At 50.8% G+C, this 71,450-nt stretch overlaps 3 long non-coding RNA genes across 5 annotated transcripts; 2 read left to right on the top strand and 1 right to left on the bottom strand.

Moving 5' to 3' along the window:
* Positions 1 to 8,398: 8,398 nt before the first annotated feature.
* Positions 8,399 to 10,034, top strand: LOC110343744. Its single transcript, XR_002386071.2, has 2 exons — positions 8,399 to 9,135; positions 9,314 to 10,034. It is a non-coding gene; the product is annotated as an uncharacterized LOC110343744 (long non-coding RNA).
* Positions 10,035 to 26,438: 16,404 nt separating this feature from the next.
* On the bottom strand, positions 26,439 to 49,353 carry LOC121140975. 3 transcript variants are annotated; one of them, XR_005877946.1, is made up of 5 exons: positions 48,842 to 49,353; positions 47,435 to 47,511; positions 42,570 to 42,687; positions 33,690 to 33,847; positions 26,439 to 26,980 (listed from the first exon to the last, which is right to left on the bottom strand). It is a non-coding gene; the product is annotated as an uncharacterized LOC121140975 (long non-coding RNA). The 3 variants fall into 3 exon arrangements; XR_005877945.1 differs by having other exon boundaries at positions 33,690 to 33,844; positions 48,842 to 49,352; XR_005877944.1 differs by having other exon boundaries at positions 26,439 to 26,902; positions 33,690 to 33,844; positions 48,842 to 49,349.
* Positions 27,785 to 30,554, top strand: LOC110343752. Its single transcript, XR_002386080.2, has 2 exons — positions 27,785 to 28,163; positions 30,111 to 30,554. It is a non-coding gene; the product is annotated as an uncharacterized LOC110343752 (long non-coding RNA).
* Positions 49,354 to 71,450: the final 22,097 nt, after the last annotated feature.

The raw sequence follows: 71,450 nt of genomic DNA, 5'->3' as shown, positions 1-71,450 counted from the left end.
AGTTTGGACTGTTTGTGTAAACATATTAAAATACCTTGGGAATGTCACCCACACCTAAGCACAAAATTCACTTTTTTTCCTTGTATATCTCATAGCCTGAAGGTAAGTTTGCATAACACTTTTGTGTAATTACATTCTGACTGAGGCATGATAAGCGAGATCGAGTGAGTTTTCTTCTTGAAGTACCATACAGCCTTCAAAAGGATTTAAGAACATCTCAAATCTGGAGTTTCCAAAGTGGGAATATTTGACCTATGTTGTCTTAATAAACAGTTAATGAGCTCCCTGTCTCTGGCAGTATGCAAACCTATCTCTGCATACCTTGGCATAAATGTTGCCCAAGGATTGCTTTTCTTGAGCCTCTGTCTCCCATTACTGATAAGTTTATTCATTAACACAGAGCTAAATGTTCCATTTGTTTCGTTTTCATTTGGGAAGGGTGTAGAACAACAGTGTTTCCTCTGTGTAGCTCAGACTAAATCCAAACTTATGGTCCTCCTTCCTCAGTTTCGTGGGATTGTAGGTCTGTGCTACCATACCTGGCTCAATGAGTTCTAGTTCATCTGATCCCCTCCATCCGCACAGCCACACTGTCACCTGTCGCCTAGATGATGACAGTAGCTCCAAGGCACTCCCCTGCATCCAGTCTTGCCTCCTCTCCCTCCAGCGTATAGAAAAGCTTCCGGAAGCAGGACTGAGCCCAGAGCAGACCAGACTCTGTAATACGGCTACTGGAGCCTTTCTTCATTGTCTGCCTCTCCAGCGCCTTCACCACCCACACCTGCCCTGGATGTCCAGACAGACAGAAGAACTAACCACTACATGCCATTCCTCCCCACATCCTCCTCCTCCTCTCCTTCCACCCATCTCTCTCTCCTCTCCTCCAGCTTGCACACCTCTCTCCTCACAGGCACACTCTCCTTTCCCCTGCCATAGGTGCCTCGCTGACTCCCACCGGGTCCATCATGCTCACACGTGCGTCTGCCTCGCAGCTGCAGGTGACATCTGTCCCCCCATCCTGGGGGAGCATGTATCTTACTCCTCCTTATAGCCCAAAACCCTTTGTGTGGGACGCAGCTCATGTTCTCCTCCCAGGAACAGGATCTAGAGGTTCAGGGAGGGTGGCCAGCATCATCAGATGAGCCCCACCCATGCCAGCACTCCACTCTGTCTGGGAAAGTCCTGTTAAATGCAGGGCAGAAAAACAACGGAGGATCTGTAGGCCAGACACAAGCTGGGTGGAGGCTACTTTGCCTGCCTTGAAGCTCAGTGAACAGTGAGAGGGTGAGAGAGAGAGAGAGCTTGGCACACAAGGCCGGGGACCTCCCGAATAAAATCGGCCCTGCTCCTTGGCCCAAGGGACATCATTTTACCAGGGCCAGGCCAAGAAGCTACAAGAACAAGGACCAGAAGGCTGTTCCTGCCTTCTGGCCATTTCCTCTTGGCTGGAGTAACAGGCATATGTGTCTCCACTAGCCCCAAACCCCAAAGCCTCTGTGACCCATTTGGAATTTATCCCAGCCAAGACTGCCTTAAACACCAAGCCTGGCTAACATTAGCTCACAGTTTCCAGGGCCTGGTGTAGGTTCTTCACTGGTTCTCAGGAATCAAGGACACAAAAGGGGACCCCCCCCCACTCGCCTTGAATCCATCAGGGGCAGCCATCTAGGGGTAGCAGGCAGGGCTAGGTGAAACATTCAGAGCCCCAGGTCGCAGCTGACCATCTGCCCCCTCCACCCCCCGCTGCACTGGACATCAAAGCAGGAGTAATCAAATCAAGACCAGAAGAACCACTCAGCCTTACCTCAGACCCAGTGTACCCCACTGTGCCTGCAGCTAATACTGCCTACAGGCACCAGAACTGGGCTAGTGCCTCTAACACCCACAGACCATGGACTCCAGTTTGTTGTTTGGTTGATGTCAAAGGGAAAGGGTGTGACTCAGACACACAAGGCCCCACAGCTAACGCGTACGGGGACCAACTTCACATACTGCATTTGGACTCTACAGGTTTGAAGGTCCACCCAACGCTGGATCATCCAGCAACACTGGACAGTCTGCTTTTGGCATACCACAGGAAATGGTTTTCTCCACACTCCCATTGTGAGATTGTCCCCTATACCCACTCCCCCCTCACAGTTCGGAGAGCTGAGAAGGGATGTTTAGGACCTGAGTGGTGGAAGAAGAGGTTGAGAGCCCAGCAGACGACGACCTGGAAGCTTTCCCAGGCCCTCATGTTGTAAGCCTAAAGGATTGTGGGACCTGAAGGGGAGGACAGATAAAGACATAGTCTGCACCAGCTCATAGCCCTGGCCTTGCCGTATCATTCCATCTGTGTAATAGAATGGCAACCCCAAATCTCATGGGGGAAGAGAAGCTATAAAAGGAGCAGGAGTTCCTTTAAGGGCAGCAGGAAGCATAAAAGGTCTTGGCCCAGGGTCTGGCACACAGTAGGCCTGCAAACACAGAGCTCTGAACACAGTGGGAGACTCCAAGACTAGTGGCTGACTGAGATAGGGGGGGGGAGTTCAGTGGGGAAACCGATGAAATTGAGAGCAAAGGAGACAACCCCTGAGAGACAAAAGCCAGCTTGACTGAGAACCCTCAGGTTGCCTCTTGGCAGAAAGCCACCTCTGAAGAGAGGCGTCTGAGGGGGGCCATTCACATGGTTTCACCTTGTGACAGCTGAGAAAGCATACACTCCATTATCCGCCCTCACTCTTGGGTTCATAAAGAAAACACACTTTCTCTGCATTGTAGATGGAGGGGAGTGCAGCTGAGGACTTGGGGTGGGACCCTGAATCACAATTCCCAAGGAGCAAGCAAGTGGGTTTTTGTTTGTAGCTGTAGATGGAGGTATAAAGGACAGGATGTCCAGAGCTGACAGCAACGATCACCAGCGTAAGAAATGACATATCATCATGTTCCTCTCCCCATGAGACCAAGAAGGATTTACAGATTTCTTGGTGACACCATGACAGAAGTGAGTCTTGAGTGGGCTCTCCCTGTCCAGTCAGAGGATCTCTGCCAAAGAGTGGGTGAAGAAAATCCATGAGAAAAGGGACTTCTGGGAGACCCTTCCCAAGGCTAGGCTCCTCCTGAAGCCAGGCATTGCAGGACCAACAAGCACAGGAGACCTGCCTGTAGCCATAGTCAGAGTAACCCTCAGATTAGCTGTGTCATTAGATGGTGTTGAACAACAGAGAAAGAAAGGGAGAGCCAGCCCACTGACTCAAGCCCTGCTGGTACTCCAACACAGGCAGAGATGAGTGTGGAGACTAACCCTTCCAGATACTCTTTCCACATCCAACACAGGAAAGGCAGAATTGAACCTAGGACCTCACGTGTGCTAGGCATGTGTACCCAGCCACTCAGCTCCTGGATTGTTGAGTTGGAGTCTCACTAAGTTGTCCAAGCTAGACTTGAACTCACTCTGTAGCTTAGACAGCCTTGAGCTTGCAATCCTCCTGCCCAAGTAGGTTCCCAAGTAGTTGTGGATGACAGGCCTGGACCACAAGGCCCTTTCAAAGTACGGGATAACTTACACAAGAACACACCCCATGCCAGCTCCCGGTGCCACTCTGCTTGTCCTTGGGGAGAACAACCGATCTTGCAGCAATGGCTTGGAGAGACTAAAACATTCTACCAAATGCTGGGACAAGACAGAATACCTGAGCCGGGCACCCTTTCTTCTCATCATCAGAAGCCTGTAGATGCCCAGGATGTTACCTCCAAGAATTGTCAACACAGATCTCCCCTGTGAGCCTGTGTGTATTAGCTCTTCCCCGGAATCATCTCCTCTTCCCCACTCTATAAAATCATATTTTTTGTTGTTGTTTTGTGCCCTCTCTGCTCCAACGACATGGTAGATTAGGATACTTATCACTTGGGGCACCTGTGCCTACAGGATGGTCTAGATTCATTGGGTTGGGGGTGGGTAGGTGTATGGTACTGGCAGCTTGTGTCTTTCCTTCCAAAAATGCTCTCAGACGTGTCCTCAAAGATCCCAACAGAGGAGTAGGTCACATAAGGTGAGGCTACTAAGAAAACAAAGCATCTTCCTCAAACCACCAGACCCAGTTGACTCAGAAGCCACAGCTGGGCCCCCACCCCACACCCCCACTCCTGTTGCTCCAGATACCAGCAATGCTGGCAGACCAGTATTGAGAGTGGGAAAGTTGTGCAACTGTGCCACAGCGACAGCAGAAGCAGAGCTCACACCCTGTGAGGGGTACAGGAGACTGTGCCCAAAGCCCGCTGCTATCTAGTACACTCCAGCAAAGGGATCGGTGCCAGCACAAACCCACCGAGGCTACCATCGTCCATCCCAAACTCCCAGAGGCTGTCACTTTCCACCAGTGCCACAGGGAACAGCCTACTCCTCCACCATCTGCCCCCAGGGGCTTCTATGTTCCCACTGGAGGACACTACTGTATGCACATCTGGAAACTTGACCATCAATACTAGTCCCCGTCTGTCCCCTGCCCCCTGCCCCCTGCCCCCCACCCCCCCGAACCTTCATGTATGCCTCTTCCATCAGGTGAACTGGTTACCAGTGGGATCCACCCTGAGCCCTAGGGTCTCTTTATCTCTGCCTCTGGTTTCCCACTTAGACTCAATTCCACAACAACACACATGGCTCCAGCTCATCCTCAAGGGGGGGGGGGGTTGCCTTGAGAGATCTGCAGTTCCTCTCCTGGGCTCTTTCAGTGTCCCGTAGATAGACAACTTACTAAATCTCTCTTAACCAGAATGAGTTAGAATCCTCACAATCGTGGGAGTTTGTGGGCTTGAAAAGTCAATCCAGTAGACCCAGAGGAAAGGAATGTTGACATGGTACCCTGTCTGTTATGATGCCTGCAGAGCCTGGGAGGTGTGGAAGAATAGCAAAGCAGTGAGGCCAAGTTAGGGCACCCTGGGAAAGGTCATGGAGACCAGACCCAGCAGAGAGCCTTGAATTCCATGCAAAAGAATATAGTTGGAGGGGAATTGCTGTACTTATGTTTCTTACTCATTTGTCTTTCCAGCAGAGAGTGCTCCGAAAGCACTTGAGGAAGACAAATTGTGAGTCAGAGCAGCCCTTGGCTCTCCACAAACCTTGCACCAGCCTCTCGTGAGATCACATTTCCCTGCTTTGGGCCAAACTCATTAAAGCAGCTGGCATCGAGTGAAAGATTATCAGGGCCAAGGGCTGGGGAGGGAGGACATCTCGGATGGTATATGGGGTCATGCTGGGGTTTTGTGCCACTTCCGACACACGAGGTCTCCTCCTGGTAGAGCAAGGACATGAGGCAGAGATAGGCGGTGGTTTACGTTAAGAAGTAGGATGAGGATTGGGGTGCCATCCTACCTAAGCCCTTGCATGCTATGGCTACAGGCTGGTTAGCTTCCAGCAATGGGATGTCCCCTTGGCTGGGATCTCTGTCTGAATCATGTCCCCGGTGGCTCCCACTTCGCAGGCTGTGAAGCGCCTATCTCCTGGATGTCTCAACCTGCCTTAACCTGCCTCCTGGAATAGAGTAGGCAGATGATTCTCAACTGAAGCACGGCTGTGTAGAATGTCTGACAAGACCTCTGGAGCACTCTGTTGACCTCAGCATGGCTTCCCCTTCCCCACCTCAGCTGGACTTTCCTACAACACACACATGTAGCAGAGCCCTCCCTGAGGTCTTGAGGTGGGAGACTGAAACTTTGCATTCTAAGATTATTAGTTATCCCTTCCCCTTCCCCTAAGGCAGGGTAAGTATCATCCCTCCCAAGAATGCTTCCTGACCCCAAGCTGTGCTAGATACCCCTTCTCTGTGCATCGCCTCCACCACCGTGGCTTCCCTCAGTCAAAGCAGTTGAGAGGGTCAAATGGAAGAGCCAGGTGTTCCCAAACACGCACACACTCGTTCTAAAGCAGACCTCATTCACCTGGGTGCCTAAGCCTGGGAACAGCAGGAGGTCAGTAAAGTTCAGGTAACCAAGTACTGGTGGTCCAGGGAGGAAAGCCAAGCTATAAAGGAAGAGATGATGTCAGCCAAAGCTTAGATGGGAGAGAGAGAGGGTGCTAATCGGGAGTTGGTGGTCTTCAAACTTGTCTGTGCATCAGATCACATGGGAACTCAAGACAAACCTGCTGAACAGCCATCTCAGCCTTTGGTTCAGCAGGTCTGCGCTGGGGACCACGGACTGGCATCTCAGCCTTTGGTTCAGCAGGTCTACACTGGGGACCACAGACTGGCATCTCAGCCTTTGTTTCAGCAGGTCTACACTGGGACCACAAACTGGCATCTCAGCCTTTGGTTCAGCAGGTCTGCTCTGGGGACCACAGACTGGCATCTCAGCCTTTGGTTCAGCAGGTCTGTGCTGGGGACCACAAACTGGCATCTCAGCCTTTGGTTCAGCAGGTCTGCACTGGGGACCACAGACTGGCAGCTCAGCCTTTGGTTCAGCAGGTCTGCACTGGGGACCACAGACTGGCATCTCAGCCTTTGGTTCAGCAGGTCTGTGCTGGGGACCACAGACTGGCATCTCAGCCTTTGGTTCAGCAGGTCTGCACTGGGGGCCACAGACTGGCATCTCAGCCTTTGGTTCAGCAGGTCTACACTGGGACCATGGACTGGCATCTCATTCTTTGGTTCAGCAGGTCTGCACTGGGGACCACAGACTGGCATCTCAGCCTTTGGTTCAGCAGGTCTGCTCTGGGGACCACAGACTGGCGTTTCAGCCTTTGGTTCAGCAGGTCTGCACTGGGGACCACAGACTGGCGTTTCAGCAGGTGCCAGGATATGCTCTTCTGGCTTTGAAGCCTGGTCCAGGGTGGAGGATGCTATTTGCAGGCACTCAGAAGCTTCATTCGCTCCTCACTTGGACCTACAGGGAGTCTAAAATGGGGTGAAAGCCTGGCATCTCTGCCTCCCTCTTGTGCTTCCTCTGCTTTGGGGCAGTTGCACACCTTTGCATATGGAGAAATTGATCACCCAGAAGACTGCCATCTAGAACCAGGGCTACCTAGCCTACCTCTCCCCACTCCCAGATTGAAGGCGCAGAGATATGCGAAACAGCATCTCACTGGCAGCTTTTTAAGGCGTCCCGTTCAGATCCCAAGAGGTGACTGACGGCTGTCGGCAAGTGAATTCCGGGATCTAGCAGGACAGACAACCCCAAAAGAGAGTGCTCATCCAAGAAGTGAGGTGGCACTCAGGGCAGGATAGCATCTTCTAAGAACCATCTTCACTTAATAAAGACTTGTGTGGACCATTCACCAAGACCAGAGCTCAGACAATGATGGGGAGAACCATGTTTCCACCAAAACTGCAAAATTAATGCATATCCCTTTGTCCCCTTGTCCCTCTAAAGCTCATGCAGGTACCCCAGAGATAGGACCTGGAAGTCACTAGACCCCCTTTATCTGTCCCATCCAGCACGGCCACGTTGATTACATCTCTGCTCTTCCTTACCTGGGTCTCTTTAATTGGCATATTGGGATGGGTGGCAGAGCCTAGCCTGCCAGAACCACCTAAAGCTCCACTTGCAGTGGTAAAGGCAAGAGTTCAGAAGAGGAGAAAGGAAGACTGCAGAGGCTGGGCCACACAGGGTGTTACACCCTGAGGCGGAGGAGTCAGCCATGATGCTGAAGAACCCGCAGATGAGATGAAGGAGAGCAGCAAAACTTTACACCCACCGTTTGGGAGGCAGAAGCATCCACAGTCATAGGCTTGAGCCCCCTCCCCACTATGTGACCTCAATCAGTTCCTCCCAGGAGGCCACAATCCTCACCCCCCCCCCCACCACCACCACCTCAAAGGCACAATCCAGCCCTCTTGGAGAGGCAGGTGTGCCTGCAGGGAGACCGGCCCTGAGAGGGCTTTGCGGCGGCGGGTAGAGGCCCTCAGCAGATGTGAGAGCGATTATTATAATCTCTCCGCCCCCAGATGGCATGGTCCGGGTTGCCCCCTCCTCCGCCTGCCAGGCCCCTCTCCGCGGTCCCCGGGGACAGGATGCTAAGGGCCCCAGCCTGCGAGCTGCCTGCCTCCTCTCCTCGGGGGCCCTTGGCCCAGCCTCAGCGTGGGCCTGGCCTCCAGCTTGAGCGGCCTTTCTTCAGGTGCAAGAACCCAAGTGGCTGTCAGCGGGCGGCTCCACGGCAGGGCACCTCAGGCAGGCGGAGGCGGTGGCGGGGGTGGCTCAGCACAGCTAGTGAACAAAGGCCGGCTGGGAGCTGGCAGGGCGCCATCAGGGTTCAATGCACAATGGCCCGAGGGGCTGGCGGCTTCGCTCCTGGCCGGCATTTGCATAGCGTCTGGGGCAGGAACAGGTGCCCGGTCAATAGGCGATTGTGAAGCTGCTGTGTCAAAAAAAAGAAGAGGCCTGTATTGAAGGCCAGGCTGGCCTATTGCAATGCAAATAGCATTCAAAGCAGACCAGCTCGGGATGGGCTCCCCGGAGCCCCTGCCTCATGAAAGCCACCGAGCCAGCCCGGCGGCTGCTGCTGCTGGTGCCCGCTTTGTCTGAGGCCAAAGGGTGGCACTGGCAATGGGGGCGGGGCGCCCACAGCAAGGGGTTGTTCCCCAAGCCTAGCCATCTAGGAAGGCTTCCTGGAAGAGGAGCAACGGAGCTAGGATGTTGCTGAACTGCAGCCAGATGCTGGAAGGAAGAAGCTACACGCTTCCCTGAAGAGGACCCAAAGTGAAACAGCCACTGTGAGTGCCACTTTGAAACCTCCGAGGACAGTGTAACACACCTCCTCAATTGTGGATGCATGGCCCTCTGGCCCGAAATTCGGGATCCTTCGTGTTACCTCTAATTTGCTGTGCCCTGGTCTTACCTGAAGCTACTCTGGGTTTATCCAGGTGATTAATTCTTCCACACCTGAAGCAGTTCTGCGAGATGACTGTGTATCGTTTTCATTTAACTGATGTGGAAACTGAGGTACAGAGGGGTTGTACCACTCCTGGGTGGCAATGCTGGGAAAGACCCTCGGCAGGCTGGTTCTAGAAGCTTCCCCGATTCCACACTATGCCAATGCTCTGCCACCAAGCCACACTCTTATCTCAAGATGGAACTGAAGTCCAGTGAGCCAGACGCTTATAGCAGCAAGACCAGAATCCTGTGAACTGGCTGCCTGCCTGACTCATACCTCTTCAGCTGATGGTAAGCCTGCTGGAGAGCACTGCCATCTGACCCAGGGACGGATGCTGGGGTGGTGACAGGCTTGACAGAACTGAGTATTTGTCTCCCAACATGGAGTCTTTATAGAAATACTCCAAACTGCAGGGGGGGAGGGCTGCTCAAGAAAGCAGAAACCCCAGAGTCTATACTTTATCACCAGGGCTTGACTTTATCACCAACCGATCTCCATGGCCTGGGACCACTGACCCCTGCCTGACCTTGTACTCTCAAGTCTGCCCATCTGTAAAATGGAAGCCTGAGCTAATTCCAGGGGTGCAAGGAAGCCATGAGGATGGCTGTTCAGAAATCAGAGCCTCAGAGACCTTCAGCTCCACCCGGTTTCATGTTGAGATGAAAAGAGTCTACACATGCCTGTGGACCTGATTCATGAAGTCACCCTCACATTCCGGGGAACTGCTTTCAGGCTTTTAATCCGTTGAAGGTATCTGGAACTCCCCCGTGGAAGACTGGGTCTGCCACCCTAGGCTTAAGATGCTTGGCCCGGATAAAAGGAAACTGCCCGTGGCACTAGGTCGGATTCGGAGGGGACTCTCCGTGCGCCTCCGCCTCCGCAGCCTCTGGCCTTGGCATCTCCGCAGCAGGAGCTGGGAAACTTAGGTCTCACAGGTCCACCACCACACAGGGATAATCAGCAGGGCCTGTCTAGACTGTGTTGAGGACTCCGAAGCAGCCTGCAGGCATGGCAGGGAGGGCTGCTGCCATCCCCAGGGACGTCACTGGATGGAGTAGAAGCAGTATAGCTGGCAGGTATTTGTCGTCTGGATTTACTGGCTGTGAAGGGACGGAGGGAACCAAAGACACAAGAAAAAAATGGACTCCTTAAGATCTCTTGGTGACAATATCAAAGTTACAACTACCAATCACACTGTTTTTTTTATTTATTTTGGTGGATGGGAGGGGTGGTGCATATACACGTGGGAGCCAGAGGACAACCTCCCTGGCTTGCTCTTAGGGTACCATCCGCCTTTCCATTGAGAAGGGTCTCTCACTGGTCTGGAGCGAGCTGGCTGAGCAAGAAGCCAGCAGCCCACCTGTGTCCCCCCCACCCCACCCCCGTGCCATTACCCTCTGTGCCACGTGAAATTTCCACGTAGGTTCTGGGGATCAGACTCTGGTCCTAGGGCATGCACTTTCTGACTTAGCCAATGCCCAGCCCCTTTTCATGGAAACATTTTCTTGAGGGCATCCGTCACACTTAAACCTGTGTTGCTTTTAGAACCAGAGCGACAGTTAAGATTGCAGAGCCTCATGTCAGAACAGTTGTTCAGTGTGGACAAGGGCCTGGGGTCTGATCCCCAACACTGCACATTTAATAAGGTGTTTCCAAAGTTGAAAAGTAAGAGTTGACCTTACTGTTTCCCTGAGAAAGGAGGCCCAGGGTTTAGGGGCGGAGTTGAGCATTGAAGGCAGTGTTAATTGAGGGCGGCTGCTCTTGTCAGTGTCGTGGCACACATGTGCTTGATACCCTACAGCTTCACTTCCACTCAGCCAGCTAATCCTCCCCAAATGCCGTGGGCATAGAAATCATACACATTATGTGCTCTCATTTGCATGTGAAAGAAAAGTAAGACTCAGAAAGTTCACACATGATTTACCCAAAGTTATGAAGTCAGGAGGGAGCTTAGAGGAACCCTGAAGACCTTCCTCCCCTAGATAAGGAAAGCTAGGAGGACATTTGGGGGTGTAGCTAGCCTGGGAGTGAGTTCTGCTATATCTGGACCCAGCCAGCATCGTCCACAGAACTCCATGCAATAGAAATACTGGGCCTTCTCCAGAAGGAGACAGGGTGGCCTCGGGTTCCCAAGCCCAACTCCCTTGGCTGACTTCAGCAGCTCCCTGTAACACAATGCACCCTTCTTCTCCTGGCACACCCGCTCCAGCTCTTAATTAAGCTAGCCAATGGTTATCCTTCACTGCTAAGGCCCGGGCTTCTGAGCTGCCCATTGTTCCACCCTGGCTACCAGAATCCCAGCCTCCAGTAGGTACCCATGATGCTCCAGGGCCCAGCATCGAAAGGCCCAACACTCGATCACAAAGGGCACAAATCCCTATAACATCACAGAGACAGCTATTATTAAGCGTTTCTTTTTATTAGTGCCCATAAAAGAAATCACAAGGCATTTGAGGGTTTGTTTCATAGAAACCAAAAGTGTCCACGCTCACAGTAACAGAGAAAAAGCCGTGATAGAAAGATCTGGAGCCCAAGGCATGGGTGGGTCCCAGTAGAGACCTGGTTCCACTTCTGACAAACCAGGTAACTTTAGGTGAATTGTTGTCCCTTACCGGTTCAGAGTGGCAGTCACAGGAGAGGTATGTATGTGAAGAAATTCTGGGGGAAATGCAAACCAAATGACCAGGAAATTTAGAAAGCTGGGTGTAATTGGAGCCAAATGTGTCTCCCCTGACCCCATTGCGAGGAAGCTTCCTAACCCTGTCGCTGCCCATGAGAAGTTAGCCTCTGGCTTATGATGTCCTAAGAGAGAAAAAGCCAGTCCCAAGACCTTTGCAGCCTTTCTTCTTGTGCTGGAGATGACATTTGGGTAGCCGTGACCCTGGCCCCTCTGAAAGACAGGGAAGGAGTTCTCAATGGTGACGGAAGCTACTGAGACTTCCTCCCCATTGCATCCTTTGGCCAGAACTGGCTGTGTATCTGCTGTAGACAGGCACAGCACTTAGTCATCAGAACCAGGATTCCCTGCCTATGAACACCCATGGGGTCCATAGGGTCTGTAACAGAGAAGCGCTGACTTCAAAATTCAGGCTTGGACCAGAGAGACTACTCAGTGGGTAAAGGTGCTTGACACTGAACCTGACAACCTGAGTTCAGCCCACAGGGTCCACATTGTAAAAGGAGAGAACTGACTCCCACAAGGTTCCTGACCAAACACCACACACACACACACACACACACACACACACACACACACACACACACACACACACACACACACAAACAGAAAAGAACCCTGCCTTGCAGACACATAGACCTAAACTCGAATTTCAATCTTCACCTCTAAGGGGTCAAGCCAGATGCCTCTCTTCCTGAAGCCTCAGTTTCCCCATAGATTACAAAGTTCTAACTAGCTATTAGAACTACCAACAATGAAGTAACAGATGGTGGGCAAAGGCTGGGTAATAGAATCAGGGACCTTTGCACCCCCACACCACACTCCATGTAATCTGAAGGTGGTCCCTCCTAAAATACAGTCTGTCTGTGCCCTGCCCATGCTTAAAACCCCAGATGATCCCTGGCTGTCATAAAGTCCAAAATCTTTCACATGAAGAATCCATGCCCTGTTTTTCTCATTGGCCATCTTCTTCCCTAAAACACCACCAAACTATCTTCCAACCGGCTTCCTGCCCTGGGTCCCCCGATCCTGTCCCCAACTCCAAACATATGTCCCCTACATCTCTTCCTTCCACACAGTCCCTTCCTCCGTTCCTCGGTTCCCAGATCTCCTGACCTCTGTTCTTGAGTGTTCTTTTTTAAACAGGAATGATATAAATTTTTGAACAGGTAATGTGTTCAGACATTTCAAAACTCAAAAGAGAGGAAGTGGTGTAGAGCAGAAATCTCCCCCTGCTTACTTGTCTTGTCTCTGCTCCCCAGAGCAGCCTTTGTTCACATATCTTGGTCCTTCCAGAGGGAAATACATAAAGGCCAATAAACTGTGTGTGTGTTTGTGTGTGTGTTATAGTCACACATGTGTAATGACCATATCTCACTCCCTTGTATAACTCCACCATTTAGTTGATCCCCTGGGGATATATGCCCATGTAGGCTAGCCCCAGCCTTAGCTGATAAAGAAGACACTTTGCTGAATGATCATCTTCATAAACAGTCATCTTACACACATAGATGTGAGGTCAGTTTCTAAAGGTGTTTTTTTTAAGGCATACACAGGGAGCTGAGATCCTACCAGGCCACCCTCAGAGCAGCCTGACTAACTTGGTCCCTGAGTGTCTGGGGCAATGCATAACCCCCCAGAAACAACACATGCATCTGTGTCACTTTTACTAACGCAATCTTGGGCAACCAGGCAGGGGAGGGGACTCATGGCACCTTGGCACCGTTTCTACGGCAGCCGCCATCGTCCTGAGTGCTCAAGAGACTGCATTTGTGTGTAATTGGTGTTGGAGCTGTTTATAGCTCTTCCCTCCTGTGAGGTATTTGTTCCTAGCCTGGGCCCCATTCCTATTAGGCTGTTTATTCTTCTTAATGATTTGTAGGAGCTCTTTATTTACCAGGGAAATCAATCTTCCCCTATGACTGGAATTGCAAGTACTCTTGGTCCTTGCATGAAGGCTTCTTATAAAGAAGGCGACCTTTGAAGGAATTAGGCACCTCTCCTCTGCGCAAGATAATTATTGGATGGATGGATGGATGGATGGATGGATGGATGGATGGATGGATGGATGGATGGAGTATATCCTGCCCAGCTTCTCATTTAATCAGAGAGTCAAACTGGAAAACCTGTCCTCAGTGGAAAATCCTAGGCTGGGCAGCTGGGTGGGTTTAGCTGCCCAACCCAGCCTCTTCACCTCCCCCTATACGGTCCCTCTTCCCTGGAAGTACCTTGACACCAGCCAGGGTTCCATGGGGAACAAGAGCTGAGACGCAGCCCCATTACAGAATTTGTCTCTCCTGCTGGCCTGTCAGAAAGCCAGAATTTATGGCCTCATTCACTTTACACAAAGCCTATATCTGGAGACTTTTACGATGAACAAGTGTGGAAAGGGGTAATGTTAAGTAAGAACCATGGCAGGAGGCTGGAGCTGGAGTATATAATCTCACAGACGCCTTGGGAAAGAGGCTCGGGACCTTGCTGTGTTCTCGGGCAACAGTGCTCATGGAGGGTTATGTGTGCAGGGCTGAAGATGGGGCTTCATCTCACAGGGAAGAGAAGCTCCCCTGCACTGGAGCCACAAGTAACCCCTCCCCCATATTGAGCTTCTCTCTGTGGTGCCCAGCTGCTCAACTCTTCCTTGTCCCAGAGTCTCTCAGCACAGCTGCCATCCAGCTTCCCCCATGTGCCTTCAAGAAGTCCTCAGCTCCTGTTGCTTTGAGGGAAAGAGACAGCCTGGCAGTAGGAGACAGTGCCAAGTGAGCCATTCCTGCATGCCCAGTTCTGAGCTGGCACACCCACCTCATGTGATGGTTCCTCGAGGGCCCCGAGTACCAAACGGGGTCCGAGATAATCGGTACCCCATTTTAGAGAGCTGATGACAAGAACGACAAAAATGAGAAAGATGGCCCACTCACCCTGTCACAGCCAGCACTCCGACTCAGGCAGCTGTCAATCATCTCACCCATTGCTCCCGCTATGTCGGACATGGAAGACCTGGGCATGCTAGGGGTGGGTATTAATTCTAGAACGGGCTCCTCCCTCCGCACACAGGAGAGTCACCCCCAAAGGAGGCTCTAGGGTAGCTGGCGGGAAGCCAGGAGAGAGACAACGGGGACAGGAGCCTTTGAGACAGGAAGAATAATAAACCCAGCCGAGGCTGGAAAACAGAAAACGATCCTGAATGACATAGGAGGGGGTGGAGCTTTGACAGAGGCAGGCACGGGCAGGTGAGGGCAGGTGTGAGCAGGTGTGGGCAGGTATGAGCGGACATCCACAGGTGAGGGCAGGTGTGGGCATTTGAAGATGCAAGTAGGCCAGGCACAGGCAGGCACAGACACGTGTGAGTAACTGCCTGAGTTAAGGCAAGCATAGGCAGGACTGGATAAGCGGGAGCATGTGTAGGCACCCTGGGCAACAGGCAGCCCTCCCTCTCTCCCCTGGGTGAAGGTCTCTTCTCTTACGCCCCACTTACCCTCTCCCTGAAGGTGTCACTTTCTGTGCCTCCCCATCCCTTGTGCCTGCCTCCCATTCAACATCCCTTTCTCCTGCACTCACTATTCAGAGCTTCCCCGAGCCTTGTTGCATGCCAGGCACTGCATCGGCCACTGGGAATAGACCCATTAATAAGGCGCATGAATAAATCACACAGCCGCTGGAGAGAAGAGCGGCTATAATACAGCGGCATGTGGGTGCAGAGGAGGGAGCAATTGAAACTGCCAGCCAAGAGGGCTGGGTACTGATGCTCCAGCTGGACCTGAAGGGCCACAGACAATGACACGAGGCTTGGGCCACTGAGTCCACAGCCTGGCACATGGCAGCAGGTTATTCTGGAAGCCCTAGATCTACCTGAAGGACAGAGCTGAGTGGGCCAGCGCCTGAAAGGCCTTAAGCACCTAGAGAGGAATTGGGCCTGCATCCTCAGCACCTGAGATAAGGGGCTATGGTGTGGTCAGAAGAGCTTGTTAGGGAGGCCCCCGCAGCCCTGAGATGCTAGCACATCTGCCCCTGATGGCTTCGGTTTCCTTAGTGACAGTCACATCTGGATACTTACCAGACTGAGTTGTGTTAAATGGCTGTTAGTCTATGCCTCAGTGGTGGGATATTCTTCCCACGTTCATATATAGTGTGCGTTACTCATCCACCCAACCCCCCTTCTCTCAACTATAAAAGCTCAGATTTCATGAGGAGAACTGCTGCCTGCTCAACCTACTCAGCAAGTATTGAGTATTGGATGGATGGATGGATGGATGGATGGATGGATGGATGGATGGATGGATGGATGGACGGACGAACGGACGGACAGACGGATGCGATGGGTGGGTGAGTGGATGGGTGTATGGGTAGGATGGGTGCATGGGCTACAATGAGATGGGATAAGGTGGGTGGGCTTGGGTGGATGGATTGATGGGTGGGTGGATAGATGGGCAAGTGACTAAACCAAGGGATGAACATAGAGGACAGAGCCCTGCTCAGTTTCCCCTCCTCAAACGCAAAAGTCCCAGAAAACAACAACTTCAGTCCAGCCACAGAAGCTGCAGAAAGTACAAGCTTGTCCTTGTTTCTTAGGTGGCTCTTGGAAAGGAGCTCATGTTTTGTAAGCCCTTCTTCTTCAGTAGCTAATAAATGCCGTTATGCGTCAGCAGGATGGCGTCACACACCTGAGGCATGAATCAAGAACACTTCTGTGTTATTTCCTCCCCTTCTTCACATGCTGGCCCTTCTCAGTCCTGACCACACACAAAGACTCAACACAGAGAAGGGGGTTTTTTTTTTGTTTTTTTTTTTTTTTGGTTTTTTTGGTTTTTACGAGACAGGGATTCTCTGTATTGTTTAGGAGGCTATCGGTCCAGCCCGGCCTCGAACTCACAGAGATCCGCCTGCCTCTGCTAGGATTAAAGGCGTGCGCCACCACCGCCCGGCCACAGAGAAGGTTTTTAATGTGAGCATTGTCATGGTTTGACAAGAGGGGATGATCCCACACCAGAAGTGCTGTGGTGAGTAGAAGCAGGGGCCTGAGTCTCTCCTCTTGGTGGTCCTTCTGTGACTTGACTCCTGTCCAGCACTGATAGGCAGCCCCCCCCCCCCCCGCAAAGATCCTTTAGGCTTAGGGAAATGCCCCTTGGCTTATCTTTGTCCCTATGGACTCTAGATGTGAGCCTCCATCCTATCCTGCTAGTTGTGTGAAATGTGCCCACTGAAGAGGGGCGCGATGGCTAGAGAGGCAGGATTTGGCACGTGCTGGCATGCTCAAGGCCCTTCTCATCTGCTATGGCCTGTTGTGGCAGCAGAGACTGGCCTTCAAGACTCTAAAACCCACCGGGATCCTTCGGGATTCTTTTCTAAAGGTTCAGGTAGCACAGCCTCTCTGTCAAAGTGGTATGTATGTCCCCATGTGCCCTATAAGTCTGTCATTATGACTTTGCTATTGCTGTTGCTGGTAAGATCTATTTACTTTTGCCAGGCAAAATGTCTGCATTCAGGATGCAGAGGCAGGAGGATCTCTGAGTTTGAGGACAGCCTGGTCTACAAAGCGAGTTCCAGGACAACCAGGGCTACAGAGAGAAACGCTGTCTCAAACAAACAGATTTACTTGTTTTTAATTTGTGTGTGTGAGAACTTTGTCTGCATGTCTGTTTGTGTATCATGTGCATACCTGATACATATTGGACCCCTGGTACAGATGGTTCTGAGACTGTGGGTACTGGGAACAGTATCTGGGTCCCCTGGAAGAGCGGTAAGTGCTCACAACCGCTGAGCCATCTCTCCAGAGCCACTGTGAATGGTTGTGATCCCAAGTAGTGACAGAGCCATACAGATGCTGAGATGTCTGTCTAGAAATCAAACATTGCATCTCTAGTTGTTTCGACAATCACTAAGTCCTCCTTCCTGTCCTGCATCACATACGGAGACCCTTGGAAAGGGGTGAGAGTTGAATTGGAGGATATGGAAGGGTGCTTAGAAGTAAGGGCCGGGGGTGGGTTGTAAGGACATCTGTTGCGGACATTACCTGAAAATAAAGGTAAACAATTTGTTTCATCCAAATGTGGGTACAGCCAATGTCAAAATGCCATCTTGTGAAAATTCCCTTCTCTGTGTCAGAAAGGTGAGGGGCCTCTCACTTATCCAGAAGATGTTTTCCAGTGTTGCCCAGTTTGCAGATTAAAGACAATGAGGCTACAGCTGAAAGCAGCTGCTCAGGAAACCCACTTTTCAATATCCAAACCCATGTGCATGGACTTCCCATCTAGAGCATTTGGACAGCTCCAACAAGGCAACTTCTGGGGTGCTGGGGCAGAAATGTCAGTGACCTGGAGGGGAAAAAAAGCTGAAGAGTGGGTATCTGTAGAGACAAAGAAGGCAAAAAGCCAAGAAGAATAAAAACTAAGACAAATACACCCTCACCACCTGATTCAGCAAGCAGAGCCTTTGGCGACAGTCAGCAGCCCCCATTTGACCAGGTTAACATACTCCAGTGACAACAGAGGCTGCCGAGGGGCCAGAACTCCACCTAAGTCCCGAGAGCCGGGCTTCATCAAGGTCCCCTCCTCCCCTGTCCATCAGGCAGATTTATTAAGAGCGGCAGAAGCCTAGCAGAGTCTGGCTCACATAGCAAAAGCCCAGCCCAGCAGTTCCATCAATCCTGCAGGGAGGCGGGCAGGAGACAGAATGTATGTAAGGTCATTTGGAGATGGAAAAGAAAATCATTCACAGAACTCCCAAAATAGCCGATCTCCACTTTGCAGCAATTGTCACCTTCTTGGCCCTAAATCAAATTCTGCTTTGAAAAGCAAACTCAATCTTCTCTCTACCAAGTTTTGCTTTTTATGACATTGGCAGTAAGTCGGGGCGTATTCAGAGAAAATGGCACCAAAGGTCACCAGAATGGGGAATCCCCAGGCAGCCCAGAGGGTACAGACAGGTAAGGCCATGAGAAATGGGAGGACAATGTCGGGGCTAGAGCTGGCTGATGGTGTCTGCAGTGTTCATAAGGCATAGGGAGAACCCAGTGAACGGAGCTGTGTACATGCGTGCAAGGCATGGCACAATTCAGGATCTTTCACTTTCCCTAGAGGGCACTTTCAGCTGCCTTGTCCCTTGTGAACAATGGCAGGCGTCAGGCCACATAAGGCTGCTTGCAATCATGACATCCAAGGGGACAATGGCCCTCTCCAGGATGTCAGAAAAGCTCCTTGGATAGAAGATAAACGCCCTCGTTTTTTTGGAGATTTTTTTTCCTCCGGTTCCCCCCCTTTGAGAATCCCCTCTGACCTGTACAACAGGGTCTTTGGACATCTGGGACTGATGGATCCTTCTGAAGACCTGCCTTGTGTGTGCTCAGATGTGTTCCAACAAAACTGGCCACTCACTCCGGATGCCAGTGGCACCCACCAGTCGTGACCATCAAAATCATCTTGAGAGCTGGGAGTGTAGCTCAGTGGTAGAGTGCTTGCTTATCATGTGTGAGGCTCTGTTCCACCCCCCCACCCCCCAGCAACAGAGGTGGAAAAAGAGGCATTTTCCAAAATGCCCTCTAGAGACAAAGTGGCCCCTACTAAGAAACACTTCCTGTAAATTCTACTGAGGTCTCAGGCATATGAGGAGTCCCTCCCTCTCCAGCTTCAAGCATTGCTGCCAAGTTCGCTAAGTGTCCCAGAGTGCCATCTGCCTGGCTGGCATTGCTCCTCAAATGCAGTGAGCCTATAGCTAAAGGTCTTATCTCCCTAAACACACACACACACACACACACACACACTTACACACACAGAGGCACTACCTCTCCCTGACCATGTAGCACAGCGTCTTTAGCAATAGGTTCACCTCCATCATTGCTGGCTTGTCTGACCCAGAGCAAAATTCATGTAAGAATGTCATTGAGAAAATGGCTATAGTAATAACAATCTTCCTAGGGCTGTAGTAGCAAGAAACTGTTCTGACACGGGAAAGGCGTCCATAGTCTCATTTGTCTGCGAGGCAATGAGAATTCAATAGACACTTAGATAAAAATCTTCAAAAACAACTCAAACCAAGGCGTTAAAGCATGGCCTTACGAAGTAAGCAGGCAAACATTATTTTGCTAAATGCTCCTGCTGTCAAATTGGCTTCTAAATATTTATGCTTATAACCGTAGATCTGGGCTGCTCTCAGCCTTGGTCAGGGAAGCTTCTTTGTGAGGTAGGGCATTGGGGCAGGGGGGCAGCCAATGTTGAGAGGACCTCTCAGAGTAGGTAGGAGACGGAGTGCTCAACCCTAAATAGGACATCTTTCCCACCTGACCTGCCCACCTCCACCAAGGCTCAGTGAACATTGTGGAAGATCTCGGATGCAGAAAGAACATAAGATGGGGAAGAGAACTGTGAAAAGCCAGCTGAAGTACTTGGCTGTTTCTCACCTGACCTCATATCAACTCTGGTTGCATGCACAAGACCTGCACAAGATGAAACCAACCAAACTCCAAGCACAGATGAGGTCAATGATCTGTAAGCCCCATCGCCTGCTGAGGAGCTATTGGCAACTGATGGAGAATCTTTTTTTTTTTTTTTATGTGTGGTCACTGGTTGATTCCAAGCTTCAGTGGATAGTGGCACCCCATATACATATAAGCAGCACTAGTTGGACTCTGGGTTTTTTTTTTGAAGTGTGTATTGGCAGTAGAGCCAACCCCATTGGCAGAGGTGTGGGTCAGCCAGCCCTGAAGTTGTGAGCATGGGAGTGCTGTCCCCACTACTCATTTGTCAAGTGGCAGCCAGGGCCACCCCCAACACCCCTACCCACCCACCAATGCCTGAGGTAAGTGGGAGTGCTGGCCCTGAGGTCATCAGCTCATCAGTCCTACCCCTCATCAGCTGCATCACTCAGCAAAGTGGCCCCAGCACCTCACCCGGACAACACAGTAGAGCGGGCCCTAAAGGTATAGATGTGGGAGCACTATAAGGACACAAAAGTAGGAGAATTGGCGGTGCCCCTTGCTCATTGCTACAAGGGATAAACTAACCAGGGCAATGCTTGAGAGCTCACCCTGGTGGTGAGGACAATGGGGGAACTAGCAGGCCGACCAACCCTGTAACTACCCAGGCCCAGAGCCAGGGTTATGAGTTGGCCCACCCCAACATCCACCCCATGCTGGGGTGAAATTTGGAGGGATCTAAACAGGGTGTGGGAATGAAACTGCCCTATTAAAAAAACAAATGAACAAAACCTGAATTATGTAACAGCAGATGTTGCCAAGAGTGGCTGGGACCACTCATCTGTCATGCAGCAGCACAGGTTTGGGAGAAATGCCCATCAATGCCCGAGGCAGGTAGGATAGCTGGCCCTGGGGTCATTAGAGTGGGAGAGTAGTCCCTACCCCTCACCAGCTGCAGCATCAGGAGAGTGGCCCCTATGCCATCCATGCCTGGGCAACAGAGTAGAGCTGGCCCTGAAGGTGTAGGTGTGTGTGAGCAGCCCCTGAGATCACCATATCTATTAGCAAGGGTCTGCTAGAGGGACAAAAACCAGCAGAATGAATATATATTAAAAGGGACCTATCATCTCGGCTTACATGATAGGGTCTGGTAACTCAAGAGTTGCTGTCTTCACACTGGAGAGGCTAAGTAGCTGCTCACCCAGACTGAATGCCTCAAGAGTCCCAGTCTGGCACCGAAGTCTGAGAGAACCATTGAGCTTTAAGCCCAGGTTACAAGCCCAAAAGTGCTGGGTTCTGATATCAGTGAAGGAACATGGCAGAGCAGCAGCAGCCGCAAGCGAAACTCACCAGCAAGACACAAAGGCCACGAGGCAAAAATCTCAGCTTTCTCCTTAGACTTCTTTTTATATGGGTTCTTGCTGGGAGGAGCTGCCCACATTTGGGGTAGGTCAGACCACTTTGAAACACCTGGCCAAGAAAAATCTCTCACAGGTGTGCCAAGCAGCTTACCTCTTAGTTGATTTCTGCTCTATCACACTAACCAGCCCTCCTTAAAGGCGTAGCCTAGCAGGAAGCGTCCACTATACAGAATTCCAAGGGTTTAGCCACTGGTGAGTTCAAATCCACCTGTATCCTCCCATTTACTGAGTAACTGTAGGACTGTGCCTTCCCCCTGGGGGCTGTAGTGAGTCACTTTATCACAAATGTGAGGGACGTACCCTAGATGACGTTAGAATTTCTTCAGCAGTAATATCCCGTAGGTTCAAGCGTCAATCTGAGGCGTAGGGCCAGGCAATGGCGTGTATACCCTGGCATATGTGTGCTTGTGAGCATGTTGTGTCTGTCTGTCTGTCTGTCTGTCTGTCTGTCTGCAAAGTCCTCAGCTCGCTGGTAATCCTCACATCACACGCCAACCAACCACAAACAATAGACATATCAAATCTAGCATCCCCCCTCCCCAACATTTCAAAGGTCATAAGTAGTCTGAAAAAAAAACATGGCACCCACAGTACATATAAATATGCCTGGGAAGCTTCAGCGCCCCTGAGCTGCATTCAACGTGTGAGTATTGTGGCGTGCCAAATATGGGATGTGGCTTTGTCTGGCTGAAAACGTGCGCCTCATTCATCCAGGAAATCTGATGTGCCACTTAATAAATGAGGCCAGGAGATCAACTCTTTGGGGGAATTATTATCTGCTGGTGGTCACATAGGCAGATTGTAGGAAAAGCAGGTTATTTTTGTTATAGCCAAAAGAAATGTCAAGTAAAATGCTCAAGGGTGTTTATTACTAGAATCACACAGGAAGGGTATTCTGGGAAAACAGTCTCTTTGATTCTGGATAAGTAACAGAATAATTGGGGGGGAAATCCATTGTTCTCCCCAGTGCTACGGTATGGTGGATTATTAGGGGTTTTGTTTCTGTCTTTTGGTTGGTTGGTTAGTTTTTACGCTTGTTTTGTTTGCTGGCTGGCTGGCCTCATTGCTATTCCAGGCTTCACTAAATACATTGTTTTTAAAATTTCATCTGTATGTGTTCATATGGTGCACACATGTGTGTGGTGTGTGCATGTGAGTATGGAAGCAGACATCAACCAAGGGGCTGCTCCTTAGGAGTCAGGGTTTTTCATTGGCCCATAGTTCACCAATCAGGCTAGACTGGGTGGTCAATGAGACCTAGGGAAGCTCCAATCTCTGCCTCCTCAGCTCTATATGGGTTCTGGGAATCTGAACTCATATCCTTATGCTGGCACAAGGGCTTTCCTGATGCAGCCATCTTCTCAGGTCTGCGTGTGTGTGTGTGTGTGTGTGTGTGTGTGTGTGTGTGTGTGTGTAGAGGCTATGGAGTAGAGGAGACCACACACACACACACACACACACACACACACACACACGGCGCAAAGATTCTCTGGTCTCTCTCATTCTTCCCTTAAGCTGAATGTCTTCTATCAAGCCTCTGTGGAAACTGATCTAAGAAATAAGTAAAACAGCATCATTCCCTTTCTGAAAAGCCCTCAATGACCTCTGTCAAGTTCAATCGTAAAATCTCCTAGTGCAGTTGCCTATAGGTTCTCCACTGGCCCATCCTTCACCAAGGATCTCACCTGCATCTTGGCTCCCAGCCTGTTTTCTGAGGTGCTTGTCACTCTGTGAAACATTTTTCCATTCCCAAGAACCTAGCCAAATCCTTTTTCATATGCCAGGATTCTTCTATACATGCTCTTTCACAGGCAAGCCATCAGTAAAACAAACAAACAAACAAACAAACAAAAAACCATGCCCCTGGTAGCTAGCCTTGAGCACAGGGCCTGAAAGTCACTGGCCAGCCCAGAACTGGTAAAAGCATCTGCAGGCAGGCTCCTCTGTGGTACCTCCAGGAATGTCACTCAGACCTGGAATACTGGTCTGGCTGCCGCCACAGCCAAGGTGTGGGGGAGGACAGGCCCTCAGCTGAGCCATATGGGCGGAGGTAGGGAGAACGGACCCAAGGGTACCTTGAGGAGGCTACGGAACCCCCACCCTGGAGATCAGAGGGGACTTCCCACAGAGGGTAAGAGCTGGCAGATGGAGAGGAGCCATCTGGACATAGGTCGTCTGGACATAGCATAGTCGTTGAGCTTATGAACTCCCAGCAGCTACAGTCACCAGTACAAGCCAGGCAAGCTTCCAGCATAGATGGGAGAGAGACTCCGTGAGTCCCTATTACTGGCTTGAGAGTTGCCCATTGGTTGCTGCTGAGAAGGTGGGATCACTTTTAATGGTAAAGCTGCCTGGTGGGTGGCCCAGGCACGGGGAAGCGGCTCTATTTGGACTCAGTGAATTGAAAGGAACAGGGAAGAAGAAGGAAGAGGAGGAGCTGTGGGATGTGGGAGCATTGAGAGACACAGGAGAGTGGGTAGGGCTTGGGTTGGATACAATCAAGCTATATTACATAAATGTATGAAATTTGTTCAGGAACAAAGCGAAACTATTTTCAAAGAAAGGAGGACGTGTGTTGAGTTCCCTACCCAGGTAAGCAGGCAGCAGCGCTCCCGGTTCCCCGGTTCCTCTGGCTGTGGGTGTCACGTGACCAGCTGCTTCCCCGTGCTTCCCCACCATGATGGTCCGAGGGGTGAACTGTGTGCTTCATCACAACAATGCAGTATCCCATAACAAGGTGTGATGTGCCCTCTACCAGGCCTTCCCTTCTGCAGTTTCACGAGCAAGACCAAGGCCCTGCCCACCGTGGCTCGGCTCACACTCTTGTTGTCCTACCCAACCCCCATCAAGCTTCTTGCGTTCACCGTGGCTCACCACACCAACCACCATTGTTCCATTAACATGCATGGATACAGTATGACCACGTCTTGGAACTCCGGCATCATACTGACCCCACCCCACCCCCGACGACGGGCGGGGCACGCACAGTGACGTCATCACTACGTCACTCGTTATGGGACTCATATATATTTTTAAAAAAAACAGCTCTTGTCTGATACATCACCCTTCCCCTTGACAGGGACTATAAAATTGTCTATCGGGGCTGGAGAGATGGCTCAGAGGTTAAGAGCATTGGCTGTTTTTCCAGAGGACCCGAGTTCAATTCCCAGCACCCACATGGTGGCTCACAACCATCTGTAATGAGATCTGACATCCTCTTCTGGCTGCGGGCATTCAGACAGACACTGTATGCGAAATAAATAAATCTAAACCAATGTTTAAAAAAATCTATCTTGGGTCCCACTCATGACTTCTCTGACTCTGTAACCTGGGATCCCGAACCTCGGCCAACAGCTGCACCAATAAACCTGAGCTTGTTGGCTCAGTTTGGTCTGATCTGGTCACTTGGCATCACACAGATGGATGTTGTGTGACAGTTTCCTCTGAGGTTCAAACCTTCTACCATAAAGGGAAGTGAAACAATAGAATAATTAGAATAGGATATAGGATATATGCAGGGCGAGAAAACAGGATGTTGGTGGGGAGAGGATGAAATAGTCCATCCTTCAGGAAAGTTCCTTAAGACAGGAAGTAAACTACTGGAAATGGCTTCAGGAAGTCCCTGAAACTGACCAGATTCATTTGGATTCTCCTTCCCTGAAAGCACATAAACAGTAAGGACTGCCAAAACAAATGACACCTCTTAGAAGAGGCTCAGACCCAGTCAAACTGCTTAGAAGAAACAAAGGCAAGCCAAGCTACGTAGAAGAGGCTCAGAACCAATTGAGCCACCACGGTTGGACCCGTTGAGCTGCCTGCAGGTTGTCTGCTGTGCTCCAGGTTTCCAGCTTTTGTGAGCTGTCCCCTGTGCTGGGATGGGCTTTGAGGATGCAGCTGTCTTTAAATCATCTCTACTCCTGAGAGTAGCCCCTCACCAGTATAAACTCATTGGTTCACCGAGCTGGAATTTGGCGGCTCCCTACTTGGAGGGAGTAGACATTTGTTCACATCTCCCCAGGAATGGTGTCACACCACAAAGCAGTAGGGCGTGCTGAGGAGCATCAGAACCCCAGCCCAGGACCAACCAAACTCCACAGGCTCTGGGCAGCACAGAGTCATGGGATTGGGGACTGGGGGAGGAGGGGCTGGGGAGAGGGCATCAGATCCTCACAGAGACTTATATCCAGGATCCTGGAGACAATTTACAGACGTGGTCCTCCACTGTGTCTTCAGAGAGAGAGAGTACCTGGAAGCAGCCCTTCCAGGCCCTTGGCTTGTCTCAAGAAAAGCTTGTCGTCACAGATTCAGCAAAAGCAAGACAGCAGAAGAAGCGTTCACTTTGAAGGTGGACAGTCTGGGGTTGAAGCATCTTTGGAGTTATGCTAGACTGATAACTATAGGGAAGGATGAAAGTCTAACAAAATGCTTATCTGAGATGGGGGGTTGTAAATGACACTGCAGGGCAGGGTCTCCTTTATCTCTCTGACCCTCGGTCCCCTCTCCTTTAAATTCTTCCTTTAGGGATATTTGTAGAACATGGTGGGGGTGTCACAAATGGCTTCATGATTAATTATCCTTTGTGGATAAAAGGAATTAGTAGAAACCAAACACTGAGAGGAAATTAGCAAGTAATCAAAACATCTAGACCAAAATGTTCCAGTTTTGTAGCCCGTGCTCTCAAGTTACCAGTGTCAATCATTTCTTCTAGTGGGGCCAGAACACCTGGGGTCAATATTGCAGTCATCCCTAGGAGAGGGCTAGTCATTCGCCTGAAGCCACAGAACAGGTCAGAGGTGAGCCACACAAGAGATAGATCCTTGCCTCCCAGCCCAAAACCTACCAGCTTTCCTGGTGAAGAACTCCAAGATATGGGGCCACTCCTCTGGACAGTACAGAAGCTTGGAGGCTGGTGAACAGTATGTTCTAGGAGACAGTGTAAGTGTTAACGCTCTGAGGGGCAAGGCTTCCCCCAGTGGAAGTGTTGCCCCTCTGAGGGAGGTTTCCCCTATGCAAGTGTACAGCTCTGGAGGGAAAGGTATCCTGGAAGTCAGGAGCCAAGAAGCAAAACAAAGTCACACCACACAACAAACCTCACACAAGAGATTTATTCAGAGGGACACAAGAGGGTGGTTACCTCTGCCTGGGTAAGAAGTAGCAATAAACAGAGCAGGAGGCAGGCTTTATACAGAGTTCGGGGGAGCCGAGCTTTCCAGAGTGGAGATTTCCAGGGTGTGGGGCGGGGAGCTGATGAGATTTCAAGCCCAGCTCAGAGACTGGTGGGATTTCAAACTCAAAGATAGGAGGGATTTCGTGCTCAGGGATTGGTTAAATTTTTCAGGCTCAGGGACTGGTGGGTTTTGGTAGGTTTTCAAGTCCAGAAGTGGATTTTACCCTATAGACAATGCAAGGCTAAAAAGTATATGCCAGGTTGGTTATAGTCAGGGTTTCTTCCCATCTCTAAGATGATGAGGTGGCCGCCGGTGACTCCAGGCCCCTGTCAGGTAATGATCCTGCACCATGGGAGTTGAGGGACAGGTGCCACCTCCAAGGTATGTCTGAAATAAGATGGGGAGGGTGCCACAGCTCAGCAAGGCGGGTTAGAGCTGAGAGCCAGTTTCTGGTTTCAGCAGGACCTGAAGTGATACGAAAGGAAATTCAGACAAGATCTCTCCACCATGTGGATTGAATCAAGGGAGCTCACCCTAGCCAATGACTGATCAAGAACTTTGAAACATGTGCTTGTAGGGCTGAGGTTCCTGAAGCATCCCTGCCCTGCCTGATCTAGAAGGGACCATGCAAGCTGGATTCAGCCAGGATTTCAGGGGAAAAAAAAGATCCATTGAGAAGCCACAACTTGTGTGCTCTATACCAGCCCAAACTCTACAAAGCAGGGCCTGGGTGGGCTCAAATGGCATTGGTCCCTTTTGATACTGCACTCTGATTCCTCATGCTCTGTGAGTGAGGACAGCTGGCCTAGCAACCTAAAACAACTTAGAATAAGAAGACACAGGAAGTAGCACTGGTCTCCAAACTGGCCCAGCACCTAATGTCACCAACTTCGGGATCCTTTCATATTCCCACTCAGGAACTATGGGAAGACCCTGACCTACTATGTGGCACACATCGGCTGAGCTTCCCCTAGAGGCAGTACTGTGGAAACTTCGACCAGGATGACATGTCCTTGGCCTCTTCTGGATGTCTGGCCCATTGGATTGTGCTGGATGGATAATTCTGGAATGTATTTGTTGCTGGGGAAGAATCATTCCTTACTGAAGAGAATCAACATTCGGGTCCCTGAAGAACTGTGCAATTGTTTTTGAAAAGCAAGAATGGAAATTACTGACCTTCAAAGCAAATCTGAGCTGAGGGTGTGCCTGAAACAAAACACACACACACAGCAAAAAGGAGGTGGTGGGGGCTGTGAAGAGACAGGAAGGTCTTCCAGATTTGGGGTTGCACCCAGGAGAACCTCTTCGCAGAGCCAAGAGGAGGTGGAGTCCAAGGCAGGCTTGATGGGAGTAACACCCGCTCTACACCCTCATGGCCTCTTGGGGTGCTGCTGGGCAAGTCAATCATCTTTTCACTGAGGCTGGCTTCCTCCAAGCTGATTTCTCTGCACAGGGAGCCCTGGGGTCCCACAGGGACAGAATGTGAGCAGGGCTCCAGCCAGCCAGGCCAGCAAAATGGTGCATGGTGGGTGGCTGGACAGCCACATTGATCCATGGGGGAAGAGGAGGAGGACCAGCCTGAGGAGGAGGACCAGCCTGAGGAGGAGGACCAGCCTGAGGAGGAGGACCAGCCTGCTGCGCTCAGCAGGTACTTCTCTCCCCGGGCCCGCAGGCCAGGCTGCCTCTGCAGCCTTCAGAGGGTCTGTTTGCAATTACAGCTTGTTTTGATTATTAGGTCAGAATTTCATCTCCATGGGCTTGTGATAAAAGGCCTGAGCATGAGGGTGTTTGTCGTTCCAGGCTTAACTCTCTCTCTCTCTCTCTCTCTCTCTCTCTCTCTCTCTCTCTCTCTCTCTCTCTCTCTCTCTCTCTCTCTCTCTCTCTCTGTGTGTGTGTGTGTGTGTGTGTGTGTGTGTGTTGCCTTTTCCTTGTTTAACCAATTTATTCAGTTCTTGGCTCCCAGAGGGCAGAGGCTGCAAGGAGCAGCCCAGAGACTGCCAATGTAGTGACCGTGTGCCGCTGAGGGAATAGGAGGCCTTGGTGGCTCCTTGGAGCCCCACCCAAGGAGGAAGTCATAGCAGGCGGGTCTTTTGACTCATGTAGAAGGGAGCTTGCTGCCAAAGCAGAAGACAGATGAAGAGGGGCAGGAGTGGGGGTCAATCCTGCAAGCCCAGACCTAGGAGGGACCTTGGAAGTCAACGGCCCCACCCCTAGAATGTGCTTCGTTGCCTCTACAGCAACCTCAGCAAGAAGGCCGTTTCTGCTCTCGTTCCTCCCCGGATGGGGAGATCACCATCTTCCCATGCCACTTGGTTCATTGGGTATTAATTAATTCTAGAAGAGAACACGTCTTCTCTCCCACAGCAGAGAGGGCCTCTAAACCTTCTCTAAACCAACCATCCCCTGCTTCCTAAACACAGTGAATGGTCTAGGGACTCGCACTCTCCTGAGTCACTGTGGGAATCCCCGTGCAGTCCCCAGAGCAGGCATGACTCCCCCGGCTCCGCCCTCCCACATCCACAACTGCCTGCATGGAGGCTTCACCTCAGACCTTCTTTGAGACCCAAAAAAGACATGCTCTCACAGAGCGTGGGTCCCCCTGAGACACCTTCCTTCCTCACTACCAAAAAGCCTCCACTGACTTCCCTAGGAACCAAAAGAATCTCAAGCGAAAGAAGGAGACAGAAAGGCTCAAAGACATTGCGCTCCCTGTCCCAGAGCTGTCGCCTCAGGCCCTCCTGAATTGGGTAGGATAGGGGAGTGACCTCTGCAGCGTGGAAGCATACAGAGATAGAGGGACAGACAGTGAGGAAATGACAGGAGAGAGGTGGAGTCCAAGAGTGACAGTAACAGGAAGTGAGAGGAGAGCAAGAAAGACAGGCACACACGGAGATGGCGAGAGCTTGAGAAGAGAGAGGAAGAGACAGACAGACACTGAACAAGACCAAGGCCTCCTGTAGACCCCTTAAGGGTTCACCCACAAAGATCTCTCTCCCCACATCTGTATCACATTGGTTCTAGAGGACACGCTCTGTCCTCATCGGGAAGATGGATGATGATCTTTTGTAACACCTAAGGATCAGCAAGCCAATTAGAGCTAATGGCCGCTTTTTTTTTTTTTTGGATGCCCAGCCTTGCAGTGGTCCAGACCAAAGGATATAGCAGTGTAGATGATACAATTTCTATACCAAATGGGTCATTGTGATAGAAAGCGGTATTATTTTTGCTCACACCAGCCGCAGGTTCAAGGGCCATCACTGACAAACAGGGTGAGCATTTCTCATGTTATTGCCAAACTCCAAGTTCCAAGTCCCCAGGTGGCCTCAGGGAGTCCCAAAGTCACCACTGACACTGAGCAGCTCTGAGAATGGCAGGCAGGTTAACCTATCTATTGCTTCTTTCCTTCCCTGTTCAACTGATCAGGCCCATTGTGCGCACAAGGAGCTTCAACTGGGGACAGTTCTCAGAGATTCAAGCAGGGCCTCCCTGATGCTGGCTCCATCCTCTCTGGTTGCTCTCACTTTTCCCTGCCTGGGCCATGAGTCTGTTCTCTAACTGAAGACCTTGTTTTCTTTTTTTTTTTTTTTTCTTTCAGTTTGGTCCCGGCCTGAGATCCCAGTCTTACATCCCTGAATTCCCCTGAGTAACCAAACTCCTCACCAGCCACCAACCACCAGCCACCAACCACCAGCCTGGACCTCAGTTTACCTTATGCTAGTTCCCACCTGTGGTGGCTTAAAAGAAAATGGACCCCAAAGGGAGTGGCACTGTTAGGGCATGTGACTTTGTTGGAGTAGATGCGGCCTTGTTGGGGGGGAAGTGTGTCACCACACGGGTGGGCTTTAGGTCTTCTTTGCTCAAGCTACACTCATTGTGGTAGACAGTTCACTTCCTGTCGTCTGCAAATCAGGATGTAGGACTCTCAGCTCCTTCTCCAGCACTATGTCTGCCTGCATAATGCCATGTCCCGCCATCATGATAATGGACCAAATCCCTGAACTGTAAAGCCACTCCCAATTAAATGTTTCCCTTTATAAAAGTTGCCGTGGTCATGGTGTTTCTTCACAACAATAAAAACCCTGACTAAGACACTATCCTACACTGGACTTACACCTACGTACACCAGGCTTGCGAGGCAGATGTACCCAAGCTACTTCTCTCTCCCAGAGCTCACGCATCCCCCTAGGATTCCTGATATCAGCAAAAGACCAGCAGGTACCCATCCGCAGTGGACTTTGTAGATTTGGAACCACAACTTCATCTCAGGAAGGAACACACCTTGTCCCCCGCTCCTTACGACAACACCACAGCTACTTTCACTCAAGTCATTCCTGGACACCACCCTTACCACCACATGCATGCCTAGCATGGAGCTGGCTTCATTCTGCTCAGAGGCTGAAGGAAGAAACAACTCTCCAGAATCCAGTCTGGAAATTTGGCTTCATTCTCTCCCAGTTGTTCTGAAAACTGGATTGATTTAATAGGAATGCTTCCTAATGCGTGAACAATTATTATTGCTTTAAATTAGGAAGAATAAAATCCCGCCATCTTGCTCCCTAAAAGCTACTTCAAGAGAGGCCACACTATAAATCCACAGTGCCCATGAGGAGCTAGACTAACAGCCAAAGCCACAGCAAGGTTAAAAAGGAAAAAACAAAAACCAAAAAAACTCCTTTCCATATTTTTCCCTTAAGGGGAACTAAGAGCAGGGAGGGAGTTTTTGTTTTTGTTTTTTTCTTTTAAAGCAGAATCTTATAATCCTTTCCTGCCCCTCCTTCCAGCTGCACAAGAGATGCTTGAGGTAGAACATGTCAGGCTGGGAGAAGGAAACAGGAGGTAAATCTAATGACTCGTGCTGCCACAGTTTGGAGACCCAATGCTAAAAGCACTGTGTGTGTGCGCGCGTGTGTGTGTGTGTGTGTGTGTGTGTGTGTGTGTGTGTGTGTTTGTCCAGCTTGAACCCCACTCCTTTCCTGGCGCCCCCGCCTCAGCAAGCTCACTGTAATGTTTCCAGCTATTTCCAGCTACCGTTTGGGAATAGCCACTAAGTTCTAACCGTACCCCATCTACTCTGTGAGCACGGCCAGCCCTGTCCCTGTTGTGTGGCCTTGGCTCTTTCTCTACCTGTGCCATGAACCTGGCTGTGAGGTCCCCAGGGGGGTTACGGTCCCACTCTTTGTGACTTCATGTCGTTTGGCCACCCCCCCCCCAAATTCCCAGAGCTCACTGAGACAGAACAAGGCCCAATAAAGGCCCTCAATCCAAGCTGATATCGTTGTCACCAGGAGCCTTGATTACATGCTTGCTTACACGATCCTGGACCCCGTGTCAAGGACAGCAAGTGGGTGGCACTGATGGACAGCTGGAACTCTGAAGTGTGCTGGGATGGGCTTCTTACTGAGGCTTACTGTCTAGTTGTGGCAGATTCCCCACCTCCCAGTGTACCTCTCCCATTCCCGGGTGACCAGACTCCGTCTGTCACATGCCTATGCATTAGATCCTACAGGACACTTTCCAAGGCTGAGCCAGAATGTCCCAGGCAACAAAGCCTACCCCTGTATGTGGTAAGCAAGTGGCAGGCATGGCAGCGCCACCCAGGCCCTGGAAGACGTGGTGACAGATGCTACTATGGGAGGCATCTTCAAAGTGTGAGCAGAGAGGAGCAGTTCCCATTTGAGTCTGGACCTCATCTCATCGCAGGTGAGCAGCCTTTGACCTGAGGCTTTTGTAGGGTGGAGGGAGGGGTGGGGGGTGAGGGCGGGGCAGGGGAAGGAGGGGGGGTCCTCTCAGCTTCCAGAGCTGGAGGATCCCTAGTTCTTGACAGAGGGAACTGGAGGGAGGGCTGTAGTTGAGGTACTGGGCAAGGCTTTTAACAGAGGCCTTTACTCCTTGCGTATCAAATAGGAACAGAGATTGTACCTTGAAGAGATTGTAAGGGGAAGTTGGTCATTGAATCCAAGTGTTTCTTGAATCTAATTGTTTATTGAATCTAAACTGTTCCTTGACTTCCCAGGTTTTAAGAGTCATCAAGTGTGCATGTGTGTGTAGATGCCTCTGTGTGTGTGTTTGTGTGTGTGTGTGTGTGTTTTATGTACACATGTGCACAGACACACATGGCTACAGTCCCATATCATGTGAACCGAAGCAGGGCCATTCCTACAATGTTTTCCCCTACAAGTATTCCTAGCTTAGGAAAGGGTCTCAACACTCACTCCACACACACACACACACACACACACACACACACACACACACACACACACACACACACACATTCCATCCTGGCCACACCCTTCTTCCCTGGCCAGGGCATTGGAAACTCTGGCTTGGGTTGAGATGGTCTGTCTGCACACTTGTGTTGGGTTAAATAGACAGTGTTGCTGTGGTTTCCTCACTGGACATCCTCAGGAATGGGAAGTGGGCACTGAACATCTGAAGCCACTGGGCCAGAGTGGGAAAGGAAATGCCTTTGAATGAGATACATCTGGTTTACGGCCCAGTCCTCTGTGGGGAATGAGGATGGGGGCCAGAAAAAGATTCTCCAAATCAGGGAAGAGTTTAGGAAAGAACCTGCCAGGGGCTGTGGAAACCTCCTGAAGGGGAAAAGAGTCCTGCCAGCCCTTGGCCTCTCCTCTGCATACTGTCCCCCAAGGCCACGAGTAAGTCTGCAAAGCCCTTCAGGTCAGCATGCCCCTAAAGGGGGTTGGGGGGCGGGGGATTGTTGCTTCTCCTCTGGACCTGCCCTGGTTCAGAGGGTCCTGCATTCATTGTCACCTGGTTCCAACCTCTTGTGGGACCCTCCCTCCTACCCCTCCCCACTCAGTGCTTCAGAATCACGCCTTTCATTGCCTAGAGGTTAGGAGGTTAGAGCACGGTGGGAAGCAGAGGTAAGGGGGATGACAACACAGAGTGGGGTGGGAAACGGGGATGGCGAATGAATGATGCTCAGCTTCTGCATTGAAAGCAAAGAGAGCTGAGAGGAAAGGAGGGGAGGGGAGGGAAACCTAGGATCCCGTTACTGCCACCCCACACACACAAAGGCCTCTGAGACATATCGGGAGTAAATATCATCTCTGTTGTATGGGGAGGGGCCTGAGGCTCAGACAATAAAAGGCTCAAAAAAAATCCAGATTTAGGAAGCAATTGGCTCAGCTCTTTTTCCCTCCCGTCTTACCCATTAATTTTGCAGACCCGGAGCATCCTATCCAGAACACAGAAGGGCTCCTTGACCCACAACTGCTATCACTTCACAGCCTTGGCACGGAGAAAGCCTCTGAAGAAAACCAATGGGAATCCTGGGTCTTGGATGTGTATCTTCACAGCTGGCCCCTGCTAGCCAAGACACGGGCACAGTGAACCCGGGAGTTTAACAAATGTTTATAAAACCTTTCCATGCACAGTTAATGATCCTGATTAGGGCCTGAGAAAGCAGCCCCGTCCCAGCTTTAAGGAGCGTTTTATGATTGCACACCACTCCACAAGTTAATGAGAGAAGCTGTAGTCCACTTGTCAGCAGGGCCAGTGCCCGCCTGGGGAGCCGCCAGCAGTGGGGCCTCCACTCTGTGCCTCGGAGTCTAATTTCCTTGCTCCACCCGTCTGCCCTTCTGCCCCCAAACTCCCACCACCAGCTGCCACCCTGAAAGATGTCACCTTTAGGGTATCATGACCCCAGGTCACTGGAGCCTGGAGCCTTCGTCAGACCAGCCTGGGCTGTCTGCTCTCAAGAGGCCTGGGCTCGGGGATGCCCTGAGAGCCGAGTTGTGGATCTGGAGTCTTTACCAGTGGCCCAGTTGGTCTGCAGAAACGTCTTTGTTAGACGGGGGACCTGAGACATTAGCCTGCATGGCCAATCCTGTCATGTGATGCTGGGCCCTACCACATCCTTTTTTTGCTTAGTGTCCCCATCTGTGCAACAGGTATCTCGTGTCTACCTCCAAGTGAGTCTGTGCACGTACAGCACCGCTGGTGAGCATTCTGTGCGCTGTCATGATGCACACAGAGCACGTTCCCTGCGAGGAATGTGGCTCGTGGAGTTTAGACCAGGAAGCCTCAGATACCTGTAAAAACAGGTAATAAGGCTGGACAGGGCAGAGTCGCACAAGAGTGTGTTTATGGAAAACACTGTGGATCTGTGTGCCTGGATGGCTTCTTTCATTTTATGTGAATTTAACCTCTATTTTAAAAAAAAATCAGGGAGAAGGCTCCATGGGCAATCATTTTCTGTTCAATTATGAGAACCTGAGTTTGGCGCCCCAGCACCCACATAAAAACCTGGCATGCATAGTGACCAATCTATAACTTCAGGGCTCTGAATGCAGAAACAGGGGCTATTGGGAACAGACTAGCAAACTAGACTATCAGGATGAGAAAGTTCCAGGTTCATTGAGCATGCATACCCATACACGTGCACCTACACATACATGCGAACATGTGTACGTATATACACACAAATGCCACATGCATATTTATGCAAAAAAATTAAAATTTTTAAACTAAATCTTTTTTTAAAAAGAAAATCAAGTTCTTTTGCACAGCAAATGTGGCTGCTTACACAGGGCAGTGGTGGCACATTCCTTTAATCCCAGCACTCAGGAGACAGAGGCAGGCGGATCTCTGAGTTTGAGGCCAGCCTGGTCTACAGAGTGAGTTCCAGGACAGTCAGGGCTACACAGAGAAACCCTGTCTCAAAAACAAAACAAAAAATAGTGACTGTTTACCTGCCTCCAAGCCTTTGCCCTCTGCCTGGCTAACGGCTGCTCATATTTCAGAGTTTGTTTGAAAAAGCATGGCTCCTCCTCCGACACACCTCCAGAGAAGGCCCAGGTTTGCCATTTCCTCCCTCCAGGAAGGGACAGTAACACAGACTGTTCAGTGTCCTCACTAAATTCTACACTGGCTGAAGGCAGGTTGGAGCCACAGCTGAGCACACAGTAGGTATTCAACATTCGCTCCACTGAATGGAGATCTAATTCTAACCCAGCCTTAGTTTGTGGACCACAGCTACTGCAGACCTGCCCAGGGCACACAGTTGGTTCTCGACTAGAGGATCTGGGGCCAGACCTGCCCAGCCCTGGAAGAGGTCCCCACTGTTCCCTCTGCTAAAAGCAGCTCCCCCAAAGAAGCCCAGTCCAGCCAAGGAGGCTCCCCTTCCCAACCATCAACTAATCTATCCTCAGTTTACCAGGGCCTTTGTCTGCCTTTCCTGTCTGTCCCCCCCACGCCCACCTGAGCACTGTTGTCTGTGTTGTCAAGGACTTGTCACAAACAACTGACAAAAAGCCTGGTCCTAGGGAACTTTGGCCCCAGAACCTCCTAATAGAGCTTCAGCTCCATGGGTCTTTGGTGTCTCTAGTGCTTCTGCCAGAAGCTGCTCACCTCTGTTTCCCTCTCTCTGAATAAGCAGATGAACCTTCTGTTTGTTGACTGAACACAACCGCCATGGAAGGAAGTCACTAAGCATAGTCCCTGGTGTATAAAATGCTAAGTATTCAACCTGCTGGCCTGAGTTCAGTTTTGGTCCTCACTCTGCACATCCTGTACCTCACTTCCTCTTTGTAAAGTGAGGGGCCTCCGCTTCCACGGTTTACTTTCCAGGCCTCCGGTGGTTTGCAGTACTTAGCCCCAAGCACGGTGAGTACCCAGGAAGGTGAGCTCAGCTTTTCCCATGCTCAGTGGCTTGGACCCTTCGGTGCCCTTCCTCGGTAAAGCGGAGGGTAGAAACATGTCATGTTCACTATGAGTGACGTCGGCCCCTGTCTGGCACTGGTCACCAGGGTGACATGACACCACGGAGCACATGTAGGGAAAGCCTTGAGCTCTGACTGTGACGTCTTCAGGCGGCGCTGGTCTTGGCTACATCGTGAAAATAGAAAAAAGGCATCTATAAAGGAAGAAACAGACCCAGAGAAAGCTGGCATTGGCCCCGCTCCCGTCTGCCCAGCAGTGCAGGGAGAGAAGAGAAACCAGGCTGAGGCAAGGTGGGCTCCAGGCTCTGCCTGAGTGGTCTCGGCCAGTCACTGTCCTGCTGGGTCTCTGTCTTCCCATCAGCAAAATGGGCATGTTAAACTTTGCTCCCCCTAGCCCTCAGGAGATATGCAGTGAGCAGGCTACCAGACAGATGGCCATGACTCCTGGGACAGGTGCCAGAGTGGTACTGTCATGACGTCCCCTTGCATCTCTGCAGGATTCACCAGATAGGTCACTGCACTTGGCTCTCTCAGAGTCTATTCAAAATCAGTGGTGCCAGTGTCAAACTCACCCTTGCCACCTGATCCTAAATCTGGCTCTTGGTAAGAAGCACCGCTCCCTACCTGCCCAGTCTCCACTCCACAATCCTCCTCGTCACTACTCTCTCACCCCCCCTGACCTCCTCCATCATTTCTTCCAACAGACCTTGTCGACTCCACCTTAGAGACATATCCCAGGCCACCTCACTCCATCCCTGCTGCTCACAACCAGAGCCAAACTGTAGCCACCTGGAGTTGAACTGTACAGAGCCCCCCACCCCACCCCAACCTGGCTTCTCTCCAACCTCAACTCACAATCCCCTACTTTCAATTAATTTGGAAGGTAATTGGATCCCATCAGTTGTCTGTTTAAAACCCTCTGAAGTCTCCTCATCTGGTTGGAATAAAACTTGAGCCCCTTTCCTGCCTCACAAAGCCATATGCAATCTGACTGCTGGCCCTGGGCCACCACTGTCCCTCTGCCCTGAGCAAAAACAGCCTTGAATAAGCCAAGTCCCATCACTTCTGTTCATTCTTCCCTGACCTTAGATTCAGATCTCAAGGCCTGGGGTCCCCTCCTGCAATGATTCCAGTATGGTTTGTCTCCAAAGCTTTATGTGTGAAAACGTTGGCCTCTATGTGCTGGTATGAGGGGTGGTAGGCCTTGTATAGGTGGGGTCTAGCAGAAGGTGGTTAGGCCACTGGAACACTGCGTTTAGGTGGTGTTAAGGTACCTCTTGTGGGACCTCGCTTAACTCCTATAAGGGTCAGTTATCTTTAAATAACCAGTCCCACTAAAATATCTGGCCTCCTGTTTTGTCACATCACAGATCCCATTCCCAACCATGATGTCATCTGTCCCAATGTGATGTGGTGAGGGTCCTTACCAGGGACATCACCATGCCATTCAGACTTCCAGCCTCTGAAACTAAGCTAAATAAATCTCTTTGTTACTCTGCCTCTGGCGTTTTGTTACAGCAATAGAAAGCTAATTAATACCTCTGCCTGGAGACACCTTACCTATGACTCAAACCCATCAGACTCCCTACATAGCCTTCTGAGAGACTGTTCACCATCTGACATTCTTTCTCACGTCCCTTCATCCTGACAACAAGAATTATCTCCTGGTGGCAGAGTCCAGCACATATTAGGTGTCCGGGAAATATTCTCTGGCTTTATGAAGGAAGAAGGCATGGCTGAATGCAACAAGTTTCAAAAGCCTGCATTGGGTATGAAGGATTAGGTGCTAAAGGAGACAGGATGCCTTGGGTGAAAAAAAAGTCTTTCTGAGGGCCCCTCCTGAGCAAGGCAGCAGGCACAAATGTCTCTCCCCCACCAGCCTCCACTGTGCTGTTTCTTCTACCAAGAATGACCTGCTCCCCTTTCCTCTTCCCTGACCAATTTCCTCCACCTTGTCTATGTGTGTATGCAGATCAGCACCCACAACACTAGACTGACTCCTCATCTGCCTGTTAATATGCTACTCTTTAACAGCTACGATAGAGTTCTCTATCACTCCCAGACGCCCACCAGAGCCCTGAGGTTGGGACATTGCAGGCATCGCAAAACTTTACCCATTATCCATGCAGCCAACTCTCAAAGATCCTGCCAGGCATGGCAGAAAGTTATACACAGGTGAGCATTCTGACATCCAGGAACTGGTGACCCAAATGAAGAGACAAAGGATCACATGACACACGATTGTCCTTTTATGAAAATACGTGTCTCAGGGTTTCTATTGCTGTGATGGAACACCACTATCAAAGCAACTTGGGGGAGGGAAAGCTTTATTTGGCTTACACTTCCATATCACTGTGTCATCAATGAAGGATGTTAGGATAGGAACTCAAACTGGGGAGGAACCTGGAGGCAGGAACGAAAGCAGAGGCCATAGATGAGTGCTGCTTACTAGCTTGCTCGGCCTGCTTTCTTATAGAACACAGGACTACCACTCCAGAGATGGTACCACCCACAATGGTCTGGACCCTCCCTCATCAATCACTAATTGAGAAAATGCCCTACAGGCTTGTCTGCAGCCTGACCTTACGTGGGTCCCTTCTCTCTGATGACTCTAGCTTTTGTCAAGTTGACATAAAACCAGCCAGCACAACAGATAGGGAAAAATACAATGGAATCATAAGAATGAAGAAAAACAAGCCACATTATGAAGTGACAGATGCAGCAGGACAGCAGTTACATAAAAGTTTAAAACCCCAAAAAAATAGTCTTATGTTGCTTGTAAACACAAAAAAACACAGGACTTAAAAACATGAAGACATGTATGAGAATGACAGATATCATTTCCCAAGAGTAAGACAGAGAGTTGAAGCTACAGAGCCTACACATGGGGCCATAAAGCTGTTTAAAAGAAATTCAAGTACAGATGGCATAATATTAATAAAACATATAGATCACTGGGTGGCCCATAGCTGTTTGTTGCAATATGTCAATAGACTCTACGTGTTTAAAATATTCCAAGATCTTTTGATATGAGATACAACAGGATTGCAGTAAAGGTAGCACATCTGTTGTGTCTGATGAGTGAATGGGCAAGTGAGATGCAAGGCAGGCAGAAGGATAGGTGTACACATGGGAGGTGAATGGTTGGAAGGATGATGAGTAATGGATGAAGGGATGGATGGATGGATGGATGGATGGATGGATGGATGGATGGATGGATGGTCGGACGGACGGACGGACGGGCAAGATACATAGATGATGGGTGGATGGATGGAAAGACAGATGTTTAGGTTGGAGATGGATGAGTAGGCAGGCGGCTGGATGGATAAATGAGTAAATAAACGAGTGGATGAAGTAGTGCTAGGTATTTTCACAGGATTCCATCGGTCTACTTGGCATTTGTTGGGCACCAAGCCTTATTAAGCTCAGTCTCACCGTGGTCCATGCAGAGTTATGACAGACGTCTTTCCTCCTGCCCTAGGAGGTCAAGGCTGATGACAGGGTGCAGGTCCTGGTGAAGAGGCAAGGCGCAGTGCACTGGGCGCAGATGTGCGTCCATTTCGCTCAAGGGTCACAGAGAATGGAGAGAAAAATTCCCATGGAGACCCTGGGGTGAAAAGAGAATGTAGTGTGCAGGGCAGAAGGATGTGGAAGCTAGACAGGGAAGAATTCTAGGAGGAGCTGCCAGCAGGAGAAACAGATGGTGGGGAGATAACATCTGCAAACAGACCTGTAGCCTGCCGTGAAGGGTCTGCATTGCTACTTCACTGGGAGTCTACACTTTGCTCCCAGGACACAGATGCACAAATCTGGCCAGTTGTCAGAGTCATCTCACTAGCCTGAAAAAGGATTAGGCCCAGGAATAGAATGGATCAAAATGTGTGCTCTCCATTCACCAGCGACCCTCACTTCACCCCACTTAGCTTACTGGAACAACCAACCACAAATTATTTAGCTGTGGCCTGGTCCTTGAGTGCACCCGCTCCATGTTGGATTTTATGGCCCCAGTGCTGGGTGTGGACCCAGGGCCTGGCTGGGGTGGGGCCCGTGTGCCTGTCTGCACACTGGCCCTGATGGCTGCACGTTCTCATCTCACCAAACAGTCCTCCACGAGTATCATTACTGCTCAGTGCCGTCTCTCGGCTAACTAGGAAAGGGTTTTTCTAATTACATTTCCCTTGAAATCCACCCGGGTTTGAGTTAACACCTCTTCGGTCTGCCAAAACCTAAGTCATTTTAAAATTAGTTCTGGAGGTTTTGAAACACACACACACACACACACATACACACACACACACACACACACACACACACACACACACTCACTCACTCACTCACCACTGGGATGCTTCATTTCCCCCCATCTAGTTATATATTGAATACTCTCCCAAGAAGTCCAGGGTGGCTTTTCCCAGAGACCATGTGGAGAGGCCTGGAGGGGAGGGGAGGACCCACATCCTGGCTCAGTGGGCCTTGCTCCCATGAAATCTGGAGTACAGCCCTCCACAATGCTGCAGGATCGATGGAATCATAAATGCATTTTGCCCTGAGCAGTCTCTCTGATACTTTTTAAAACTGTGTGGATGGGAGGGAAATGTGATCCATATGGTTTTGAGTCATTAACACTTAAATCATCAAAATAGAGGGATTTTTTCTTTTTTTTTTTTTCCTGGAGAAATTTCATATCCAAGGCGCCTTGAGCAGCTCTTTAATAAACTATTTAAAATTCTGTTGTTCCTCCTAAAACACGCAAGCACATGCCCATATATGCGACACACGTATGCACGCCCAGCCACAGCGAGGACGTCAGTGGGAAATGGCCCGTGTGGGGCCATCCAGCTCTGAGACTGAAAGCAGTGGAAAGACCTGGCAAGGTATCTTTTGGGGACACTGGAGGTCAGTGAGCTGTGCTCTGTCCAGTTGTCCAGGTTAAGAGACCCAAACAGCTCCAAACTCATCTGAAGGCGACCCTTGATGACACAGATAAAGAAGCGAGGCCCAGAGGAGGCTCTGATCCTTAGAGACTGCGATAAGAGACAAGGCGGAATATTTAAGGGCGAGATAACAACATAAACAAAAAACCGTCAGCTGCTGTGGAACCACAGGGCTGGCTGAGTAGTGGTAGGGCTGGAGATGGGGATCCAAGCTGGAGAGAGAGGCTAGCATGTAACCCTGTAGCACAGCCATGGCTCCTCATAGCCTAGAGGCTTCAGCTCCCTGCTTCAGCCTGCAAGACAAGGCTGCACAGGAAGGACTCTTTCCCAAAGCTAAGTCTTGAAGCAGTGGAAGCTGTAGGGTGATTTGCCAAAATATCACTGCAAGCATTGTAGAATGGTGTTGCAGCATGGGCTTGATCCCAGGAGAAGTAACCTGAGGGGCATTTGATAGGGCTGGTTCAAGTCAATATAGCAGGTATCCAATTCAGCAGCATCAGCACTGTATTCACTTCCTGTATAAGACTGACACAGTGTAGCGACTTGAAACACACAAACGTATTCTCTTCTAGTTCCTGGGGGGGGGGGGGTGTCAATTCAACAGCCCAAAAGGGGTGGGTTTCCTTTGGATGGTCTAGGGGGGAGCTTTGTTCCAGCTTTTGGTGGCCCTCGCAACTTCTTTGTTGTTGTTGTTGGGGGTTGTTTTTTTGTTTTTGTTTTTTGGATTTGTTTGTTTGTTTGTTTTGAGACAGGGTTTCTCTGTATTGCTTTGGAGGCTGTCCTGGGACTCACTCACTCTATAAACCAGGCTGGCCTCGAACTCACAGAGATCCTCCTGCCTCTGCCTCCTGAGTGCTGGGATTAAAGGCGTGCACCACCAATGCCCCGCCCATCACAAATTTCTTGACTTGAGGCCAGATCACTCAAGCCTCTGGCTTCTATTATCGCACTTCCTACTGTTGACTCTGACCCTCCTGCCTCCCTCTTTTAAGGACCCTTGTGATGTACAGGCTCATCCAAATAATCCCCATCTCAACATCCTAAATTTTATCACATCAGCAACTCCCTTTTGTCATGTAGGGTGCATTCATGGGTCCTGGGATTCAGAGGACAACGTCTTGGGGGGAATGGAAAATTGACCAGCCTACCTCAAGAAGAAACTCAGATTCCCTTCCTTCCTTCCTCCTTCCTTCCTTCCTTCCTTCCTTCCTTCCTTCTTCCCTTCCTTCCTCCTTCCCTTCTTCCTTTCTTTCTTTTTACCTTTCATTACATTTATGTATTTTTATGTGTATAAATGTGTATGCACATGTGCCACGGTGCATGTATGAATATCAGAGGACATCGTATGAGAGTGAGTTCTCTCTCTCCACCATGTTAAGTCCTGGGATTGAACAGCTCGGGTAGGTACTCAGACTTAGTGGCAGGTGACCTTACCTGCTGAGCCATCTCCCTGACAAAACTTAGATTTCTGACTTTGGCGACCAAGTGGCACTTCGAATAAGAGAGGAGACTGGTAGACAGTCAGTCTCAGTTTCCTTGCTGAGGCAAAAACCTGCAAGAAACAATACAAGAGGAGGATTTATCATGGACACTAACTTCAGAGGTCTCCAGCCTGTGACAGGTGCGAGCCGTGAGTGTGATGCTCATCCTCCAGTGACAGAGACCAAGGTAGTCACAGGAATGAATGAAGCTTCTAATTCTGCACTCATTTCAAGCGAGGGGTGGGGAGGGCAGCAAGACTGGGAACCAGGGGCGGGGAACCCCATTTTTGAATGGGAGACGGAGGTGAAGGCGTGGACCCAACCCAAGGAGCCATCAGATCATGACCTAGGAAAGGAAATGGAAGAAATAGCAGGGTCAGGGAGGGGCTCGGGGAAGGAGCACACGTCGCGTGTAGAACAAGAATCAAATGGAGTAGGGCAAAGGTTCGCCCATTCCCCGTGATCCCAAAGCCATTTGGAACGGAGTGGAACAGGATTAGCCAAAGTGGCTAGGTGCAAAGTTCTTGAGGATGTGAGAACCTTCCTGAGCCATCTGTGTGCAGAGTGCAGGGGTGGAGTTAGAGGGGGGTGCTGTCTGTGAAGGGTAGGACTGCACAGGGAGTTGGTCCCGCCCCCCACACCCACCCACCCAAGCCTAGAGATGGGAAAGGTTGGCACCAGACACTGATGGCATGGGGCTGAGAAGGTGGAGCTTCCCCAGACCCTGCTGAGAAGCCAAGCACAGTCATAGCCTTACTTTCTTCGTTCACCCTGGGCCAGCGACCTCAGCTTCAAAAACAGCAGCTGATTAGGCCTGGGGTCAGGGGAGGGAGGCAAGAAGAGAGGACAGCCATGGGTGAGGAAGAACCTAGCTTCCACAGGAGCCTCTCTTCCTCTTCCCCTTACCCACAAACCTCAACCTCAGTCTCCTTCCCTCCCTCCCATGTGTCCTAAACAAGGTCCCAGTGCCCTGTGTGACCACGGCCAACTCACTCACATCTATGGGGCCTCTTGATGAAATGAACCACTTGGATGCGGTGACCGCCAACAGGTTTTCCAGCCCTCATGGCCCGTGAAGCACAGCCTTGGACGTGGATGAACGGTCTGAGTTGCTGCAGGAGCCCCAGCCTCTTTGGAGACCGGCCCAGGATTCTGTCACTTGGTAAACATGATGCAGGCCTGTTTGGGGCCTCATAGCTGTGGTTTTCTGTTTTCCCCAGCAGTAGCTACAAGGCCAGAGCTGCAGCCTGAGCCCAGCCCAGCAGGGAGGGAGGGAGGGAGAAGAAGAAGAAAGAACAGCTTCTCCACTCTGACTCCTGCCTAACTCAAGTTTACCTCCACCTCACCCCACCCATCTGAAACCAGTTTCTAATTCCTCTTGCAAAAGAAAAGGCCCACTCACAAGCTGTCCCGCCTTTGCTTTGGGGGCAGACAGACGGTCAGCTCACAGTTCTGGTGAACTTGGAAGGAGAAGGCAATGCCTGGATCTGAGATGTGGGTGCGTGTGGGGCCCTCACCGAAAGCAACAGCTGACCCTACGGGGTCAGCCTGCCATTTGGATGCAGTTCAGTTTGCCTAGACCCTCCAAGGCCTGGCATACAGTAGTCCTGTGTAACCCTGGCTTAATAAGCCAAGTAGAAATGAATCCAGGAAAACACAAGATTACTCTTGGAAAGAAACAATAACATTGACCGTGGAGGGCGTGACTGATGTGATTGGCACCCTTTGGATTCCCTGGACCGTCTATGAAACATCTCCCAGATGCTAGCGACAGGGTAGGCTGCATGGCATGTGCTGCCTCTAACCCTGCTGAGGCAAACTGTCTTTATCTGGAGATGCCCGAGAATTTGCCACACCTCCAAGCCCCCCCCCCGCCTGCTGCCCGCCCCATCCATGACTATCATGCCAGGGTTACTTCAAACTACAACAAATCTCTAGTACAGTTCATACTCCCAAGTAACCTATGTGGGGAGGCAAAGGTCATGCTTTGTAATCTCCTTTAGCTCCTCCAGCTCCCTTAGCCTGCTCTCCAGCTGCCTTGCTTGGGTACCCTGGAGAGAACACCCTCCAGACCCCACTTGTTCAGGAATCCGTGTTCTAGCTTCTGTCTCTCGTGAACCTGGCCCAAGATGACAGATCACACCTTCCGGACCAAGCTCGGCTGTAGACGGCCTCTGCTCTCCAAGCTAAAGAGGTGCCAAGCTGCCTGCCCAGCAGCAGGAGAGAACAGAGGACGTAGACAGCTGGCACTTTGTAAGGCCAGGGCTAGTTGGTGCAGCTGTGCACATCCAGTAGCGGGGGGGGGCTGGCATGCTTGAACTAAAGCACTAGCAGAGAGGGGCAGAGCGCACAGTTCAGCTCCTGGAAAGCCTCTGAGGCCACTGAGGTTGCAAGGGGCCAAGACTCACTTCAGCTCGAGCACTGTTGACCAGTTTTGGCCTCATCAGCTGGCAGCAAGAGAGAAGGCATGGCAGATCCTGCCGACTGCTTAGAACAGGACAAGGCAACATCACAGAGCAAAGGATCTAGGGGGCCCAGGCTGGACCAGAGAACTCTGAACTCCTGCTGCCTGTGAATTCTACCGTTATCATAAAGCCCTAACCTAGGTGGCACCAGAGGTAGCTAAAGCATAAACCAATTTAGAAAGTGTACAGCAAAGACAAGAGTAATTTCAGTAGAAAATTTAGGGTCCAGAACACACGCACCAAAGGCTACCGTGGGCCAAGACCCTTGCTAGCCCGTCAGCGTGCAATTTCTTTCATTTAGTGCCCCCACCGCCCAGATCCGGCAGGTGGAATTTCCATGGTGTTCACACACGTACATACGTACAGGTAACCAGGAAAAGCATGGAGTCAGTCTCTCCTTATCACAAGAGCATGTCCTAAGACCCTCTAGGTCTAAAGCCATTCTCTGTTTCTTTTGACACGCAAGCCATAATAAAAATTTCACTTACGAATTAGACATAGTAAGAGGTTTATGGATGGATGGATGGATGGATGGATGGATGGATGGATGGATGGATGGACGGACGGACGGATGGATGATTGATGCTATAAAAAAGGAGAGCTTATTTTGGGCTTATGGTTTCAGAGATGTCAGTCCATAGTCCCTTGGCCTCCCCTGTCACACTAGCAGCTGCCCCCAGTATCCAGAGCACAGCCTTCTGCCAGGGGCTGTCACTCTTCATACCAACAGTGCCGTCTACTCCCACGAGGGGTTGAGTTGGGTTCTGAAGCTATGTCAGGGACCTGTCTCAGAAATTGGGACTGCTTGTCTGTTCCTACTTCCTTAATTCTGTTCTTAATTTGGAAAAATGCAACCTACGGCAGTAACTTCTGGCCTTCTATGAAGTCAGTGCTGGGAGCAATAGACTGTGGGGTCTCAGATGTCTCTAAGAACAACAGACGCATTCAGAAACTCACCCCCCAAGTTTCTCCAAGCTGTGACTCCAAGCTTGATCCCAGCCCTGTAGCATTATCCTCTCATGCCCAAGGTTCTCAGAGGTATCCAGTAGACTCCATGAAACTTCTAGAGCTCCAGCCTTAACATGAAGCTCTCAGACTCAGGGCAAAGAGTTTAGGGGCTAGGAGCAGCAGTTCGTGTAGCTCTAGTGTCTGTGGGAAGCAACCTGCAAGTCCCTGACCCCCAATTTCTAGTTCTAGGAACACCTATACTGTCCCTTTAGAAAAAGCCTCAGCCTCCTGTAACAATCAGCACTGTAGGCTGTGCTGCATAACAAATATTCCCCCCAAATCTCAGTGGCCTCCCTGGTGCTTTGATCTAATTGTGTCTCCCCCAAAATTTCATGCATTGAAAACGTTAATTCCTAAGTTCATATGTTCATGATATTTGGAAGTAAGTTCTTTGTGTGGTAATCAAAATTAGATGAAGGCAAAAGCCAGGGCTTCCATGATGACATTAGTGGCTTTGTAATAGGAAGAAAAGAGATCCAAGCTGCCGAGTTTGCTCTGTCCGACCACATTACCCTTTATTGTGTTACGATGCAGCCAGAAGGCCCTCACTCACCAGACACCTAGAACCAGAGAAGGAAGAGAAGGGAAGAAGGAATAAAGAGGGGGTGGGGTGGGGGAGCTGCTTCCTCTTCTCCAGCTAGCCTGCCTCATCTTACCAAGATCCCGATCCTAGAGAACAGGACACACAGAGCATACCAAACTACTGCAAAGATTTACCGGATTGCCCTAGAAGATTCTAGAATACTAACTCAGTGCTCTCTCTGGACGTTAGCATATCTGTGGGTGCCAAAAATGCTCAGTTCCCCCCAAGGAGGCCTCCAGCAGACACTGGGAGGGCAAGCAGAAGGTTGCAGCTCAGTTATTAATGGGCTTCACTACCCCCCCATGCCATTCCAACAGATCTACTTAGAAATCTTCACGGCCTCCTTCCCTCCCACGCTAGCATGCCACACCACATCACAATAAACACATCAAAATGCATCCACGTTCCCGTTTCAAATATCATTTACATATAACTTCATAGGAGCTGGGGTGAGCTCCATTTAACAAGTTGACATGACATTACATTATGCACATATTCAATTAAACATCAATTAACTTTGATTTGCAGTCATTTTGGGAAGCTGATCATTTTTTTTCCCTCTGTCATCAAATACCCTTGGAAAGACTGGAATCTGTAGCCCCTGAGTTGGGGGAGCTCCGGCTAACACAAGCCCGGGACACCAACATTCTCAGCACCACACAGCCAAGTGTTTCCGTCCTTTCTGATGGCTCCACTGTTGGGTGACCCACCCCTCTGTGCCAGCTCCAGCAGGCTGCCTGCTTCTTCACGCGAGGTCCTTACCTACTTCTTTCTCCCAATGAGGTGAGTCCAGGGAGGATCTGGGTAGCCACAGAGGCTGCTGGATCCTGTGTCCAGAGCTGAGAAGGGAGGAGGAAGTCATAGATTCAAAGGAGACAGTCCACACAGCACAAGGAGAAGCCTCTCGGTCAACATCACAGACCCACATGCGAGTTACACTCTGCAGAGGCACTCCCTTTTCCGTCTTCTCTGGATCCCCATCTAACTAATATCTGGGTGGTCTGCACTGTCACCCCCACCTTCCAGATGAGCCAACTGAGGCTCGGGGACAAGTGTGAGAAGGTCTTGGATGTTAAGAGCTCTGGTTCAACATTCCTGGATACCCACAAAGGGCAAGGGATTTGAGCCACCATTAGGGACATATGGTTTCTCTCACACATATCCCTTTCTGAATTCTTCCATGGCCTGTTGGGATCCAAGGTCAGCAAGGAGTGCCAGGCAGGGGAGTGAACCACAGCCCCAGCCCTGATTCTGGTAGGGAGGGCATAGAGCCAGAGCATTGGGTAAGTTGTACTGCTGAGCGTCAAGACGTGTCAGGTCTCGCCCCGGCAGGCTGCTCCCTGGGATTAGCAGATACAGTCCCAGAGCCAGGGAAGCCATCTCCTTGGAACAGCCGTGTAGGGCAAGACAGGTCGGGGAGGAGAGAGCCACTCATGGGCGGAAAGAGTTTCGAGTGGCCTGGTGCCAGGGCACCTGGGGTCACAGTGCGGTCCCCAAGTCCTTTCCCAAGCCAGGGCATCGCTAGCTGTCTGAGTCTGGTATCACCATCCAATCTGCAACCCAGGCAGCCTGCTGAGTCGGCCTGTCATCCCTCAGCCCATGGCAATCTGAGGACGCTTTGTGGAGAAGTAAAACAAAGCTTTTGGAAATGTCTCTCTCTCTCTCTCTCTCTCTCTCTCTCTCTCTCTCTCTCTCTCTCTCTCTCTCTCCCTCTCCCTCTCCCTCTCCCTCTCCCTCCTACTCTTCTCCCCCTAACACTACACACACACACACACACACACACACACACACACACACACACACCACAAGCCAGAGTAAGCAGTATAAACCCCAGGTTCCCATTCTAGCTGGGCCCCAGCAGCTCCCAGAAGAGGGTGAGTGTCAAGCATCTACAATGGGGTGGCAAGATCCGTGTACCAGGTGGGATCTGGTAGCATAGCTCACAGCAACCCAGCAATGCATAAAGCATCATGAAGAGGAGATGGGCAGAGAGAAAGTTCATTCATTTGCCCAAGGCCACCAAAGAAGAGTTAGGACACCAGGAGTTAGGACGCCAGGGCCCGATGGGCTTGCCTCAGTGATCTTCTGAAAGCACGCATCTGACGGTGCTCCTTCATGCTTCCCCCCTCCTCCTCCAGTTCAGCATGGTGTAAAGCAGAAGAGCCTCACCTGGCATTCAACGCCCTCCTCCATCTCCTAACGTGTTTCTTCAGCTAGCTCTCCGATCCTGTATCTTCGTAGCCTCGCAACTGCAGCACCGCATTCCGCCAAACATGCAGTGTGCTTACAAAGACCTGCCCTAGCAAGCCTGGTCCATCCACCAGAAGTGGCCTTCACCTTCTCCTCCCCTGTCAAATCCCCCATTGCACGCGGCGAAATGGGAGACGGTGACTTGGAGGAGGGGCCCCTTGGGTTGGAGTCAGCTAATCCTTTGGATTCATGAAACAACTTTCACATTCACCACAACGTGATATGGCTGAGGAGGCATGGGTGTTTGCTCAAGTATCAGGTCACCAGACCTGCAACACTTTCTCGGGCAGGCCTGGTGAACTGTTTTGGTGTCTGTATCCTAGCAACTGGCACAGGGTTCTGGGCCTAGAGCATGTACTCACTGGGTTGATGATGGATGGATGGACAGATGGATAGATGCATAGATGGATGGACACTTAGATGGATGCTTGGATAAAGTGGAGAGTGACTATATAATGAGATGGATGGACAGATGGACGGACGGCTTGATTGGAAAATGAATAAATTAACGGAGGGATGGGAGAAAAATAAATGAGCAGATTACTCATTCAATAAACACAAAACTACTCAACCCTGAGTGACACACATGTCCTCTCTGCTCCCAAATCTCTTTGCCCTCCACCAAGAACTCCAGGAGCCTCCCCCACTTGTGGCCCTCACAACATTTTGTTGCAGGTCAATAAAGATCTGGGAGGCCCCTCTGGGCAAAGGACCAAAACCACCTCACCCGAAGTGGAGAAAGGACCCCCACCTAGAGCCCTGAGCTTACATCCTGGAACCCAAGGCCGCACTCGAGGAAGAGGAGGCCCTGCCCCATCCCTAGAGAGGAGCCAAGCAGGGAGGAGTCCACAGTTCCATCTTTCCATTAGCTAAGAAACACTTCCAAGCCTGGCCTCTCCCAGCTCCAAATTCCACTGCACAGGATAATCGGAGCCTGGGCCAGAGCCCAGTATTGCTTCAACTCCAAAACCAAAACCACACTGGCTTGAGTATAAGAGGTCTGGGGAGTCAGCATCCAAGAGACCAGGGGCAGGAAGAAACTTGACCAGCCTCTGGAGACAGCTGCAGGCAGCTTGACCTCCATCCAGCAGGGGATCTGAGCAAGGACTTCGGGTAGACAGCCCTCTCCCAGAGCACCCAGGGACCTTCTGACACTGGGTTCGTGCTGGGTCCCACCACACCCTAGGCTCCCCTCGGCCCCCACCCAGCATCCTCACATCTGCAACAAGGCTCTGCCAAGCTAACAGCTGCAGCCCATGCTCCAAATCTCCCCAAACCCTGTACTACCCACACCGCCAAAGCCACATCCCTTCCGACCCCAGAGCAGGGCCCTCAGGAAAGAAAAGCTCATCAATCCTGGGGAATCAGCTTCTGAGCAGCCCTGAAGACAAGCTGGTGAGACTGGAGCATGGAGGAAGCTCTCTCCAGGTCTCTCAGGGAATCACGGCCCCCACGACCACCCAGCGCAAAGTCCATCAGCCACTGGCCTGCCTTCCAGCATCTAGGACACTCCCAAGAGCCGGTTGGCCCGGCTGTGGGATACAAGCCATATGAAGGAATAATGCAGAAGTAATGACTCCTCTGCATTTCACCTGCCCTCTCCTGCTGGAGAAGGCACCGGAAAAAGCTATTGTGGTCAGGAAGATGGAGGTTCCCCAGCCCCCTTTGGCCAGTTTCTGCAAACTTGGAAAAGAGCTCTGGGTCTAACTGTATCACATCTTAGAAATCGTTGCACTTGGGTGGGTGGGCGAATGGGTAGGTGGGGGCGTCTGTGGAGGCCCATACCCACCGTGCCTAGACTCATCCAAGAAGGAATGAGCCGAACCCTTGGCGACATCTGAATCGCTGATGAACAGGCCTTATATGCAGCCTTAATTAAGACACACCCACTCCACCACTCATCACTGGAAACCCACCCTGCACCATGGTCAGGCAAGCATTTCCAGGTTCTTGGCTTCTTATTCAATGAACTGAGTAAAATAAAGGCTCACACAGATTGCAAAAGTCGCAAGGGAATTTTACTCAAAAGCAATGCAATAGTGCAAATCAGAAAGAAATTTGTCAAGAATGACAGTGGGCCACTGAGTGAATGTACTCAAGGGCCCCAGTGATTATTCTGGGGCTTCATTTAATGGGGTTCAATAAAAGGAGGTGTATGGTTGCTAAGGGGCAGAACACTGGTGGTTCTTTTGTTTTGATTGACAGACTTGAACTAGGATTACATAATTACATAAACCTATGTTCACAGCACATGTCCCTTCCTGTAATGCATCTGATTTTAATCATATGCCTGTCCAATTACGCATAGGCATAAGATGGTAAATAGGGGATTCTCCCTAAGAGTTCACTCAGAAGACGGTTTGCCTTACTCTGCAGACATCCAAAACCAGTCCAGGCTGGATGAGCCCATTGCCATAGGTCCCACATTTGTTCCAATGTGTGTGTTTGAATAGAAACAGTGCATTATTAAGAGGTTGCTAAAGGGGAGTAACTTACTTCCACTTCTTAAAGTAGGTATACTGCGCGGCTCACTGCACTGTGCAGAAAGGGGTGTGTGCACAGTATGTGCCTGTAAGGGTTGCAGGCTGCTGAATTATTAGGAAAGGTGGTGTGTATACTTGGTTTACCAAATCAAGTCTCAGATTGTGAAGCTAGTCCCTGTGCTTCCCTGCCTTACTCCATACATGGCCCCTGGAATCAGTCAGCATGGAGGAGGTTTTGCTACAGGAGCAGCCAACAGCCTCCCCCATCTCAACGGCTTAACAAAGCACAAGTCCATGTCTGGTTCATGGACCATATCAGATCACCTGCTCAGACCAAGCCCTATGTTCTGATCCTCGCCCATTCCTCTGACCAATAACGCCTAAGTAGCAAGAGCTGTAGTCCCATTGTGTAGCAGCTGAGACCTCCATGTCCCACAGGGATACGCTTCTCCATGACAACAAAAAAACCTTTTGGGTCACTAAGGCTAAAGAAGGCCAACAAGATGCCTGGTCTCACTGTGTGGCCTTGGGTGCTTTCCTTGGCCTGTTTGAGACCCATCGTGACACCTGGGGAAGAGATGGTGGGGGTTCCCCCCTAGCTGCTTGTTAACCCTGGGTCAGCCAGCAGTGGAATGGCTAGACGATGTTGACTGTCCAAGGGAACCAGCAACTAGGCAGGAGGCTTGCAAGAGTCAACCTCTCCAAAGGAGATTGAAAAGCACATCTCTCCCAAGTCCCTCCCTGTGAACCCAATGGTGGTAGCATCTACATACTCCCACGGGAGGCACATGCATCAATGTCCATTCCACCAGTATGGTGCTCTGGCTCCCAGAGAATGGGATCGTATTCAGGTGGGTGTGGATTTATCCCTAGGGTCTCCAACTCTATAAGCACTCCGACTTGTCCAGGGACAGGGCTCCAAGGCCAGGCAAGGAACCAGGTTGGGACTTGGGCATAAGAGGTGGTTTAATCCCTCCAAGACAGGTGCCTTGATTCTTGGAGCAGGCCATACCCAATCTCTATGTCTGACCCAGGCCTGAGACTCCTAAAATGCTCTCTCTGGTGATCCACTGGGGGCATGAGGGCTGGCAAGTTGGAGCTTATTCTCCAGCAAAGTTTCTCCTCTCCCAGAAACCCCCACTGTTTGGTCAGCTACACCCTCAGCAGGCCTCTAGAATGCTTGCACGCCACCAGGGACAGAGTGCTCACTGCCTCTGGGTGCAGTCTGCCCATGTTCTTTGAAAGTCGCATAGCCAAGCATGTGGAGGGATCGCACTGAATAGTTGGAAAGGCTAGTCTAGGGTGGCCTCCAGAGCCCTAGGCTATTGAGTCCTAGTCCCTCAGCCTCTGGATTTCCAAGCAAGCCCATGTCTCAGACTGAACTATTACCTGTTGAGGACCTAGCATGTTCCCTCTGGTCTAGTTGGAGATTCACCTGCTCTGATGATCATTAAGACCCTGATTTCCCAGGCACGGATGCTCGAAACCCCATACTGATGTCCCCTAAGAAGTGTCATTCCATATGTGACTTTGCATCCGTTTCTCCCAGACTCCAGACCTCAGCGTTCACAATCATCAAATGTTGGAAGGGGTCACCATATATGTTACTTTCCAGCTAGCTAAGTTCCCCATCCTGCCATCTTCCAGACCTAAGGAAAGCCATGGAGGGGCCAGCAGGGCCCCTAGTGAAGGCGGAGATACAAGAGCAGACCCCAGGCTGGCCCCATGCCCATTTTGTCAATGTCTGCTTTGTCTGGAGCTCACAGCAAGCAGGTGAGTTCATTTTCCATTAAGGACAATTAGCTCTTCATTTGCATATGCTAAATTCGACATTTAAGGGAACAGTTCCTCCCCACCCAAACAGGATGAAAGTCCAATGACAGGCAGGCAACCTGCAGTTTGGGGCAGAGGTGTAATTGGCTCTTATTAAGGGAGATGTGGGAGATACAGGTTTTGAAATGCAAATGATTGCATCAGTCCTTCTGCCAGGCCAGAATGGGGAATGAAAAGAGGAGGCTGGGCCTCTTTTCTGCTCCATGTCCACACAGGATAGGCCTCCTGACCCACAGCAAGTGAGTCAGAGAAGCTGGGCAGAAAGGATTCAGAACCCTCCAGGCAGAACAGAGAGAGGGACAGTCACCTTCCAGCAGCCCCCAACCTTGCCCGGGCCTGCCCTGTCTGAGTCAACCATTTCCTACTCCCTAAAGCAAGGTCTAGTAGCTTGTTCCACCCCAGATCAACACCCCCAACTGCTTCACCACGGCTTCTCCCACATGTCAGCCACAGCATATAGTTGGGATGCCCTAAAGACCCCCCACATACAGCATTTGCCATTCCCCTGCTAAAATGGTCTCTACCCACCCAACCATCCCATTCACGGGGGTTCCATCTGCCTTAGGAGCCCAGACTGAAGTAATGGTAGCACCCTTGCCCCCTAGACTGAGAATTAGAAGCAGAAGGATCTGGCTCCTCTCTGTGTGCAAGCACCAACAACACAGGGCTAGCTCACCAGAGGGGCTCGTGAGAGTACAGGAGTAAGTAGATGAAGGAAAAGATGGAAGGAAGGATGGGTGGGTGGATGGATGGATAGGGTATGGATGGATGATGGAAGGATGGGTGGGTGGATGGATGGATGGATAGATGGAAGGATGGAAGGATGGGTGGGTGGATGGGGTATGGATGGATCTATGGAAGGATGAGTGGATGGATGGATGGATGGATGGATGGATGGATGGATGGATGGAAGGATGGGTGGGTGGATGGGGTATGGATGGATGATGGAAGGATGGGTGGATGGATGGAAGGATGGGGTATGGATGGATGATGGAAGGGTGGGTGGGTGGATGGATGGATGGATGGATGGATGGGAGGATGGAAGGATGGAAGGATGGGTGGGTGGATGGATGGATGGATGGGTAGATGGGTGGATGGATGGGGTGTGGATGGTTACATAGATGGGCGCCTTTTTGTACTTTATGAGCCCTCCCCTGCCTTTGCTTTATCATCTAGCACCTCCCATTTTATAGATGATGAGAAAGTGAGGCTGGATGAGGCAGATACCCCATCTCCCAACCCAGTGAGGGATCTCAGAGAATCAGGGCCTATGTCATGCCTCAGGATGCCCCACTCAAACTAGACGGTGGCAACTTAGCCTCAAAGTCCTCCACTGTGATGGAAGTCTTCTACCTAGCCACCTCTCCCATGTGACTGTCACAGTGTCACAGGTCTTAACACACCCCTAACCACCTGGGCCTCTTCAGATCTCAGCCTTAATGGGTTAGACTAACTATGCAGGTACATGTCTTCTCTCTCTCTCTCTCTCTCTCTCTCTCTCTCTCTCTCTCTCTCTCTCTCTCTCTCACACACACACACACACACACACACACACACACACACACAGCTGACTACCCCAGAAGGTAAGAAAGTAATCTTGGAGATTTCCCCCAGCCTGTCTTTTCAGGTTGCCAACTGCAAACCCGTAGATTTCACCATGCCCCTCCCTAGGACACCGTTCCCTGCCCCAGACACCTAGAGTTGGCCTCTATTTCGAAGAGCCTCAGGCAGGAGGAGCAGGAAGGCAGGGCATGTGGGGGACAGAGACAGAGAGAGAACAGAAGGATTACTGAACCCACATGTTGGGAGGAAGCTAGTGAGCTGTCTAGGCAGCCAAGAGAACCATGGGGGTCTGATGCCGACGTGTGACCTAACAGCCAGGAAATTACAGAATGCCTTAGGGGTGAAGACTTATCTAGAGGCTCCCACACTTGGCCCCACCAGACTCACCTAGGAGCACTCATCCCTCCCAACACCTGGTCACACAGACCTATTAAATCAGAATGCCTGGAGAAGGAAACAGACATCTATGGAATTTGGCAGCCACTGGACTACAGGACAGAGTTGCAACTTTGAGCTACCATACCCATTGTATAAGCTGAAGAAGTGATTCCTGGAAGATTTCCATGTGTTGAGACATCAGGGTCCAAATAGGGCTACCAACCAGACTCTACCCTCAAGGCCAGGTTCTTCCCACACTGAGCCCTAGAGATAATCGCAGAGAGACCAGGACCCTGACTCAAGGAGTTCCAGATCTGGGTACATTCTTAACCTTTCCTGAGAGATGTTCTATTAGGGGTGGGGGCAGTGGGCCAGGAAGGTTCAGAAAGACAGAATGGTGGGGAGTGTTGAAAGCTGGGCACAGGCCTATGTGCTAAACCAGCTCACTCATAACCCATAAAATCCGAATAGGCCCTGGCTCCAGCCCAGGAACCTCTCCCGTCTGACTTCATTCTGTGGCACGCAGGGGTCTGTTCCTGGATTGTGGGGCCCAGACATGGCTTCTTTATCTATGTCTCTCCGGATATCCCTCTAAAGGTGGTGGCTTAAAGGGAACTTCCTTGGGATTTGGGCTCCTTCGTCCAGGTCTACGCTGAAAACGCAGGTGCCCACATGAAGAGCATAGTACAGGTAACCAGAGGGAGCTAATGACAGTCCCCTGTCCCCAGTCCCCAGCCCAGATATTCCAAGGAACTGAAGCCAGCCAAGTTTTAAGCATGGGACAGCATATTCCCTCACAGCCACCCAGAGTAGGGCTGGGACCCCAGTTCGGCTATACCCACATGCTGGGTCATACTGAGGAAGTTGCTAAACCTCTTTGGGCGGGACCTAGAGGTGATAAAGATCCCCATTGCTAAGACATCATAAAGTTGGGGTTTAATAAAGCCCATGAGAACTGTGGGGTGGTGGACATGTTATTTTATTTCTATTGCCTCAGCCAACCTGTCTTTAAAATGGGAACAGCTACACTAAAACAAGGATTAAATTCAACAAAATGAGCCGATCCACACAAAGTTCTTAGAACAACATCCAGCCTATCTCCAGGGCCAGGGGAGACCCTGAGCATGGGACGCACTGGCACAAAGAAATTGAGGTGGAAATGGCTGCCTCCTTCCTACCTTCCAGGCACTTTGAGGATACAGCCAGGTGAAGTCCAGCACTAGTGGCTGGCTCCAAGCCATCTGTGTAAAAAAAATTGGAAACAGTGCCTGCTTTCTCTTCTTCCTTTCCAGGCAGACATCAAAAAAACAGAAGCACTGACCTTGGGCAACCTTGGACTGTTAACGTGCTCCAAAAGACAAACGCTAGAAATTACTTCAAGAGAGCTGAGCACACCACCACACCTGTCCCCAACAACCACTATAATGGCCTTTCTGCTGCCCAGCTGAGCCTAAGCAAGCCCAGCCACTTCCTCTCCTAGCCCTGGATGCCCTAGGAAGTGGAGAGTTGTGGAGGCTTGTTTTTGCTGTTTTTGATTTGGGGTTTGGGGTTTTGTTGTGTTTGTTTGTTTGTTTGTTTGTTTGGGAGGTCTTGGCACAATACAAAAACAAACATACCAGCCAGCATTTCCACCAAAGTCTGGGCAACATGGGGGCTCAGTTCCCATGAAGACTCTGAGAGCCAAAAACTTTGGTACCTTGCCACTAACCCAGGAGAAGTGGAATGGAGTAAATTTGAAGATGAAACATTTGACCCTGCATCACCCAGGCTTTCACCAAGCCACACTCTCCAAAAGTCCATCTGAAATTTTCTACAGAAGTACCTATCTCTGAACAGGATGAAGAACAGGGAAAGTCATCGCCAAGCTATTTCAGGTCAGAATAAACTCTAAACTCTCTTCTCTCTGTTGTTGTTTTTGTTTTTTGAGACAGGGTCTCTCTGTGTAACATCTCTGGCTGTCCTGAAACTTGCTTTGTAGACCAGGTTGGCTTCAAACTCACAGAGATCCACCTGCCTCTGCATCCCAAGTGCTGGGATTAAAGGTGTGTGTCATCAATGCCCTGCAACTCTAAACTCTGAAGCTAACACCACTCTGCCCAAAATAAGAAAACCCACCCAGGATGTGAAAGAAGTAGGGGGGCATGAGCACACACACACACACACACACACACACACACACACACACACACACACCTCCCTGTGGCCCTCTGCCTCCAGGAAGCTTCTGGGAGTACAGAGAAGTTAGTTCCCAAGACCAAGTGAAGACAAAGGCTCTAATCCCTGACAACTGTGAATCCAGAGCATCAGACAGTCACTCCCTCCATAACTACCTGGAAAATACCTGAGCTCTGGGTGCAATGAGGGGGACAGGAAATGTCCTTGGACCCTGGTGCTTACATTCTAGTCCAAGTGTTGTATGCATAAACATCAAAAACAGGAGAGCTGAGCGAAACATCGGAGTGGGGTTGGGAGGGAGCAGAGTGACCACACCCAGCGTCCCAGCAACTGGGAGGCTGAGTCAGAAGGATGAAGAGTTCAAGTCCACCCTTCCAACCTGGGAGATACACACACACACACACACACACACACACACTATGAGAGAGACCCAGACCCAGACCCAAAAACCCTAGAGAAGGTAGGGAGATGGCTCTGAGGGTAATCACTTGCCACATAGGCATGAAGAACTGAGTTCTGACGTCAGAACCCGTACAAAACCGGAAGGAGAACAAGTCCACAATCCTAGCACTCTCACAGCAAGGTGGAAGACAGAGACAGAGGGGTCCACAGACACTTGAAGGCCCACTAGTGGCAAACAAGGACCCCATCTCATGGAAGGCAAGGACCGACAACATCTCAACGTGTCCTCTGGCCTCCGCATACATGCTGTGGCACCTGGGCATCCATGCTCCTGCACACACACAGATGAAAGAGAATTCAGTCCAAGTCCAGGTGAAATGGAGCTGGCCACACAGTCGTCTGGGAAGGAGACTCAGGTAGAAGGCAGAGAGGTAGAAGCCATTGACCGGGCAAAGTTTGGATGAGACAGGAAGGAAGGCAGGAACACTGAAGTGCAGTGGACAAGGAAGAAAAGGGGAGATGGCAGGCCAAAGGGGGCTAGGCCAGCTCTCAAGACATATATGCCAGCCCAGGAGTCAGGGTCTGGGGGAAGGTCCTGATCCAATTTTGTTTTGCATCTTCTGGTAGCTACATAGAGGGAAACACAGGGAACACCAGCAGAGACCTCACTGCAAAGCCCCTACAGGGACAGGGGATCATTTGCAGGACAGAAGAAGAGGATGTGAGCAGGAGTAGGTGATGAGGTGTGGAGAAGTTTGAGACCTAGGCAGTCAGTAGCTTTGGTTGTTAGCAGATGAGCAGGAATTACTCAGTCGGTGGAAGGACATTCAGAGACTGGCCTGAATGACAGCAAGAGGCAGGTAAACCACCTTCACCTGGATGGAGCACCTTCTAAGGGCAGAGTGACCCTAGTTCAACACCCTCCTGGAGGCCGGAAGTCTGGCCAAGGCTCTCTAGGGGACAGGGTTTGTGAGGCCTTTTTGCTCCAGACTGCTCATGGCCTTCCCCAAAAAAAAGAAACCCAGCATTGTCCGGTGGCTTGAACTCTGGCTCCCAGGTGGCCACGTCACCTAAGGCTTGGGACTCCTGCAACCCAGAATGAGAGCATTTATCCTATACCCAGCATCGTGGCCTAACTGGCCCCTAGAACCCAAAACTAGAACTCTCAACAAAGAGGTAAGAAAGTATGTTCTCAGTATAGCTCACGGTCCTCCACTCTCCCCTCCAGCCTGAGTAGGAAGAATTCCTTTGGACCTCTCCCAACATCACATTAGGGAAATCTGGGAGTTGGAGAGTGGACAGTCCCTTAGAATCTGGAAACAGGCAGACATGACTTCATAAGGCCACAGGAAAGCCACTTGCGTGTTTGGAGACTCTATCACGCCCTGGTATCAAAGGGTCTACTGCATGCCTTCTGGCTAGGGCTCTATTAGCACAGCTGACGGGCTAGTGACATCAGTCTCATGAGGCTAGCAACTCAGTTCTCTTCTACTTTCCCTGCAGGTCCCATTAGGTGCCTTTCAGAGGCTGGTCTTGGCTCCGAGGCAAGGCTGTGTTCCTTGTTAGACACCCCACCCTGGAGTTTACCATGCTGTCAGTCCAGGCTTAGTTCTTACTCTAGCTATCAAGGTTGCTATCTGTAAAGAGAAGCCTTCCCGCCAGCCTGGTTCCAGAGCTGCATCAGTCCCAAATGAACACACAGGAGGCTATATTAATTATGGAGTTGTTGGCCTTGCTTGTTTCTTACTGGCTAGCTCTGACTTAAGTATTTATCCCATAATTGTTAATCTAAGTATGTCTCTTACCGGAGAACTTTCCGGGCTTCTTATCCCTATGGCGGTTACATCTTGACTCCCTGTGTTTCTCCTACCCAGAGTCCTCCTTGACTCCTAGTCCCACCTATCTTGCTTCCCTATTGGCCAACAGTGCTTTATTGACATATACACAGGACTTCCCCAACAGCTATCCCAGAGACTAGCTTCAGAAAACTGATGGGAAGGAGGGCGGGAGGGAGGGAGGGAGGGAAGGTTGCCTCCCAGTCCTAGTCAGCTTCCAACTCAGTTTCCTGTAACCTTGAATTACCATGCAAAGAGTCTTTCCCTGGGCCTAGGTATGCCAGACTTATTGAGGATTTTATACCCATCCCCAGGCTCAGAAGTAGAGGCCAGGTGACCATGAGAAGCTTCCTGATCCCTCAAGTCCATAATATTCCTTCCAGTCAAGACTCTATCCTTCAGGACAAAAACAAAAACCAAAAGGCCTGGATGCAGGAGCCTGGATTACGCACTGTGTGACGCAGGGAGGGTGACATGACTTTCCTGCCTTCACATTGGCAGATGGGACAGCTGGGCTTCCTGACTTCTGGGCCCTGTGCATGTGCATGGAAAATTCGGGCAGGAAACTAAAATGATCTTCCTCGAGGTAGACAGGGAAAGACAGTAAGTAAGGGGGTATGGGTGTAAGGGTGTGCTGCTTTGCCCAAGCCACCCTGCTGCTTCTCGGAAGCAGCTAATGCCAAGCAGGCAGATGGCCGGCAGGCCCCCTCAGAGCCCTGGGACCCAGATGGTCATCCCCAGCATTAGGTGAAGCATCGCAGCAGCAGCAAAAGAGACCTACTGCCAGCCAAAGCCACTAAAGCCCAGCTATAGTCAGGGGTCACTCTGTCTTTCCTCCTGAAGCCTGACTATTGCTATAGCTGGGAGGCCCATGGGACTGCAGAGAAGCTGAAATCTGGAAGCTACTGTTCAGAGTGGCCACATTCAGGGAGCCATAGCCCAGAATAGGCGTGTCCTTCCAGGGAAAGACTCCCCCAAATCCTATTGCCTGCCTGTCAGGGAGCCAAAGAAACTGTGTCCTCACTCTTGAAGCTAAGTTGTGAACCCAAGTCACCTCCAGACCTCTGCATCTCCCATGGACTTTCTTGGGCTCAGGAAAAGCACTAATGACTAACTAATAATAGACTCCAGTACTCCTTAAGGGCCTGCCAGAGACGGCCAAGAGTTCTGAGTGCTTCATGGGTAAAACCCCAATCCTGTTACAACCCTGAGAGGCAAGTCTGTTGGGATTCCCCACTTTAGAGATGAGGAAATGGAGACCCAGAAGAGGATGCAAAGAGCCTAAGTCATAAACTTGGAAATAGGGGAGTCAGAAGTCCCCAGGCAGCCTGGCTCCAAAGCCCATGTTCTCAGAGTCACCCATCTGGCCAGACCCACTATGAATCCCACACTCCACTATGCCAGGGAGCAGAGACATGTCACCTTGGTTTCAGGGTGACTTGTCAAGGAGTGAGTTGTCCATCACAGACACACACTTACTTTGGTGGACTTGTCCAGGCAATTGTAAGGACAAGCCTAGGTCACCTCTGACAGAAGGGACCAGTGTCCCTAGAGCCAGGCCTTAAGGTCCTGGGAGGAGGTGTGCGGACCTCAGAGAAGCACACATTCAATCGCATGCTTCTGAATATGTGTTCACTTGCTCACATGAGCTTGTGCATATATGTGTGCCTGGACATTACAGCTATTCTGGGGAACAAAGGACAGAACTAAGTCCCCACAAGCGCCTGGAAGGCCCCAGACCACAAGAAGTCTGCACCCCCCCTTGACAAGTGCCTGGGGGAAAGCATAAGACACCCCCTCCCAACTTCTCAGCCTCACTTTCCCCACTGTTGGAGGGAGGGGTTGTGTGAGGTCATCTCCAAGGTCTTGGGCTCCTTGCTGCCGGGAAAGTCACCTGCAACTCTCTGTCCCCAGAGCTGGCAGGAGCTGTGACTCAGCAACAAGAGGCAGCACAGGAGCCGCCCACTGCCCCCTTCCCCCAACACACACAAAGGGCATCTTGTTACCACAGCCTGCCAGCAGGCAGGGAGGGCTGGGAGGTGAGGGGCCAGGACGCCTGTGTCAGCAGGACTGGGGGCAGGGCCATTGGCTCGCTGGCCACAGGATCCAAGCAGTGGGCAAGGCTTTGGGCGGGCGGGCAACTCTAAGGAGAAGTCTCAGTGAATGGCCGGCCCCCGGGGCTTCTGTATGGAACTCTGTTAAGTTCCCTCTTTTTTATTATTATCATTTTCCAGTTATATTCTGAATGAGCTTTGTGCTCCCAGCAGCAACTTCAGGCCTGGAATTTCCCAGCTGTGTGGGCTGAAACCACAGCCCAGGCTCAGAGCTTACCAGTCTTCACTCTGTAGTCTCTGATGTGAGACTGAGGCCCAATCAGTTTTCTGATCTGTAAAATGGGAGAGTTGAGTGGAGACAATGCTTAAGTCACACTCCCCTATGGGACAGATGTCACCTACCAGGGGGGCCCCAACACTGGTCAGGAACATCCTGGTATCTTCTTTGTTGCTACTGGCTCTGCCACTTTCTTGCTTTTGGATCCTAGGCAAAGTGCTTATCCCTTCTGGCCTCAGTTTACTAACCTGTAAAATGGAGAGGAGGCTGAAAGAAAGCAGAAACTCAAACAGAAGATTCCTTCTTAGCATTACTTAGACATCATATTCTGACACCGAACAAAGAACGAGACAGAAGACATTCAGGGAGTTCATGCAAGTAAAGAAGTCAGTTTGCAATACTATTCCTATGAACGCGTACACAGATATGTATACGTATGTGCAGGCATGTGTGAGTGGACAGGCAACTGTGTACCCATACTAGGGTGTTACTTGGTCAGAGCAGGGTCTAGAACAAAGGCTCTTCAAGGGTCTTGTGCTCCTTGAGACCACTGGACTCTTGTGGCTGATGGGTGATATCCAACTAGCCACAACAACCTGGTGGCTGCAGACCTGCGTCCTCCAAGCACTGGGTGGAACTAGTGGCCAGCTGCCCCCTGACACACCCACCACAATCTTGAGGAGCACTGCATCCCCACAGATGCTCCCAGACTCACATCCCCACCACTTTCCATAAACTTTTATGTGTGGGTGTCTCGTTTGCTGAGCATCCATGGATGGCCTGTACCCCAGAGAAAGGACTCTGCATTCTGTCAGGAACATATAACCGATAGGCTTTCAAAAACTGAAGTGTAGTGGGTACTGGTTCATCTACCAGATGCTCCAAATACTACCCAGCTCCCAAGGTTCTCTGTCCCACTCTGTCTCACATGAAAGTGAGACCCAAACAGATGAGATAGCAGATACCTGAGGGCCCCGATAAATGGGGCCAGATGAGTCCGGCTTGGGAGGTCAGAAAATGAAAAGGCCAGGCATAGTTCGGGGATGTAGACCATGACCCAGGAATCTAGACAGAGCACAACTATCATGCATTTCCCACAAGCATAGACCCTCCCTTAGCTGTGGGCTTGGGGACAGCCACGATCTATTGGCAGGTGAGAAAACTGAATTCCACCACCCTCCCTCTCCTGAGGAAGGTCCTAAGAGTTCTTGGCATACTGGGTTTCCTTTTGGGCAGTGCCCAGGTGGGGCACAGGCCTCGGGCACGGATTACCCGGCTCTTCCTCCCCTGGTTGCATCAGTGACAAGTGTGGGAGGCCCTTCCTTGGAAGGCAGACACGCCCAGAGAGCAGAGCTTCCCAACCACATAACATCCACTGGCATCCCAAGAGGAGGAGGATGCTCAGTGGTCCCAAGGGCCACGCTCCATAGGAAGGGCTGCATTTTATTGTCCCCAACACACGGGAGGCAGTTTAAATACAACAGTCACTGAATGTCCTTGAAGTACCAGGCCCTGGGCTAAGTACAGAAGTCCAGGAGAACTCACAGTCCAATGAGGAAGGCACACAAATGAGCTACAGGAGAAGAAAGGAAGGCTCCACAGTGGGGACACCTGCCTGGAACTGCTGCCAAGGGAAGGCTTCCCTGAGTCTGTAACACCGAGCAGGATCTCCTGGAGGATGAACAGGTCCTACGCAAGCTAACAAAAAGGGAAAAATATTACAGGCAGACCGATTATCTGTGGGAGCGGGACCACTGGCACCCACAACTTTCACAAGGACGGAAGAGGGTGGAACAGGTGCTCCACTCCACAATGGAGGAAACTGGGGTTCCTGAGTAACTGAGCCAGCCGGACGACTGAAGCTCATCTAACTGGGAATCTTGCTCTGACCCTACACCACACACTGTCATTTCCAATGAGCCCCAAAGCTAAACAGCGGAGCCGGGAACAGTGCCGCCAAGAAGTTAAGTCTGTTTGTCTTGCAGCATCCGTGTAGGGAGGAAAGGTGGGACCCATGACACCAAGCCTCTCTTTCACCAACAGCTTGAGAGTTCCCCATGTACATTCTTTCAAGAAATTCCCCAGAGCCACAGGGAGAGGGAGGACAAGGGGGAACCAGAGAACTCACTGGCAGACAGATGGCGTTTCCAGGCATGGGCAGTGACAGTCAAGGGGCTAGGAGCAGAATGTGGCCATGGCACTTGGAGAATGGTAAGCTAGAGTCACCCAGGCCCAGTCCCAGAGCTTTCCAAGGCCCACCATGTCTCTAGCAAATCTCAGCCAAGTTCACAGGAGACAGTAAAGAAATGTGGTCTTCCCTGGGTCGGTATGACTCTACTACAGGCAAGGGGTGGTGCCAGACTTCCGAATCCAACTGAAGTTCTTCAGGCTGACTTCAGGAAGCTTATGATGGAGCAGAGAGGACAGACAGACAAGATGCAAACAGAAAACCTTGCAAAAAGAGAAGCTGATGGGGGAGGTCCTTCTGTGTTTATGTTGTCATATTGGTTGATAAATAAAGCACTGTTGGCCAATAGGGAAGCAAGATAGGTGGGACTAGGAGTCGAGGAGGATTCTGGGAAATGTAGTCAAGGGTGGAGAGTCGCCATGTGATCCTGGGAAGAGAGGACGCATGAGGCTGCATCCTCGGAAAGGTAAGACCTTATAAAAATAAATATTAATAGTTATAGGTTAATAATTAAGTCAGAGCTAGCCATTAAGAAACCATAGCAAACAGCAAACAGCTTTATAACTAAGCGGCGACGGGACCCAGGCGGGAATCCAGCAACAAGCAGCCTTGTTGATTCAGCCCTTCAACATCCCTCCCTTCAAGGGCCAAGTCAGAATGGAACAGTAAACCAACAGACACTAATATGACTAGTGGTGGATGGGAGAGTCCTCTCTCAGTGAGCTACAGAGTTGCTCCTACCCCATCCCTACCCAAAAGCTGGAAACCTGGCCAGCAGAAGCCAGACAGCCAATGAGGATGTTGGGGTAGCCAAAGGAGGCAGAGATGCTCCTCCATCCTGCTGGTTTTCTCTTGGGAGTACAGAATCCCAGAGCTAGTCTATGCCCACAGTCCAAACCTCTGTACAGGCTGCAGATGTCTAGGCAATTCCTTTAGGACTCTGGACCCACCAAGGATATCTACAGCCACCACTATGCTTTCCCAAGGGACTACCACTCTGTCAGATGCTTTGCTGTTCTGAGAATAAGATACTCATTGTTAATTTCTCAAAAAGTGTCTTTGACTTACAGGGGAATTCTCCAAAGTGCCCCTCTGTATTTGCTTGTCACTGGGGGTAGGAGTGTTCCAGCCTTCGGGGAGAGAATGACTTTTCGTCTGTAGGAGGAAAAGTAAGAGGAGAGGGCCAAGCCCATCATGGAACCTAGCCCCTTTGCCTCATTCTATCTTGGCTCCTCACTGCTGCTTCCCAGCTTGCACATCCTTCTTCAGAAGAAAGCCCTGCCCACAGGCTGGCAACTCCCCCAAGCTCTCCTCTCCTTGGCTTCCAGCCCATCTCCTACCACCCTGCTTCAAATTCCACCTAGGTCCATACCCTGTTTCTCACTTAAAAGTCCCAGTGGTATTCACATAGTATCTGAATTCTTCCTAAAACAAGTATGGCTAATCCATTTCGGTCTATAAGCCAATCCTGACTCATCAGCATTGCCCACTTTAAGGACTGTTTTGGGAGGCTTCTGGGGCTATGTGCAAGCGCTGAGGGAAAAGGTTATCACTGTTTAGAAGGCTTTTGTCCATTTTGGTTTGTGTATGTGTGTGCATGAGAACTTCTGGGACTGGATGGAGCCACGTCCTCATGCATGGCAGCCAAGCATTCTACAACTAAGCCATAGCCTCAGCCCGTGATTGATTAGTAATGTATGCTGTGGGCATAATAGGAGAAGGCTTTACCAGGAAGCTACCTTCAGACATTTGGGAGGATGAACACAGATGTTCCCATTCCTTTCCCTGCTTTGTGCTCTACCTTGGTTGGCCTCTGTGGCAAGGACAAACTTCCTACCTTTTGATTCCTGCCATAATGTAGACAGATTAACTGGGAAGTTTGGGCCATGGAAAGCACTAGATTGAGTTTCCTCATCCGTGTATAAATAGGACCAATGGGGGCTGGAGAGATGGCTCAGAGGTTAAGAGCACTGGCTATTCTTCCAGAGGTCCTGAGTTCCATTCCCAACAACCACATGGTGGCTCACAACCATCTGTAATGAGATCTGGTGCTTTCTAGAACACTGTATGCATAACAAATAGAATCTTTAAAAAATAGATAGATAGATAGATAGATAGATAGATAGATAGACAGACAGACAGACAGACAGATAGATCCAATGGGTCCTGGAGGTTCTGAGTTCTAGAGAAACAAAGTAATTCTCCAGCCCATAGGCCATTAACACATAACAGGATTGCATAAAGAACTGAGTACCAACACAGGGTCTGAGCTGGAGACTAGGGGAAGGGAAAACCAAAGGAGAAGGGCGGGTCTCAGGCCAAGTGTGCCGAGTAGTGGGCTGGTATTGAAAGGTCTGAACTGTTTAAGAGGTAGCAAAGCCAGGGAGGGGATACGGGAAGCAAGAATGGGGACCAGATCCCCTGACTTTTCATTGTTACATTGGCCAGGGATCCTCTTTGCTTCCCAAGACTGTCTTCCCACGTCCTTCTGAGACACTTCCCCGGCCATTCAGATTTAAGGAAGTCCCCACACACCCCATGGTTCTCCTTGTCAGCGTCTCACTGTCCCTGCAGCTCTGGCTCCTTCTAGCACATTTCAGTTCTCTCTTCTGTCTGCTCTTGGTCTGTGAACCTCATGAGAGTGGGGACGAGATATGTTTCTCACTCTGCAGCCTCACCTCCTAACTCAAATGACTGCTGTGTAAACAGTGCCAGTGTGTCGGCTGTGGCAGGCAGTGGCCAGGTCCTCAAATACCTGACAGTCCACGCAGATAAAGTGTATGAGCGAGGTGTGCCCTGTCGGACCTCAAAGCAGTAGTGCCGCGTGGCACATTCCCATTGTGTTCTGGACCAGCCCTGACTGCAGCATCTTGACTATGTTCATTCGACATACATGCAAATTGTACGTATCTAAACATGGGAGGGGGGGGAATCCTTTGTTTCCCAAGAAATATGCCCTTTTCCATTTTATAGAGAGTAAATGATACTTTATTATTTATTATGTATTTAGTGGGGGTGGCAGATGTATGTGTGTGAGTGGGAGCGTGAACACTTGTAAAGCTTAGATTTGAAACTAGGACCTTGGGCACGCTAGTCAGGTGCTCTACCGCTGAGCCACGGCCCCCTTCTCTACCCTTTGTGATTTCCTTACTTTTGCTAGAATTATAAGCACCAAGAGCTATTTCTCTACTCCACATAACAACAAGTGTGATGATCTAACCCACTGCAGCCTCCAACGGCCCTGTGGTCCTTCACTCGGGTCTCTGGACCGCCAGAAGCGGTGGCATCACACGAAACTTGGGGGCAGTTCTCTCAGTGAAGCCCTAGGTGGGCGCAATGCCTCCAGGCACTCCTTCTGCCTGATCTAGTCTGAGAATCAGTCAGTCAGAGAGTCAAAAGAGACTGTGGCAAAACTGAAGAGCATGCATCTTCCCTGAAGGGACCCTGTGGCCCAACTGCAGCCTACACTCCCAGAGCGGAAGGAAATGGGAGACGGTAGCAGGCCTGTCGTCCCAGCCCTAGGATCTGAGCTGCCTACAAGGGAGATAGAGGAACAGGAACAGACAGAGAAGGGGAAGACGGGGGGGGGGACTTAAGCCAATGCATCTCAATCTGAAGACCACATTTCCACACGATATTTTTATACCTACATATTGGCCAGGCTTGGGACTTGTTTTTAATCCATCAAGACCAAAGAATCTTTTTTTTAAATGTTAGTTAAAAGCAACCCAAGAACAGACAGAATATGACTTGAGGAGGAAGAGACTATTCTCCATGGGGAAAGTTCCATTGAGATGCTGTAAGTCCTGGCTATTGACAATGCCCCCTTACCTGCAGTGCAGCCTGATTCAGAATCCTCAATTTTCAGACAAAGTCCACAGGCCCCAGTCCCTCTCTGGGCCCAGAGGATAACAAGATGGAAAAATTCTAGACCCTGATGATCAGAGCCCAGACTAGACCTGGAGTGGAGAGTAAAGTCACTCCCTGAACCAAGCTCCACGCTGTGGGCCACAGGCATTGTATCCTGCAGACAATCCACCCACAGAAAAGAGAATCATGCATATTTGAAAGACAGGTTCATAGAGGTTAAAGGACCTGCCCTAGATCACAGAGTTGGCAGATGAAGTCAGGCTATGAACCTACTACTACCTACACCCCAACCTGTGTTGATCCTAGCCTTCTGAATTGTCTACCAGACGCAGGATGGGAGACTCTCCTGCCACCTGCTTCCCTGGCCAAGACACCTTGAAGGCTACCAACAAATGCCAGAGTGCTGACTCCTGCCAAAAGGCACCAGTGATAGGACTGTGAGAGGCAGAGATAACAGAGGAGGGACGCTAGCCCATGCTTGGCTTCAGTTTCAAAGAGTATCTCTCTACATGGAGCTCCAACTCCAAGCTAGGGTGCTTCAAGAGTGGGATGGCTCAGAGGTTAAGAGCACTGACTGCTCTTCCAGAGGTCATGAGTTCAATTCCCAGCAACCACATGGTGGCTCACAACCATCTGTAATGAGATCTGGTGCCCTCTTCTGATGTGTAAACATACATGGGGGCAGGGTGTTGTGTTCGTAATAAATAAATAAATCTTAAAAAAAAAAAAAGAGCGGGAAACAGTCCTGGGGAGAGAGCGGGACCCAACGTTGAAGGCTCTGGACCCAGTCAACCATGTTAAGTCCTCCTCCCTTGCCTCTGCCTCAATAAGCTTCCTCTTTCAAGCCCAGTCATAGCACTGGCCCTACATGGCCCAAGTTAAGTATGGATGGCTTCTAAACATGCTGGAAAAAAAATGACTTTAGTCCTGCCCCTGCTGATGAACCCATGTTGTCACAGCTCCCAGGAGATCTGGGTGGGCCAAGGTACTGTCCACCCACAGGGGCTCTCATAGGTTCCATCCCCACAGCCACAGCAGGAGCTGACCCACTGGGCCCAGTCAGAACCCTCAGGTATGACTCAGCACCACCAGCCTGCATGTGACCAGAGCTGGGTGGACAGTGAACCCAGTGTGGCCAGGCCCTGGGGGTATGCTGGGGCCTCAAGGCCTCCAGAAATGGGGAAGAGATGCCCCCAAATGGCCCACAGGAACACATAAGACAGAAGGAAAAAGACAAAGTAGAGACATGCTAAAACACAAACAAGGTATAGATATGAACTCAGAGTCAGGAAATGGTCACCCAGTGTACACACACACACACACACACACACACTCACATAACACAGACCCCCACACAAATGCGCACGTGTTCTGTTTCCAAATGTATACTTCCTTAATGTGCTCCAATGTCCACAACGCACATCCCTCTGCAATACTGTGAACACACACACACACCACAGACCCACACACACAAATGCACGTGTGTTGTTTCCAAATGTGTACTTCCTAACTATGTTCCATGGTCCACAACACACACATCCCTCTGCACATACTGTGAACACACACACACACACACACACACACACACACACACACACACACACACACACACACACACACACACACACTCCAGGCACAGCAAACCCAGGTGGACAGTCAGATTGCATAGCATTTGTCAAATCTCAGGACACCGCATTACGCCGGCTTACTCCAGCATACAAGGGCACCGTGTCCCACTCACGCTAAAGCAAGATGTTTGTGACGACTGTGGATAAGAAGCCTAAGAACCGAGGTCCTGGGCACTTCACCCGGGATTGGGGGGTGAAAGGGAAACAAATCCGGATTGTGCCATGCGCTCGCCCTGCGCGCAGCCGCAGCCTGGCTGACTTCGGGGCCCCGCCAGGAGGTCGCCTAGCCGAGCTCGGCCAGGAAGTCAGCTTGGAGTGACAGCTCCCCCCTACGCTGTTTGTTTATTCATGACTCATTCGCCTCCACAGACTGGCTCTTCTTTCTTCTAGTAGGAGGGAGGACAGGAGCGGGCGGGCGGGCGCGAGGGAGGGGACGGGAAGGGGAGCGGCCCGCTCCACAATAAACAATGAGGCAGCTGAGGCCCGGCCGGCTGGAGCTGCGGCCCAAGCATCCTAGGCCGGCCTGCCCGAGGCTCTGTGTCCCCATCCCGCCGCCACCTCCGGGCGACCCGGCGGGAGCAGCCGTAATTGGATCCTCGTCGCCTCCTCCCTTCCCCGCCCCTAATCGGGGAGCCAGATAAACGCCGGGTACCTCTGCTCCACCGGCGGATCCTAACCTGTGATTTGGCTGCCGGGATTCCCCCCCACCCCGGGCGGCTCGGCGACACCCTGTAGGCCAGGCCCTCCCCCACCAAGGGCCCCCGCTTAGGTCCCTGGGTCCCCACCGCGCAGCCTCCCTCGCCTGCTCCCGGATAACAGAAGGAAGCAAGGATCCTGGGCTTCAAGGGCCTCATTGTTCTGCCTCGAGGGGCACATTGAAAACGCCCCAGGATTCGCTTCCTGTGAAAAACAGCTGGGGGGTTGGGGGGTGATCCACTGTGGAAACCGCTTTTACCCCTACCCTGAAAGCTGCCCAGATTAGAAAGGGAGAAGGAGGTTGTTTTGATTGTTGATGGCTCTTTTTTTTTTCTTCCTTCCCTTTTTCTCTCTTTAGTCCTCTCTTCCCTCGTTTGTGATCCCTCCCTCTGCGGGCCAAAGCAGAATCTTTCGGGCTGTTGAGCAAGTTGGAACTGTGGGGCCGGTTTCTGCATAAATAAGGCCAGTGAATGGCAGAGCCAGATATAAAGTCTGATTCAAAGACTCAAAAGAAAGCAGGGGCGATGAGGTGGGCATGCCCGAGGAAGCTTTTCCCCAGCATGGCCCTCTGAGTCATGTCTTGCACCAGGAGGAGAAAAACACATCACATCACGCCACAATATGTCACATGCCTCCAGCAGAGAGGCATGGGCCTGCACTGTGGGGGACATCGTTCCTTATGCCCTAGCTGGGTCAACACAATGAGGAGCAGCAGGGACCAGGGACAGGCAAAGATGGAGCTGTGGTCCCAGGGCCCTCTCCCCACCCTTAACAATTGGCCTCGGATAAAGATAATACTAACAGTGCACCGTGCTGGGTAGGTACCCAGGCCTGCACATATCCAGTCACTGAATCTTCAGCAACACCCTGTAAGACACCATCTTTTATACCCCATATCCACAAGAGGAAGCTGGGTCTAAACTCACACAGCTGGTGTACGGAGTCAGCCCAGCATGCTGGCTCGGGCTCTAGAGTCTGTGATGCGTGACCACCAACACTTCCAAGCCCCAGACTAGACATCAGGACGTGGGGGTGGTGACACCTACCTCAGGGACTTGGAGGGTGGGTCGATAGTGCTGTGCACAGAGCATGAGTTCGTAATGCTGTTCACCTGGGCTTTGGTGTCCCTAGCTCGGTGTGTTTGGG

This window comes from Mesocricetus auratus, unplaced genomic scaffold (assembly GCF_017639785.1).
Source record: "Mesocricetus auratus isolate SY011 unplaced genomic scaffold, BCM_Maur_2.0 Super-Scaffold_100006, whole genome shotgun sequence".
NCBI lineage: Eukaryota > Metazoa > Chordata > Mammalia > Rodentia > Cricetidae > Mesocricetus > Mesocricetus auratus.
The sequence above is the reverse complement of the archived record's forward strand: the minus strand, read 5'-3'. Positions and strand labels throughout refer to the sequence as shown.